The sequence below is a fragment of the Teleopsis dalmanni genome, chromosome 2 (assembly GCF_002237135.1).
Source record: "Teleopsis dalmanni isolate 2A chromosome 2, ASM223713v2, whole genome shotgun sequence".
NCBI lineage: Eukaryota > Metazoa > Arthropoda > Insecta > Diptera > Diopsidae > Teleopsis > Teleopsis dalmanni.
This window is the reverse complement of record NC_051847.1, coordinates 133,782,086-133,854,174: the sequence shown is the minus strand read 5'-3', so window position 1 is coordinate 133,854,174 and position 72,089 is coordinate 133,782,086. Positions and strand designations below refer to the sequence as shown.

Here is a 72,089-nt window from a genome sequence, read left to right as displayed (position 1 = left end):
TGTTAAGTATTTTTGTCAGAAAATGGCAATTTAAATAAAAAAATGAGTCTAAAGCACACGATTTAAGTACATTCATATATACAAAGTATACACTGTGAAATGCAAATATTTAAATTTGCAAATTTTTGAAATTCTTTGGCAGCATTTTCACAGCAAGTATAACACAACAGCAGCAACAATTAAAAGATTAACAATGAGTATAATATGTATAATATAGTCATATACTCATATTCATGCGTGTGAGATAAATAATAGAATCAACTTAAAAACAGTTGTTATAATCAAATGTAATCATTATTATCATTATGAAGACTATCAAACATTTATTTTTTTTAGTAAAGCCTCATTATTTCAGTAATAAAGACTATTATTAACTATTAAATAAAAAAAAATAGTGTCAAAAATTAATTTTTGTAAATACCATTATAATTTTTATTTTAATCTAGTCTTTTGACCACCGGCTTACTTTAATCCTGTGATTGCGTCCATTCTTCATAATTTTAATCGTCGTATCTCTAGTTGCATTGAATGACCAGAGATTTTGATATTGGCAGTATCTCGTTTTAAAACAAAACATTAAATAAAAGTCTTTTAAATTTTGTTAGTCGTTGGTTAATCAAACGAACTGAAAAAATGGTGAATTACCCTGGACATACTGGATTGATTTTTGAAAATTAATTTAGATGGAATAATTTTTTTGTTAAGTTGAATTTCACATCGGGTTTGAAGTCCGTAAACTTGAATTGTTTTTGGTTGAATGTAAAAAGTAAAATAAAATGAAGTGTATAAAAATAGAATCTTTACAGGCGTATATAAAGTCAATGTGAAGAGTGTTTTCACTCTTATAACTTATCTAGTGTTTTCACTCCACAATGAATAAAAATAAATAACCGATAATTCTATGGTGAAACTTCATTTGGTTTACTAATGTTTTAAGTAGAGAAGAAAACACTATTAGTATTAAAAAAAAAAATTAATCCCAGGATTATGGTATGTCTTTTATATTGAAAGAATGTGTTATGAAGGCATGTTTAAGTTATAATTTATTTAATGTTAATTTTTTTTTGTGTTAACAGTGACGAATTTTATGACGCAAAGAAACTATTTAAAAGTTAGAAGGATTCGAATGGAAATGAAAATATAACAACAAAAATTTTAGTTAATTTTATTGAAGTTTGGCTGACCACACAACGCTGTTTCGGGTATTGCCAAGTACTTATCATTAGTGATTTAAGGAAATACTTGAAGTTTTTATAATTAGTTTATAGACCATATATAATTTGTTTGGACTGCAAGTGTATACACATGTATACACCGTATACAAATTATATACGGACTATAAACTAAAAAAATAAATCAAATGACAATACTCGAAACAGCATGGTCAGTATGGTCAGAATAACTTCAATAAAATTAACTAAAATTTTTGTTGTTGTCCTTACATTTTTATTCGAACCTTTCGTACTTATAATTTATTTGTAGCATCTATAATATGATAAAATTTAGAAATGATATCATATTTTAAATATTATTAACAGATAAAATATTTATTTATTCTTCTAATTCTATTTCGTCTTCTTTAGAGTACTTTCCTCTCGTTTTAATATACTTAGGCCAATGTTTTTTTTTTGGAAAATTCTTGAAGTCCATATTCCGAATGAGTGGAATTCAGAGAGTTTTGGAACGATTCCATTTGATTTTTTGGCTAAATGGTTGTGCACATTGCTTAACGCTGAAATAATATTCTTTACTGACAGTAAGGGTAAATACTTTTGATGGCACAGCAATTTGTAGAAATCAAAATTGTAAGGAATTGTAAAGAACTGCTCTTCTTCTATTGTTATCATATATATATGATTACATCTACGAAAATATTCCTTTATTTTAAGTTTAATATATACTATACATCCAGTGAAATACCAATAAATATAGCCAAAAAAATGCTTAATATTAACAACTCTGCGTTCATATTTTTAAATTTATTATCAATACAGATCTTATAACATTTCCATTTTTTACAGAATCACAAAAATTGTAATTACAGTGCGTTATTGTTAAATTTTTTTTAAGGTTAAACAAAAATTTTCAACAAAAACTGTAGTACCTGATAAAATGACATTACATGCTTGTTATTTTGTCGTGTATCTTAACATTTCACGCGATATTTAATTTAAGTAACTGATTAAATTTAATTAAAAATGTTTAAATTTGTCACAAATCGTGTGTGTTTTTTATAGAACCATAGGTATAAATACCCAAACACTAGTTCATGTGAATTTGTACTTTGTATTTATTTTCAGTCCAAAGGGTTACCAACCAAAAATATTTCTAGATTTAAAATTTGTGAATTTTTTATTAATTATTAATAAAGATAGATATTTTTTTTTTAATAACTTTAAAAAGCCTTGTGTGATTTAGTTTTTTCAACTATCATCCTCTAGATAACATGTTAAGTAATCAGTTAGTGGTCAGTGTTAACTCTTACCATTTTCGGGTTGATGTTCATGTTGTTCATTTATTGTCTCTTTTTCTTCATTCTAATAAATAACGCTTCTAATATCTTTTATGGTAATTAATTATTTGTCATTCTGTGAACATGACCCGACCAATTCATTTTTACCTCACAATTATATCATTTATTAGTCATTGCAATGAGCTGAATTCTCGTTAAAGATAGTATTCAGATTGACTTGTTTATCTATAGTATATATATATAGATTGAAATTCTTACCATGTTTTATCTAATTATAGCTAATAATTATGTATTTATTTTGCATACCTACATCTAAATATCTGTCATAAACTTAATTTAATTTAATAGTTTTAAATTAGTTATCTCAGGACATATTTAAAATTATTAATGTCTAGAGTTCAAACCATGTGTGGTATTGAGAACTATTGAGAATAAATGTCTTAATTTTTTGTTAATTGCAGCATTTTACAGGATAAATAAATTATTAGTTATTAAAGATATGCATTATTATTGTTTATTATTAACATGTTTAAAAATATAAATATAAATGCAAGTCTAATCAGAAAGAAATTCTACTTCTATCCTGCGCTATAGCTCTTAGTTCACTGAAACATTTACTCGATCCTCTGTTGATTGTCTTTCTCCATATAGTCTTTGGTTTAGCGCGATTAAATATATGCATTCAGACCAGTAACTCTGTTTGCATGCTGAAGCGATTATGGTATAAATGCTACTTATTGTAATAAATATCACGTACTGTAATAAATGCCACTTACTCTAATAAATGTTATGTTATTTATGTTTTAGATTTAGATATTACTTATTTCAATATATTTTATTTATTATTTTATATACGTATTTATTTTATTTTTATAAAAACATTAAAACAAATTACATCTTTTATAAAAATTATTAATATATTATCATAAATTGCATTTATCATAATAAATTATTAAACATTAAAATAAATTTCCCTTTTGATAAAAGCAATGCAATTAGTGCTGTAGTTAAATCATAATAATAAAGTTATTTAAAATTAAAATGCAAGATTGTATTTGCATTGCGTATTGAATACATTAACTGAGATAATTATATTGAATTGCTTAATTAGTTTGGGTTGGCTATAGAATGGAGTTACGTCGAACATAATCAAAGTATTTGACGGATAAATACAATCCGCTTAGGCGCATTTCTACTCTCTTTAGTCACAAACACCTATTTTAAATAAAAAATTTTCGTTTAATGGCGCTTTTCAGATAAATACAGAAAGATCAGCATTTTAATGAATGCAATTATCTATGAATTACACACACAGTATATATAATAAATCAAAATCACCAACTTGAACACCTATTTTGGAAAATAATGGTATTTTTTGAGGGAAGATTTTTATAGATGTTTTTTTTTTTTTTAATTATTTTGTGATCGTCCATTAAGAAATTTTATTTCTAAGGCCTTTTGCGAGTTGGAGTAAATTGACGTAAAGTAAATTGAAATTTCCTAAGGATTTGTTGCACTGCACTTATGTACTTATTTTATATATTTTTGGTTAAAAGTTTTCAAATTTATTTATTTATTTATTAAACATCTTATAGAATTTTCACAATGGTAACACCTTACTCACCGAATTTTTATTTAATTTACTCTAATCAAAATTGTGGTAAATACCAACATTCGCTGCCATACCGATATAATTCACTATTCCCCTCAATTTACAAACAATATACTCGAACTCGTATAAGGCCTAAATAGGAAATAATATTGTCATGGGTTTTTTTAAATTTAACTTACAAAATAAAAACTAAAATTAAATAGTAGAAGATTATATTATTATATTTTTTTTTTTCATTGAATAGTACTAACCTCGAATAATGTAAAATTATTTACGCTATTCAATAACTTCCTTTCTTGAGATTTATGAGCAGTTTTCTTGCCTTTGGCAACTCTTTAGTCATATTTATCACGTTCATTGTAAAGGCTACTGTTTCGTATTTTAATGCAATTTCTGCTGTGATTGTCGTGCAGATATTAAGATACAAATGTAGCATTTTTATAGTTTGCTTAACAACTTGGTACAATATTTATGATCTTCGTTAGTTCGAAAGAGAAAATAAGGTAGTATTTTTGTCAAGATAAAAACGATGATAAACGTTTAAGATAACATACAGTAGAGACAGATTAGATTTAACTTAAAACTCGACCGATTAAAATGCAAATATTGTGTATGTAATTTTTGCATTCACTTTGCTTTGCTTTGTAGGAGTATTTATAAAAATTATTTCCCAAGTTCGTGTGTATGATTTACTGAAATCATAACTGGCAGATGAAGTCGTCAAAATGTGGACTCCTACACTTTCAATGCTGCCGTGTAGAAAATTGAAAAAGTATATAAAATTTATTTGCGTTTTTATGGTTCCCCACTAAAACTTTGTTAGGAGCTTTTGCCAAATTGTAATAATTTTGCTTAAAATAGCTTAATAAAAATATAAATCACTGTTTCATTAATACTTTTTGAACTTCTGTTAATGAGGTCAATAAGCTGGAAAAATTCACGAAATATATTAACCAATATTTTCTGGTAAAGAGGTGTGGTTGGTAATGGTTTCAAAGTTGTTTTGAAATTGTTTTGAAATAATAATTAAGCAGTCAATTTAAATTTATTACCGAATATCGTTTATTTCTTTTATATTTTACTTAATTGATTGGCTTGTTAATACTTTATTTGAAGATATTTTCTTCTGCTTTTGCTTTAAAGTTATAATTATTAGTCTCAATGGTTTTATAAATTTTTCCATATTGTTAACAAGCTCATCAAGATTTTATTAAATTCGTAAAGATATATAATTATGGCAAGGAAAGGTATTTACTCAACAAAAATATAACTTTACTCACACAATCAATCAAATGTCGGAAATTCATTTCATGAATAATTTTTAAAAAAAAAATTTTTTTTTTGTTTTTTCTTGTTAATATTGCAAGTAAGCTAATTTCAAAAAAAAATTTTGCAAAAACTCAATAAATAAATAAATAAACTCAAAACCAAAAATGCTGAACTATTTGTTGTTAAGTATTTTTTAAATAGTTTGTGGGCGCCTCAATATGAAGTGTGAGAAAAATATTTTAATTTAAATGTTTGCCATTATTTTTACACTTTCTTTTTTCAATTCAAAATTAAAATTATTATTTTAGTTGAATAGTAACAGTTTTTGGCTATTATGAGATATTTATTTAAGAAAAAAAATTTTAATTGTTGGCTTTTTTTAGTTCATATTGCTTGAAACTTTATTTATAAATATTTGTAAAGTAATTGAGATATGATAATTAAAAAAAAAATATTCAAATCTAAAAGAAATTTTTCAAGCAATTTAATTATTGGGTTGATCCTACAGCTGTTGCGGGAATCCAACATCAGCAATATTTGTTGGTTTAACTATTTTTATATAATTTTTGGCCTGCAATCTTTTAAACTTTGAACCATGGACCCAAATGTTAGAATACAAATATAACTTGAACTTGATTTGATTTGTTTAAGTTTAGTGTTTTATCAAGTTTTAATATAAATAAAATAATTATAATAATAAAAATTTATAAAAAATTAATTATGTATTATATCTAAATACAAATTTACAGCTGCTTTAGCTAAGTACGAATATTTATGTGTATTAAAAAAATATTGTACATTTACCAATTTTATTTATTTCACGCTGAAATCACAGAGATTTTATACTGATATACTGACATAGATACCCAAAAACATACAAAATAAATGTCAACTAAAATTTTGAAATTTGACTCAATCACCGTTCAATGTCCAACAACGAGAATGAGACCATAAGTTCTTCAATAGCATAATTAATTATATTTAATATTGAAAATGCATAAAATTATAAATCACAAAAGTTTAAAATTTCGGTAAAATTTCGCTTTAACAATGGATTATAATAGAATCAGGTATATTGACAAACTTTTACCACAAGGCTATATGCCAACTTAATTTACTCCTCGCAAACTCGAGATTAAGCGGTAAATGAAGACAAACAAATTATATGTCTGCTACAGATAAAAATGTCTAGCTTCTGGTTGTAAGATTTTATCTACTTTGGCATCGCTATGACGAACTACAACGATGTCAATCTGAAGATCAAAGATATATCTTATGTTACACTACATATTATTACTTGTAGTAAGTTGATGTATATTCAAATAAAGTACTTAGAATTTGTGCTATATGAAATACTGGCATGGCTGCCCTACTCAGCACTATCGAATCTCTAGATAACCCCACGAGATGGTACGCGATCATAGATCAGTCATCGAATAATCACGAAGATTTTGAGGAGTACATGAATTAGCCAGTGAGAAGGGTGGGACTCTGCAGAAATCCCCCAGCTATCAAACAGTAAAAGTGCACAGATGCATTAACTGGGAAAAGACTCAACATAAATTAGTAATTTTAATTTAACGTTTATTTATAATTATAAAATATTTGTCATATCTTGAATGTATTGCACCACGTTGTTCTAAATCTTGTTTAAATTTAAATCTTGTTTATCAAAAAAAAAAACATGTTTTCATTGAAGAAATAAAATAGTTTTGTTTTTTTTTTTAAGAGTTCCCTCATAACGGTTGCAAACATTGTCGTAACCTTACTTTTTGATCAAAATAATATTTCATGAAAGTTTAATTTCTGAATTATTTATAAAGAAGTTTCGAATAGTAGTGAGCTACAATAACAAAAATTATTTTTATATTATTTTAATTAATTGAATTTTTGGCCGATCATACAGCTGTTTCGAGTATTGCCAAATACCCATCAGCATTGGTCTTGGAAATAATTATTGTATTTAATTATTCGTAAATAATTTTTTTGAGACTGCAACTACCAGGCACTGAACTCGTGTCCTACCAAATTTGAAGCTCAGGGTCAGCGCACCTTAACCAACTGACCCAAAGTTGTACTTGACTTTTTATGTTCGCACATTTTTCTGGAGTTTTGTTACTTTTGCTATGAAAGTTTTTATTAACAATTTTACTTGCTGTGTTTATATTAGAACGAAATCATAAACCAACTGTAGAATAATTGAATTAATTAATTGTATTTTTATTTTTTATTGTTAAATTTCAATACTATTTTGATTGGCATTATTTTATCGCATGAGTTTATTTCTTTCTTTGTGTATAGAACCTAATCTAGGAACTTAATACGATTCGAGATTTAGTATTTAATTATTTGTATGTATAAATAAATGTGTATGCAGAAATTAATTTCAACTTAGTAGATATTTATATATTAAGTTTAATGCAATAAAATATACAATTTATGTTATAAATAATATATATATAAATAAATGTAATGTATTGTATTTGTATTGTGTATATGTATGGAATAATATAACATATATAAAATAGATATTCTTACTGAATTGATTTAATGTGGACTTATATATATTTATATATAGTTTCGGCATATCACGAAGTGAGGAAAATTTTAGTTTTCCTAACATCATTGTATAGCTTTTGTAATTAATTCTCGATTATTTAATATAATAACGGGTATTTAAAAATAACAAACAATACTTAACTTAATATTTTATTTATTTATATTCTTCATATATGGTATTATAAAATATTTTATTGCCCAATCAAAATTCCTTCCTCACTAAGTGCTACACACAACTTAAACCTTATATCATAAGAAAAATTATGCCATATTTTCCGTCTGCAGTTCAAACTGATAAATTCAATGTCAATGAGCATATTAACCATATCGTCGATATCAATAAAAATTGTTTTGAAGGGTCATTTACACTTCACAGATACAAGCACTGCCAGTCTTTGGTACTTGAACTGTGGCATATAAAACAACAACGTCAAGTGTTGTTGCAATCTAAAAAAAAGTGATAATGTATTCGGTGCTTCAGTGGATCGATCGAGTTAAGGTAAAACTGCAGTGAAATATCTAACAAAGCGCAATGGAAGATAAAATAATTAAATTAAACGCGTGCTGCAATAAAAACAAGGCACGTTTTTCTATTTGAGAAATGCAATGAGATTTTTCCCACAAATACACAGAAAAAAAAACCTAAAAATATTTGTTTGTTTACATTCACCCAAAAATACAAAAGAACTGCGTGTGTGCTGAGATTTTATTTTTAAACAAACTGAAATGAAGTGCTTCGTGTCGATAATATTGACTGCATTATGTGCACTACAACTGATTGCCTTTATTCGGTCTGGTAAATGATTGTTTTCCTCATATAATGTTGAATAAATAGATTTTGTTGAATTAATTACTTAAAAAATTCTCAACGTTTTTTGAGGATGAAATAATGCATCAGATATTCAAAAAGTAACTAGTGTACTACTAGGACTTGTTTTTCGGTTAGTACCATATACGTACATCCTTTATTGGATACTGATATGGTGAATCCAAGAATCCAAAAGCAAATTAAAAATCATTTCAGATCTGTTTTCACATAATTAATTTTAAACATACAAACTTCAGCAATACACAAAATTACATCATTGTTGTTGCAAATTTGTTATTTTGTTTTGTACATAATATTTGAATTTGCATTGTTGCTTCTCATTATTTTGTGCTGCTTCAAACTCCAGTCATTAACTTAACTTACTAACTCACTAAACAATAAAAAAAAAGATAAAAATTCAATTAATAATGGAAACAATGGGTATTCGTGCAGAGGCATAATAATTTGCGTAGAAACAATGTATAAATTTAAAATATTTGCAGAGAAAAAAGTATACATATCTTTATGTTCTATAATCCCTAAAAGTAGAACCTATATAATAATATTTCTATTAAATTTTTTAACCTTTTGTTGATGTACCGTAACATAAAAAAGTTGTTGTTGCAAATTTGTTCCTTTTGTGCATAGTTTTTGAATTCACGTTATTGCTTGTTCTTATTTTTTCTAATTGATGAAAATATACTATTAAATATTTAAATAATTCTATATTCATACGACATTTTCATTACACAGAATGTATTTGTTAATATGCAAAATGGGGCGCCATGTATGAGTGATCAATTAAAAAAGAAAAATAACTCCTTAATAAATATTTTTTAAATATCTATCCTATCCTCATTTTCTTCTTCTTTCTTAGCATAACAATCCTAAGTGGACTAGTGTTTTCCCAACCAAATTTTGGTATCTGACTTGATCCAATGCTAAATGCTTCCAATCGCTCATCCGTAGCTTCATTAAATCTTCTTCAGCATCTTTCTAGGTCTACCTCTTTTCAGGGATTCAATTAGATTTCTCTGTCCTAAGCTTACGCGACAAAAGTAAGAGAAATGTTAGTTAAATATTTTAGCATAAACATTTTTGATGTTTATAATACTCATACGTATTTACCCACTACAACAGATTCTACATCAACATTATTATCAGAGCAGATATGACTAAGTCAGGTTGAAATTTTCTTTACATTATCTTATGATGCAATAATCTGCAAATTTGTTTTGTCACGCATTTTTAATTTTTGTTTATAGACGAATTTAATTCTTCTTTTTTCAATAGAATGCCTTTTTAGTCCAATCACATATAAATACCAGTTACAAAAGTAGCTCCTACTGCACATTATTTGTTCTTATAATTCTTAAAATGAAATTGTAATATTTTTAATTAGTTCAAATTATTTTGGTTATGTATATTTCTTCAATGTTTATCACAACTGCAGTACAATGTATCACACAGGAATTAGTTGAGGTCATAGAAAAACGAAAAATTATTATAAAAAAAAATATTAAAAAAGTAAACAATCTTTAAGAAACTGATGACGGCCAATGCAAGAAGATAAAACAGATGTGAAACAAAAATATAACTAAAATATTATACAGAATTGAGCAGGGAAGCAAAATTGATATCTAAAGGTCTCAACTTTTGATGAAATAATTAACAACATTTTGAAGTGTGAAAGGAATTTATGATCTATAACAAATCTATGTGAAACTATAAGAAAATGTAAGTACATGCTGAAATCAAAAAGTAACACAATGCTATTACATAGTACTATACATTAAAAATAATAAAAAAATAAATTTAAGCTGAAAACAGAGGACACAAAGTGCTCCATAAGAGTACCATAAGGTGCACTTGATATTTGTATGGGTGGAACAAGTTACTGTTCGGAAACATGGACGCTAACAGAATCGATGAGGAAAGAAAGTTGATATTAAAAGGACTAGTTTTATATATAAACTTTGGACTTCAGCAAGTTAAAAATAAAGAGTGCAAATATAAACTGTTAATTAAGTTACTATATGGTACTTAGTCCTTGTTAAACCGAAATTAATATATAAAAATTGAAGTCAGTCATACACAAGAGTGTAGTTTGTTCGGTAATGTGCTTAGATTCGGAAACATTCGCATTTAATCCAAGTTTTATTCTCCTTAATTATTCGCTTTAAAAATGGTTTGATGTTATTATGTTTCAGCAGCATTTCACTGTTGGCAATTTAGTTAGTCAAATTTATTTCCTAAATATCGAGAGTCTTTTCGTAACCTGCTCTTTTTAAAATATTCTAAACTGTCACGTGGTTGCTGTTTAGTGCTTCCGCTATCTGCTGACAACTAGCATGTAGGTCTTGTGCCACCAGTTGCAGAATTTATGGACTTATTTATTGATTTCCAAAATGAAATCACGCAAACCGGGTCTGACGTTCACTCACAGCATCCTCACCAAAAACCACACAAAATTTTTTCCATAATTTGGCAACGGTCTTACATTTTTTATGATAATGTCGCCTGATATGTCAACTTTTAAACACATGTTTGTTTGACATAATCAGATTAGTGTTGTCAGATATATTTTCACCAACATCATCTAACGACAAAAAACATCAGATTCATCTTATATTACCCAATAAAATTAAATTGAAAATCGGATAAATAGTGTTTTATTCGATTTGTTAAACCCTCCACCAAGGATATTTAGTTAGAATAAAGTTTTCAAGAACACAAACAGAAACTAAAAAAAATAGTAAACTACAAAAAACAGAAGGCGGTTATGACAAGATGGATGAAGACATCTAACAAATGCGGAGGAGATAGAAATTAAGAGATAGAATTTTTTGGAATGAAAAACATCTTGGCATATTGTAGCAAATATTCTTATTCAGAAGATCAAATCTCAAAGATGTACAGCCAAATTTTGTTAAGAAATCATTATTAATAAAATACGGCTCTTCTACTAAATCAACAACGATTACAAAGTAATCTAAAGTTCTAACTCTGCGAAACTCTTCCTGGTATTAATTCTTGTTATTTCTTTAAGTTTTTTTGTCTTTTATAATTTTAAATACTATTTATTTTTTGACATCTAACAACGTCATAAGCTAAGCTAATGAGCAACGTGCTCGCATGCAAATGTCTCTTACGTTTTTCATAACACTAATAAACAATATAGGATTACGTACGCCGGCAATTAGTGCATGACTTCACAATTCTCCTGCCACACCGTCGCCGCATTAAGTAGCTACTGCAAAAACGAAAGAAGTACTTTTTTGTATAGAAAAATGCAATAAGGTCGCTACAAGATACGAGTACAATGAATACGTACCATAAGCAATGTATACAAAACCATATACACATGCACGTACAACACATACGAGTATACAAATGTATAGAAACATTGTTGCAGCTGCAAACTCTGCAACATGACTTTGAATCTGTGACATGTTTTTCCAAGTGCAGATCCTCTTATTTAATTATGTCGCGTGAGCTTTTCTTTATATTACGAACACAAATAATTTAGCGAAAGCCCCAACGAAATCGGTCAACTAGCAATGGGGAAAAAATAAGGTAATCCATGTAAAGGTAGCAGGGAGGAGTTAATTTTATGGTATGCATGTAAATGTCTGAAGTCTTTCAAATTTATTTAAAGTGTTTTTTAATTGATGTTAAAAAAAATGTTTTGTTTACTTAATTGCTCTTTGTAAGAGTATCGCTTTGTACGGTCTGTATGTTTACTGTAAAGTGCATGCCTGCACATATTTATGCATGCATATCATGTTGCCACTTGTATACTCCAAGTTAGCAACCAACGAAGTCTCAACTTAAAAAAAAACTTATTTATAAAAGGAAGTAAAAGAATATAATTTAAACATTGTGAATGTGTCACTTAAATCTGTTAAATGTGCAGCTTAAGAACCGAGCCATGAAATTAATACCATTTAAAGACGCTTCAATGTAGACTTTTTCTTTCTGAAATCATTTATGTTCATTTATTTTGCAATTTATTTCAGTTATTCGTTCTTTTTCTACTATTGGGAGGTGTGCATCTAACTGTGATTATGAGATATACCACACACATTGCGTCCACTCAAAATACTTTAAAATATTTGATTATTTTAGAATAAATATTTACAACTACCACTTCAGGATTACTTTGATTCTATAAGTCGTAGTAAATAGTTCTCCATTTCGTGGTACTGATTTAGTAGTACGGTTACATATTTAAGGGATACTATCATTCAGTACATTATATGATTAGTTGAAGGTTTGTCATTTGATAATATGGATAAACCTTCGTTAAACTTTTACATTTTGAAAACTTGCTACAAAAATTGTGATGCAGTAGTAGGTCCAATTCGTGTATTACGAGAAGATTGTGGTCAACAAAATCGTACATTCAAATGCACTATAGCTTAAAATTCGAATAATGTTTGAAAAAACTGGATTTATAACAAATATATTAAGACCTAGATATCAATGGAATGTATGCTTTGCTGAAAATATTGCTGCTGTCAGTGAAACTGTTAAAGAAGATCCCATTTTATTCATTACATGTAGCATACAGTATTTTGGCCTATCTTACGGTACATTATTCTGTATTTTGCATTAGAATATGAACCCATATCCTTATAAAATTCAGTTAATATAAAAACTAAACTTGGCTGAATATCCAATGTGTGGAATGTACGTTGATTGGTTGTTTGAACAACAGTAATCGGATGATTATTTTCGGCAACGAATATTTTTGAGTGGTAAAACCTAATTTTCGATTTTAAAAATCTAGAAGTAACTGTTAAAAAACATTAAATCCAGTAAGTCTATGTAAATGTGTTGGGCATATACCTTATGTAAATATGACAAAGGCTTGATATAAGTTAAATATGCTGTCAAAACCATATGGTTTTCTTTTATCCCTGTTGGTTGAGAAATTTGCCGAAGTGAAGTTTCATGTTTGAGAGATATGAACTTGTCACCGAAATTATGCGATTTGTTACCACGGGATCTTGGTACGCAAAGGATCGGGTTTATATGGACAATTTTTCAGTTATTCACGCTTTCAATACAAATATCCGTTAAGTTGTGAGTGAACTGTGGCCAGCTATATACTTATGATACATCGAAAATTACCTCAAGAGGATTTAGTACTGTGAAGTATTCTATAAAGGACATTAGTTTCTGAATCGTAAAATTGATAACCGTTTATGAAAAATAAAGAGTTGAAGTATATACCGTGGCTTTTTTGGTTTCATCTAAGTCAACGCAATCAGAAGGTGTTATTAAACAACATTCCACTAAATACTTTTTAAATTTGTTTTTATTTTGCAGTTTTATTGGTTATTTAATTTCAAGAAATTAAATGTTAGAGATAATATAATGAAATAAAATAAATTTTTTGTTAATTAATAATCGCTGTAGCAAAGAATTAAAAGCAGTGTTATAGTTCAACATACTTACCGTGCCAATAATTATGCTCGTTACTATATATATTTCACTATACTCATATATAACTATAAATTATTTTACTACGATAATACTGTTCTGTACTTCCTACATTTAAGTCTTAAAAAAATTAATTCATTATATACTATTTATAAATATGTGCATAAATGTAATTTAATTCGTATTGTTTTTTAATATTACATAATTTTTATTGAGAGGTACTATTTTAAGTAATTTATAAATGTCTTTATATTTCGTAAAGTTGAATTAATTGTGCCGTAAGAACAACTGTATGTTCCAATTCTGCCTTAGAAAAACAATACATTTGACTATTTGTGTTAAAGTACAAGCAGAAAGAGAAGAAAGAATCATTTTAAGTTCTGATTTTCGGTGTTAACAAAGGTTTCTCCTTATATATAATAGTTAGCGATCGGATTGAACTTAGCTGTTTTGCTTTGTTTGTATTTTCTACGTTCTATCTATAACTACTTCAACGTTAAATCGAATTATATATACTAGTACGCCAAAGTGTTCGAGTTACCCAAGTACACTGTTCATTTCCACTCTATTGTGCAGTAATTCGATTTCATAGATCATGAAATTACTTTTAATGGATTAAAAAACAGTTTAGTATAATTTATGTTTTATGTTATGGCTACCAGCCGAACTTTTTTAAATTTTATTTTCTTTTTTTTTTTTGGCAATTTTAGTGAATATCGCATGAGCAATAATTATTAAATAATTTATATAGCTTATTTTTTTATGCATAATTATGACGCCAAGTGTTATTTCCTCTTCCGACTACATTCTTTGCATTTTCACTGCAATTTACTTTAATTAACTTTAAAGAACACTTAAGTTTTTTTAAAAAAAAAAATTAATTTGCCAAAAAAATTTTAGCAGACAAGTGCACGTGATAAAGTTTTAATGTTAAATAAATAAAATAAAATTATAAATAAATTATAATAAAATAAATTTTGCACTTATAAACAAAAAAAAGTTTTCTTTAGTACGCAATAAAGTGCGTGTTGCTTAAAAATGCACTGAAGTGTGTGCTAAATATTATCTTAAAAAATAGTCTTCATTTAGTTTTAACACAAAAATGTACTTTTTTATTTTTAAATAAATTACAAAATTTAAATATGTTGCGCTTAATGAATGTTATAAATACTTTTTCTGAAATGTACATGGTATATATATTTATGCGAGTATATAGGTTAAATATTTCACGTTTGTGCAAGGCGCAGTGTTAGCCGCGGACTTGGCTACAAAAGTGAGAAAATTCACTGAAAGCAGAAATTTTGGCTAAGATACTTCGATGCGGCTAATTGTTTGTTTATAATAAAAAAAAAATAAATGAATTTATTTTATTCAGAAAATACTTATTTATTAATAGAGAAGTAATTAGAACAATATTAAACAAATAATTCATTTTTACTCTGTTTAACAAATTTTATTTTATTTTTAAACTATTTTGAGAATTGTATATGTTATTTCTAGAGCGTATAAAGAAAATGATTCAAATTTGATTATTTTATATTTCAGTGTGATTATACATAACAAATTTTAGAAGATATTTTCATTAAATGTGTATAAAATGCCAGAAGCTTGTTTTGAAACTGACAATTCTTCGAATTCTTCCAATACAAATAAGATTACAATGTTTTCATACGAAGGCTTAGCAAACAAAGGACCAAGTAATTGGCACAGGTGAAGAGATATTTTATAATCCTTTTAAAACAATTAAAATGCATGTTTTTTCTAAATAAATATTCTAATATTTTACTTAACTGCATGTTTCCCTGTTTTTATGATTTCTTTATGATGAGCGCTGATGAAGAAGTACTGCAGCACAGCCTACTGCTTGCTTCGTATAGCTTCTAACAAAAAAAGTTGCATAATTTTAGGCTTTAGCGTTGAAAAAGCTTTTATTTTTTATTGAAAGTAGTACAGAAGTATAGCCCTATATTACCTACATAGATAGAATGGCATTAATCTATTTACAGTGTTAAAAAAAGTTTAACGATTAAATTTAATATAATTCAATTAAATAAACATGATTTTATTATTTTTATATATGTTTTACTCGTTTCAGTAACAATAATTCCGCAGAAGTTTGTTGCTTCTCATTAGATCCAGAACAGCAACGTAGAGCAGTACCAGTAGATGTCAGTGATATTAATTTCATAAACGGTAACGAGAATACCTCTGGAACAACAACCAAACGAAATTTTTGCTGTTGTTTGAATGAAGCCACTGACTTGGATTCATGTTGGAAATTAAAGAGACGACAAATTATTTTGGAGAGTTCAAACGCTTCAGGTATTTAAATATATTAACAAACTGTAAATTAGTGTTATTTAAATTTTCAGTGCACTTGAATTAAATTTCAATACTTTAATACACTTTTAAATATTCAGATTTGAAAGTCCTTTTTACTAAGATGCATAAAGGTTATATTTAGTAAATCAAGGAATATATGGATAGGTAATACGCAAATGACAAATACGAATCAATATACGTATCATATGTTGAAATAATAATAGCTTGCTCAAAATTAAAAAGTTGCCCACTGGTAGATTACAGCTGACGGCAGCACTGTTGCATTTGGAGTAACTGCGCGAGAAATTCAAAAAGTCACTGACTTATCAAACCATCCTCGTAGTATATCTATAAAATTCAACTAATATGTAATCTAACAATTTCAAAGTAAATTATAAAAGTTATATAGATTTGCCTAATAATTATCTAAAATTAAGTTATAGATACTTATATTAATTGTGCATGAAAATGTTTTTCTTTTGGCAATAGTAAGTTATTGCTACCCATATTAGTTTTATGTAAACAAAAGTGAAGTACAGTATAGTACAGTATAGTTAGATTAAATAACACTACTGGAGCATGACCATTGACTATCACTGCTAATCAAATCATCACAAAATATAGTGTGGCACATATGTGGCTATTCTAATATCTAAATTTTCGTGAGACACTTACATAAACTGTATCATTTTTTACGGTTTGCCAAAAACAAAAATTAAAAAATTTTTTTTAATTGTGAAGACTATATTTAAAAGTTTGAATTTAAAAGTATTCAAAAGACTTAAGTTATTTTTTCGAAAAAAGAAAAGCTCGTTTTTAAATGTTGCTGAATTTGTATTATTTTACTGCTTAACCTGCTTAATCCAAACCACTTCAGATGAGGCAGAAAATTTTCAAACTATCGCCATACCGTTTTGCAGTGGTGCCAGTTACATTATCACATACTATAGTTTATGGAATGAACACATTGTAGAGGTTAGTGGACTTAACAATAGCCGGTCGTAGTTGTCCATACAAATATATGTTAGCACTATTACAATCTCACTATTTTATGATCAAAAAACTTTTTCAAAAAACATGCAAATACTCATATTCTCGTTAATAATAAATTTGGGTATTATTAGACGAAACGTGGAAGCAATGTTGCCACCAGTTTAAAAAAATTTTTAGTTATTCCTGTGTTGTGCTTTCCTAATTGTAAAATTAAAATAATAACAAGGTATTTATATAACAAGATTTACAGAAAAGGATTTGTAGATTAAGCTTATAATTGTTTTTTTATTGAGTAAATTTAGGAATAGTTTTTGGGTTATGTGGCAGATATATTGCCTTGATGAAAAAAGATCATCAAGCCAGTTTTTCTTTTATAAATTGGGTGTTTCTCCACTAACTTTTATGCAGTACGTTGAATAAGCTGTAAAAATAATCTAAATTTATTATTAAATCCCAAATTAATCAGTTAAACATCGATGACATTTGGTTCCAACAAGACGATCTTGACAATTTGCCATACAGATCAGTTTACCATCGATTTATTGCGAAATCAATTTGGTAACAACTTTGTTTCCAAAAGTACTTCTATTAACTGACCCATTCATTCGTGCGATTTAGTGCCTGTCGATTACTTTCTATGAGGCTTTGGTTTATGCCGATAAACCAGCAACTCTTGAAGGGTGTAAAGCCAATGTTCAGGTCACCATTGACGATTGACGCCTGATCTATTGCAAAAATTAGTCAAAAATTGTACTGATCGAATGGTCCATGTAACTCGTAGCCGCACGGATATATGATGGAAATCATATTCAAAAAATAAGTGCCATGAAATTATTTACCAGATTATAATAAAAAAAGTTTCATTCGAATAATAGTTCTGTTTTGTATTATATGGTAATCTTAAGTTCTCATGCAGCTAAAGAAACACCCTAATATAATTATTTCTACGTAATAATATGACTCAACTTACCTGGCGATTTATTTAATTTGTTTGAAATTTTGCTTAAAAGATAATTTATGGTTTCAGTAAATAAATAAAAGAATATTAACCATATGTTTTAACTGTCGTAAAAATAAATAATTTTGTTCGGATTATTGCTTTTGTATATATATTTTTCATGCTATGTAGGAGAAGGTTACGAAAATAGGCGCAGAGTATTACGAAAATGTAAAAAATATTTATTTTGATAATTTTATATATATTGTATATAAATATTTTTTATTGTTTTCTTTATTTTGATTTGTTATTCTTTTCATTAATTTTTCTTTTAATATTTTTAAGTTGGCACACATTTTCATGAAAAACGATTTGACAATTTTTTTATTTTGCTGGTGTTTATGTTTTTTGTATATTAAATTTAATTGCTAGCTAAATACAACATTTATAAATAATTTTACGAAATGTTTTTGTTTTATTTATTTTCATTTATTTTTTGTTTTTCTTATTTAATAACTTTTATTTTATGGTAATGATGATGAGTAAAAGATTTTACGATAACAATAACAAAAATGATACTTATGTTGCTAATGTTGCTTTTATGTATTGATTTCAGCTAAGAATAAAACGGACGATGTTGCAACAGCAACGTTAATACCAACAGCAGAAACAGTAGTAACAGAAAAAAGCACTTTACACTCAACAAATGCTAAAAAATCGTCAATATCATTATTGCCAACTCCACGAAGTCAAAGAAATCGTTGTAGTGATCAATATACAGTAGTCTCAGGTGGTAGAAATGAAAAACCAACAGGCAGTATTAGAGCACAAGTACACAAAATATCGACATCCTTGCCAGCGACACCTAATTTAAGTCATCTGCGACGACCACAACATTTGGCATACAAAAAACTATCACTGGAAAGTGACAATCGTAACAAACAGAGCTTACAAGAGTATTCCACTCCAAAATATCACCAACAACAGCAACAACAAATGTCAACAACAACAACCACAACAACTTTCCAAACCTATGCTAGCGTTTGCAGAAATGAGAATGTAAAACACCCAGAACATATGTTGCAAGCACAACATCTGATTGCTGATCAAGCAACAATTGCTGCGGAGTGTCTTGGTGCAAATTATAAGAACAGTGATGAAGCGCTCAATGCAATTGAGTTGAATACCGATTTAGTAGCAACAGACACAGGTATTGCAATTGCAACTGATAGTGAAATCATTTTCGCACATAATAACAATAACAACAATATCAGCAACACAAATCTATTAGCAACAAATGCAACACAAGCAACATCACAAACAAAACTAAGTTTGCCACATGCAAGTGGCCTGAAAAGCTCGCTCAATTTTTGCGAGCAGTGGTGCTGCGAACGTGGCAGTCCGAAGAGCAAGAATACTCACCAACAAAATATGCTCAAAAATATTGCTGATGAAAATTTAAATTTAGAGGATTGCTCCGAGCAATCTTATCGAGCATATACAGATTCAGTATCGAATTTTTCGTCGTACGGTTTCGTGTCTGATGAAGATGAAAATTTAAGTTCACGTCACGTAAATACATTTTTAGAAAATACATCCACTACACCAATAGCAACTATACCAACAACAAATATTGTGTATAATAACATAAAAGATAGTTCCACAAATGTGGCGTCCCATCTAACGCCAACATGTACATCAACACCGTTGCCTCTGTGTACCTTAGAACGAATAAAAAACGCTGACTGCGCGAATTCGTGTGGCAATTCTTCGCCCACTGTTTGTTGTTATACAAGTGACAAATTCCCTGTCAATGTTTCGGTCGGTACGCCACACACTAAGATACCTTCTTATAGTGCCACAATAATACATCATACTGGGCCACCTACTGCCCCGCTACCAATACCGCATGCGAAATATAAATACGAAGAAAAGAATTCGTTAGCATTGCAGCCGTCGGAAGTGCGAACATTTAATTACGAATCGGTTAATTCGTTCACATCCGGTGAATGTTTGTTGTCAACGTCGTTGCCAAGAAATTACGGTAGTGCCAATAATTGTGGTTACGGTATACATGGTAGGCAGTATGACGACGGTGATATTGTAAATAAAAATCTACGTTGGCGTTTACCACCACCGCCGGTACCGCCGAAACCTAAACACGATCATACGCCTTCGCAGGCAACGAATGAGTCGGCAACTGCGTATGCTAATTATGATCCATACGAATTCAAACGAAAATTAGAAAAGTTCGAAAAACATAATATACGTAACGAAAAATCGCCTAACATAAACCCCGAATTCGAAGTCAACAACTTCGAAAATACAAGTCCGTATTACGACCACTTAGTTACAAGCACCCATGAGCGCTCAGTTACGCCTGTTGATTGTGAGTTGTTGAGTTGTTTTGGTAATAGTAAGCACACGACAGCAACAGCACAAGCACCAGCCAACGCAACAGCGACAACAACAAAAACACATATACCAATACCAACGTCGACATCGGCAGCAACATTTTCGCAAAAGAATCAACAAAATATCGATATCTGCAACAGAAATAATAGCAACGTAACTGCAAAATACGTTGTTGCACGTAGTTTAAGTGAGAGCAGCTGTTCGACAGTCGCCGACAGTGCTGGGACTGCCAATGAAAAGTGTGCCAACAAAACACAAATACAACATTTATATCAACAGCAACAACAACAGCACGAGCAGCAGCAATTTGCTGGTGACGTTGATGTTGTTACTAAAAATAACAACAACAACAGCATTAATAAGCAGCACGAAAATAGTACCGCAACAGCACATTCGAGAAGTATTGCCAATAAAAATAATAATAAAATAAAGAAAATCCGGGAAACTAACAAGAATTATAATTGTAAAATAAAAGTGCGTCACACGAGTGTTAACGACTATAAATTGCCAGAAGAAAAACAACAGCAACAGCAACAACAACAACAACTGCAATCGCAACAGCAGAAACAAAGTGAGCGAGAATTACAAAATGTGCGAACCTACGCGAGTGAACAACAATTGCAGTATGTAAATAATTTAACAAATTCACCATTACCTAAACATACCCTACGCTATGATAATCACGGTCGACTTAAAGCCGCGCATATATCGCATTTGTCTACGTCGTTAAGTGAAACGCGTTTAAATCGTAAACAATCCGCGACTGTAAAAACTGAACCCATTAGCTTACCCCCCACAAAAATAAAGGTACTTAACAGCAGTGCGGTGAATAAACTCAATCCTAGTTTGTGTCGAAAGTTGAATTTTTTTAACGAAAATTTAGAATTAAAAAAATTAGGGAACAATTCACCACTTTCAGTAAATATTGAAAATAATTCAAATAACGAGAATATATCTAATGACAATGTTGATACCACGGAATATACGATCTCAACGAAACCGCTTGTTTCATCACTTCCAACATCACCTACAAAAACTCTATCTAATGCTAATGTGACAAGTGGTGAAAATATCAAAATTCACCAAAGTGATCTCGATTTAAGTTTTATTACAAATCAACAAACGGAACAACAACTTTTTAAATCCTTTAGTGATAATGAGAATTTCGTCCTGAAAAATAAATTAATAAATCAAGCTGATGAAACCGATCAAATACGTTGCTATAGTGATTTTTCGTTAAAATCGAATTATCCTAGTTCATCAGTTGGTAGTTTGCCTTGTAAGTGTGCTTGCAAGCAATTAAATTCACCAACATCACCAATTTCACCAACGTCACCAAAATCACTCACATCACCGACTCAGTCATTGACCTTGATTAATCAAAAAAACTCACACTCACTTCCCAGTGTCAGTGCAGATATTCAATGTCCTTTACATTGGCTTAGTAGTGAAACTATTGAAACACAATCATCCTATCAAAAATACTTAGACGATACGCAATCGAATTGCAGTGATCAAACGACAATTTTCCACATTGATAACGATTGTCGTTCCTCAGCTTCATCAGTACCATCAGTGCAATCTCTTGGTAATAATTTTTTACGTGGACCATTGATTTTGAAACGTGTACCAGCCATACAATCCTTTGGATACATACCATCTCATACCACTTCAGCAAGCAGTGCTAATGTGCGTAACTATAACGACAAGGAGGTGAGTAAATCTTATTACACAATTTTATTAAATGTGATTTAAAATGTTTAATTATACCCAATTTTAGAATCGAAAATAATTTATATTTAATATATAAAAATATTTTGAGCATGAGGAGTTATTGGAACTAAAATATTTTAGTCAAAAAAAAAATTCACACTTGTTTCTTGGAATGAGTTTTAATATGAGAGTCCTCGCTAGGTTGTACCTATTTTTTTTTTCTTCACATGAGAGGGTATGTACCATATATCTTCGTTTGTATGGATAAATAGTTTGAAAATAAAGGCTCAGCTATTGTTCAAAGCATTTATTCTCCAATTATTTATGATCAATTTCTATAGGCTCTAAAGCTCTGTAGATCTGTAGTTTAAGAGGGGGCGAAGCATTATAAAACATTCATCTCAGGAGAAGTTCAATTATTTCGAACTGTGGATTTTTTCATTTTTGGAGAATGACATTTGCAAAGAAATTGAACAGTTCTTTCTTTTTCCTTTTCCTCTCTGCATATCTGGTTGAATGATATATACAATTTTTCGGCATAAGTGGTGCCCAATGAACAATGGCTTATTAGTGCTACTACGAGTTTCGCTACTTCCATTTTCGCTTTGCTCAATATATCTTTCATACTTGATTTATTGTTATTGATTTATACTTTATTTATTCTTGTTTTTCACAGTACCCCGAAAACCATATTAATGATATTGTGCATTGGTATTTAGTTAAATTTTTGCTGGACTAGTTTTTGGCTTGTACTATGGTGGGACAAGGCGAGAATGCAAGATCAAAGGATTTTTTATATCGATTTAAGCAAAAGATTTTTGTGTTCTTGTATAAAACAAGTGCATTTGATTATAACGTATATCATAATCTAATCTACCTTATCTGTTCTTGACTTGCGAATGTCAGTCTGAGACAATAAAGGATATTTTAAGGTTTATAAATAGTTTTTAATTTCCATGGTTAACTTAGAAGTGCTCCTATAGGAATACCATAATAGTTTAAATAACATACGGTGTGTAGTTGTCTCTTCGATTATGCGATATGGTCAATGCTTTCTTTATATCTTTCTTGTAAAAATTTTTTGGATGAGTTTTCCATGTACGACTACGCGAGATACGTACAGTACGTTTTATTTATTGTGATTATGACTTCGTTAATAGCAGATATGGAGCTGCTATACAAGAGAACTTGAATTACTTGAATTCTCTCATTTATTAGAAAGTGTTCTTTCCTCAGTAGATCTGCGTACTTTGTAAGTTCATTTACTTTTGAAAAGATTTTGTGTAAAGTGATTATAAATCTGACAGAGATTGTAAGTATCTGCGTATATTAGTACTCACACCTACAGCAGGAAGCACTCGTATTGACATGAAATATAGTAAAATGTAAGCTGTATAGTAAGCTGTGGTTAGTGGAGCCATTATCATATACTGGATTTAATGGACTTGAATGCTTGTTTTAAACTTACAAATGATTTTGCCTTTTCACTTAATTGCTATAGAGAAAACATATATTGGCATACACAAAGTACCAGTTCTACTGCAGTGCAAAGGTGCAGAACTTATATTCCAGAAATAATTATTACTATAAGGCAGGGGTTCCTATCTTTTTTTTGACAAAGGACCACTATAATATTTTCATTTTTAGTTGAGATGTCAAAGTTTAAGATAATAAACTGCATGATTATTTTAGTATGATTTATGCATCTTTTGTTTAATGTATTAATGAATTGTATAAGTGCATAGGTACATTTTATAGGCTATAAACAAGGTATATAATTATTTAGAAATTTTTTCTGCTCATTTTCTAATAAGTAAGGTCTCAGTTGACAAACTACAATTTGACACATAACTTGTAGTTTGTCTACCATCTTGCGGATCACCGATTGGGAACCACTGCCATAAGGTGTTGTATATATATTAAAAATAAATATTAATTTGTTTTGTTTCTTTTATGGAATTTAATGATTATTTATTGCTCACAACAAAGTTTCATTATGAAATTGTGCTCTTTGACATATACAGGACTGTTTTTTTAATGAAATACTTATACTGTTAAATTCCATTCATCTGCAATGACGTTAAAGAAATTTGGAAAATTTTGAATGGAAAGTTTTAATACGTCCGCCATATGGATGGAACATTGGCACCGTAAAACCAACATACCAGAAAAGTTATTTAAATGTTTACGTAGCATTTATTTACATTTTAAATATTGATACATCCGGTAAAATATATAATATAATAATAAAACGAAATATATACCTACGTATATTGGAAGATTTTGATCTGATTATTTACTTAGTCGTGCAAAGGAAGAAAGTCATTAAATTTATTCCAAAATGTTTTGATTTGTTTTTATAAACATTTTCACAGAAGTAAAAAACTGTGTGAATTGGTAAAATTAAAAGCCGAATTATCAAAACAAAATATCAATTCAATTATTGAAATTGTAAAATAACAGATGTTATTTTCGCACATTGCAGCCATTCAAACTGAACATTAAAAAGATATTTGCAAGGAAAAAATTACTTTCAAGTAGTTTTCCTACTTAAACAAAATCGATGCCTTGCAATAAATAATTTTTTGGTATAAATTAATAAATTAAAAACAAATATATAAATTTAAAGATTGTTTAATATTATAGACAGTTTACAAGTGAGAAATATGCGATTAATTCAGTTTAAAATATTTATATTAAATGATAAGAAACCATAACACATATTTAATTATTTAAATAAATAAATATTTACCTACAACGAAAATCCTACTTGAGAGAAGACTGATATTTTGAATAATTTTATATACATTTCTACAATTTTGATTTACTTAACTTTTAATGAAAATCCACAATATGGTGAGAGAATAATTAAAAAAATATATAAAAAAAAAGAATAGCTAAATACTGAAAAAAATTTGAAGTCAATTAAGCACCACAGAGTTTATTAGGTTCATGAATTTTTTTCCGAAATAAGTATTTTCAACAAGTTTTGCAATCTTATTAGTCACTTTTTGAGTTTTTGCATAAAAATCGCTGTATGTTTACATTTACTGAAGAAAATGTATGATAACAGATTTTTAATGTCGCATAAATGAGATACAAATGCCTTAAGGATCTAAAAAAAATGTGGTCCGAGGACGAAGCGGTCGTTACCAGAGGATGCTGGATCCTCTGAAGAGGACAGCATCCAGGAAGGGGGATAGATCATTTGGCATTACCCATTACCCATTCCTCCTTTTAGTTGTTATAAAATATGTAATTGTTTAATGTTCTTTATAGACATATATTAGTTGTACTGATTGTCGTATATCAAGTATTGAATTTGTGTTTAGAATCCCACATTTATTAGAAAAAAGAATTTAGCTTGTGATCCAGGTGACTGATTAAATTATTATATGTTATCTTTTTGTGATTGCATTTAAGAAAGATAGTAAGTTCCTAACTTTCTTTATCTACCAATTATTCAGAATTATTGCATAGTCTTCAGAAACCAAAAAAATATTGTGATAAACTAATTAAAACACATTTAGACAAACTTTTGTTTTCATATCTATGTAAGTTTTAGGAAAATGATTTTTTTAAACAGCAAACTAAATTAGTGGCAACTACTAGGCTCAACGCTCTTTTCCGCTTGTCCAGAATTGGCATTGCGCACGCATTCATACTAAATCAGGATGTGCCAGTCTCTATCGCTGTTTCAATTGATTATATTTGCTCTAACCCAGACCTTGATTGGGGGTTTGACTTTGTTATACATAGTTGGAAAGACTGGGCTTTAGACGAAGTGGTTTCTTTAAAAATGGTAGACATCTACAAATACGGCTTCAAAACTGATCAACGAATCGACTGTGGTATATTTTCTCTAAAACTGGGTGTTAGTTTTTCGCTTCGACTGTCAAACTACTTGTCTTTCAAGCAGAAGTAATGGCAATTCCATATGCAGTAAGAAGGATCCTAGATTCCTAATACAAAAATCGTAAACTTTTTGGACAGTCAATTTTGCATTAAATCTCTGACAGGCACTACAAGTAATTTAACAATACCGGACTTCTCTTAATTAGTTATCTAGGCATGTTCAACTAATATGGGTTCTTAAATACAGGAATATCTCGCATAACTGTAGGCAGGATGTACTTGAGGAGGCAGATACTCTGGTCCCTGACATTCATTTCTCAGACATTAGTGTCCAACTTGCAATAGCTCAACTAACAATTTAACAAATATTTCTAAATATAACCAAGCAAAATTGAGAAACGAATCCTGCCGTTAGATCTCTAGATTGACCTGGAATAAACTGGACAAAAAATGCAACAGTCCACTGCTTTAACTTGAGCGTAACTTGCTCAGCAATAAGTTATCGGTGTTCATTGCGTAATATTCGTAGAAAGGTATACTATGTAACTCGGTCTTCGCTGTAATGACTTTTGTTGTGATTTTGCGGAAAGAACAAAAATGTACTCGATCTCAAGTGTCAGTGTTTATTTTTGGCTGGAAGATGAGCTAAAATATTCGGGGCTTCTTTTCTTACCGACCTGGCCCAGCAATGATCCTGCAAAATTAGGGACTTAGCCAAGTTTATAGAATTGTAATGTTGGTTCTTTTCTACAACAATGGGAACGTCGTGTGTTTTGGCGTTGCTTGTACATCATTTGTAGTCTGGGTATGAATTTGTAGCGATAGTATTAGTGATACTATTTCGGGCCATTATCGAGCTTCAGGCTGAACCTCCAAATTTATCTATTCTTTCAGCGACATATGTTAAATAGAACTTTTGATCAACGCATTATATATTTATATTAATTTTCTGCTTTTGTTAACCTATTGCTTTCAGAGCTATGTAATATAACAGATTTAATAATTTTTTTAAGCATAAATTTTGCTTTAAGGAACAAAATGCAGTAAAAATTTTATTTTGCAATGGATGTTTATTTGAAATATGGTTTAAAAATTTTTCTTTCCATATTCTGTTAGCTGAAATAACATTTAATGTGTCATAAGTTACAATCCAAAAGATTAATAAAAAATAATAATTGAAAAAGCAACAACACATCACTCAATAAGTCGTGTGATTGATACACAGATGGCACTGGCATTGTCAAATCCATATGATGTTTATGAAGTACCAACCTTCGATTAGTCAGAAAAAAAGTGACAGCCGTTTAAGTGAAGCTACTTTTGTTATTTTCAAAATAATGGATTCAAAACAATTTCGTGTGTTAATTTATCATTGCTTCTTGATGAAAAAAAATACTGTACAAGCTCAACATAGGCTTCAAAAGTGTTATCCGGACTCTGCTCCATCGAAAAGAACCATTTGTTAATGGGTTGCTGAATTTAAACGTGGTCGTGCAGACACCGATGATGGTAAACGTTCTGGTCGTCCAACTGAGGTGGTTCCTCCAGAAAACTTCCTAAAAGTCCAGAGGTTGGTTATATCTGACCGTAAATTGATGTGTTAAATTGGCATATAGTTTATTTATTGAAATACAATATAGCCAGAACTGTGAGCTCTAACTTTACAATATATAAAGAAAAATTTAGATACTTCTATTTCCTTTCTGTTGATATGTATAATACGTATATAATATTTCAAGCAGAAATACATCTATTTCTCAAAATAGTAAATACCTCGAAAACCGCTAGATGTATTTTTGTTTATTATGATTTGTGGAATTCATTACGCCAAAACATTATAAAAATGTCTTAGTTCAAACTTGTGCATCAAAAACTTTATGAATATATGTATATAATATATATAATATATTATAAAAAACTTTATATATAACTTTAGTTACTGTTATATTCAGAATATGGTTACTTAATCTGATTACAGGTCATAAAAGTATGTATGGGCGAAGGGACAATACTTTAATAGTACCTATTCTGTAGGGTTTGAAATGATCAGCTGTATTTAGCATTTTTTTTTGTTAGATAACGAATTTCCTGATAATTGACGAAAGTTTCACTGATGTTATATGTTAAATGTTAATACAACATTTTTGCAAGGATAGTTTAACAAGGATAAAGAGAAGACTGTGACACAAGAATCTAAAAAGTTGCTAGTAGTTCATATAGTAGATACTTTGTTACAATCACCCCACCAATACACGATTGGTCACTCTCGATCAAAGAATTTATATGAGCAATAATGACTCTTGATTTGATCAGATTATCATTCAAAAAACGAAAGAAATTAAGGAAGGAGATGAAAAAGATGTATGAATAGTGATGGAATTAGTAAGAAACTGAGGGATTTGAAATCATTTTCACAAAAATGGCAATAAAAGCTGAATATTGTGAATTAATAGTGAACAAAACTAAGTTATATGTGAAGCATATATAGTTAATTAAAATTTATCATATGTTTTGTAGGGATGCTCTTATCCGTTAGGAGCGTCTAACGGTTAGTCTGAACGATTATAATCTCTCTATAAAAAAATTATATCATTGAAGAAAGAAATTAAGGAAAATGACTGATAATTAATTAAAAGAAAAGACGTTATGTTTCTTATGACACAACCCCAGAATAAATGGATTGTCAATCAAGTATAGCGCATATCCTAATGTCATTTGTTTGGTGGCTTTACAATGAAACTATTCATTAAGTACTGCTAATGGATAAGCAAATGAATGATCTCTACCCTCAAATGATTTAGTTGATTTAAACAGATTTTAATTAAAGCTCAATTCTAAATATTCTCTACGCATCATGTTGGTTCAATCATACAACATGTTGGTTTTCATATTGTCTTTACATGAGCTAAAAACATAACCAGGTATCGTCTTTAACAATATAATCAGGTAAATTCAACTAGTACGTGGTTGAGCACATTTTTCTGAGCATAGCTAATAATTAATGTGAATTGTTAAGAAAAAATGAAAGAAAATAGGCCTTAATTAATTAATTAAGACACAAGATGGACATCTTTTAATACTTACTTATGTGGCCATAACAACCCGTTACCGAGTTTCGGCCTGACGCAGCATGTCTCCCCAGGCGCCTCTACTGCGTGCGCGCCTTCTCCTGTCTCGTATATCAAGTCCAGTTAGTGCTCCCTCAACTTGATCACTCCACCGGAGACACGGTCTACCTCTACGTCTTCTTCCGCCGACTACTGCTTCAAACACCTTTTTCCCCGGAGCGTCTTCATCCATTCTCATGACCAAGCCAGCGAAGCCGCTGGATGTCAATGCGCTGAATTACATCAATGTCGTGATATAGCTCGTACAGCTCGTGGTAGTCGTCGCCAATTCGTAGAGGACCAAAAATCTTACGAAGAACTTTTCTCTCGAACACTCCCAGTGCTGCTTCATCATTCTGTGATAACGTCCATGCTTCTGCGCCATACAGAAGCAGAGGGAGGATGAGCGACCTATAGAGCGTAAGTTTCGTTTGTCGAGAGAGGGCTCTACATCCCAATTGCCTACTGAACCCATAGTAGCACCACATCTTTTAATAATGAGGTCAAATTTCAACAAAAATGTTTGAGAACATTTGATATAAGTTCCATTTATCATATTATATGATATGATATCATTGTTATTTTCACACTCTTCAAAACTTTTTTGCTGCTGTCAAATTACTCATAGAGCTTTAGCGTCAGTCTTTCAAAGTTAGAATTTTACAATTTCGTAATAAAAAAATATAATTTGTGGGTAAATATTAGTGAAATATAACCACAATAAACAATGTAATAAAGATAATACCTTGTGATCAAAACAGAACTTATTCGTTCTTTTTTTGAATTCCCGCGCTTTTCCAATCGGTAATTTTTTTTATTTTCACGCTGGCAACACAATTACACACATTCTGTCAAAGTTTAACGCATATAGTACGATTAGTTTCTGTTTGGCATCTATACAAAAAGTCGAAAAATTTTCGTCTGGCGATTTTTAGCTGAATTTAAAAAAAGCGTCGTTGTGATATGGCCAAAGAGATGATTTTCAACACAGATAGTGACCCCAGATTCATCGAACGCATCATAACTGGTGATGAGACATGGGTCTATGAATTTGACATGCCCACCACCCACCAAACAACAATCGACCGAATGGTGCTTCGAAGGTGAGTTGAAACCGAAAAGAGAACGCTAAAGTCGGTCTAAAATCAAGGATATGCTGACTGTTTTCTTCGATATTCGTGGTGTTGTGCACTATGAATTTCTTCTGGATGGTCAAACGGCTAAACGGTTAATAAGGAGTATTATTTTGTCGCTATGCGTTGTTTGCGTAAGGCCATTCGCAAAAAAAAGCAAGATTTATGGAAGGAAAACTCATGGATTTTACACCACGACAACGCACCGGCTCACACAGCGTTGGTTGTGTCGCAGTTTGTGCCAAAAACTCCACCAATATCATCAACCAAGCACCGTACTCTCCAGATAAGGCCCCGTGTGACTTTTTCCTCTTCCCCCAATTAAACTGCCGAGGACGAGGACGAGGACCGCGTTTTGAGACCACAGAGGCCAAAAAAGAGAATTCGCTGCGTGAACTAAAGACCATACCTTCGGAGTCCTATAAAACTTGTATGGAAAATTGGATCAGGCGTTGGCATACCTACATGTATTGTCGCAGGAGGAGAGTACTTTGAAGGCGATAATAAAGAAAATTATTAAAAATTAAAATTTTGTGTTTTTTTAACTTCTCGTTCTTTTTTGATCAAATGGTATATTTTGATTAGTAAATAGAAAATAAAAAAGTATTTAATTTAGACTACCACATAAAACCGTTAAATACTTTTGCGCCAACCTAAAAACATAATTTTATTATTATGTATGGTTATTGTTATTACAATATTAGATATACATATTTATTAAATTGAGTTTATTAATCTTCAAATGATGTATATTAATTAGATAGCAGATAAAAGAAGTCTAAACGCTCCACATTATTACATCGTATTACCAAAAATGGAGTATAAGAAAGAAATTCGTAATTACCCCAAAACTCATGTTAATAACAAAATTTAGTGAATGTTTTATAAAAAGAAAGATTATTAATAAAAATATAAATAAATCAGAAAAATAAAGAATTTCACTTTATGTGTAATTTTGTTTGAAAATATTACTTTTTTTTTTGCATATATATATATATATATATATATATATATATATATATATATATATATATATTGTACACACAGATCATTTAAATACTTTGGGAACTTAGTCACTGACAATTTATTTAAGTAGCTTTTTAAAAATATTTATTAATGTTTTTAGTCACATTATTAATGCAAAACCCTACAAAATTTATTAATCTATATATATATATTTATGTGGAAAATTGTTTATAGAATATAAAGTCAGAAAAAGATAATATACTATTGTATATACAAAAATACGACAACGTATATATAAATAATGTATGCATATATAAATACATAAATGTATTTACATATATATAACATATTTGCTAAGTAATATTATTTTGTGAATAACCAATTGCGTGCTTACGCAAAAAGCACAAATTTTCTTTTAAAAATACAAAATTTCAATAAATTCAAAAACAAAAAAAAATTTTAAAAAAATTAAAAAAAAATAAAAACAGAAAATTAAGAAAAAATTATCTACAAAAGTGTTTGAAGGAAACCCGTGGAAATTCGTGATGGGAAAATGTGTACTGTATGAGTTTTCAATATAGATTCAATCTGACAGTTTCGTTGGGAATGAGTGTATAACGCTTGCATGTATATTTTTATTTATACTAAAAATACCGATGCATACGTGTTTGGTTGTTGATGTTTTAAATATAAAAAATTTTGAGCACAGTGGTGCAAATCTATCAAAAACTATCGTAAAATTACAGAAATTATTATAACAAAAAAATTTTATTATTCATTAATTAATTGAATTTTTGGCTGACCATACTGCTTCGAGAATTGCCAAATATCCATCATCAGTGGTTTTGGAATTATTTTTAATATTTAATTAGTTGCAAATAATTTATTGATATTTCAAGTACCGATGGTTGAACACGTGCCCTACCAAATTTGAAGCCCATTATTAATAAATAATAAAATTATATTGTTGTAGTTTACTACTGTTCGAAATACTTCTTTATTGAAAACAATAGTTTATATTAAGAATTAAGTTCTTTTCACTAAAACGTGCTTTAAAAATTTAGTATAAATTATTATAATTATGAATATATATCTTTATATAAAATTATTTTGAATTAATAGAAATTTTCTTTCTTCTTTTAAAATCATTATTTTTATTGTTTGAAAATAATTTACAAAAATTACTTCAATTTAATGTTGTTGGTCCACATTAGATAATTTGCAGATTTTTTAGAATTGCATTTTTAAGCAATTTCCTATTAACAATATGGTGTGGACGTGATCGTTCAGGTTACTTAAGCCATTGCAGCCACTGTGTGGTGTTACGTTGTTGAATACTAACCAAAAAGTTCTTCTTGCATTACTCCTAACCGCATAATATTTATTACTAATAATTTATTACTAAGAAGTGACCTGACTACCGACCTGTCCCTCATATAGTGATCATAAAAGTTCTTTACACGATATGATTGCGAAGTTAGCAGCTCAGCAATTTCTATTTATTTATGTTATTTATCAACTTTCAGAAAGCCATTGACGTTTTTATAATGAAACGCTTGGGTAGATGCTTGTCAAATTGTTGAATTTCTTTAAAAATGAACGAAGTTGCTAAAAATCTATATTATAGTAAAATGCCAGCATAGCAATAAGTACTAAATATATCTATGGATAAGACACGGTTACTTGCTATTGAGTGCTAAGAATGACTAATACTGAATGCACAGAGAAAGGATCCACTAAATCCTTTTAGAAAAATTAGGTGATGTTGATTATTATACTTGAAGTCGGCTAAGAAGCACTCAATAGAGTTCGATACAAAAGGATGGTGGAGATTTATACTCCATTGGGAGAAGATAATAGAAGAAGAAAAGGCAACAACACACGTCCCACTTGCATAATTTCAGTTTGACGGACACAAATTCGAACTTTTATCACTAGTATTTGTTCGGAAATGTTGCACGTGAAATCACAAAGTTTTTGAACAAATATCTTAATTCTATATGTTAGTTTTTTGGCTAAAAGCTATTTAGTTAAAACGGATGTGCATATCGAGAGGGAATTAAGAAAAGAGAATGGATATGTCACAACTTGATGACGTATCTGAATAATAGAGAAGAATGTAAACCATAAGATTTACTAGAAACCATAAGATATTATATTGTTAAGTAATATGGCTTTCTATGGAACACTGAATTATAAAACAATATAAAATTAGATTGTAATTGTTCAGGTAGATTGTAATTGCTTCGAAAATTTGAATATGCCCATTGATTTAAAATCTTAGTTACAATTCGAGTGCCTAATAATTATACAATTACTCGTTTAAGTGTATAAATTTTTTTTCTTGCCCGAGCCAATCAAATGTAGTTGCTCATTTTTTCTGTAGAGTTTTTATGTTTAAAAATTGTGGAACAGAAATATCAATCAGAATGAATTGTCCTATCAATAATCAACATGGTGGCATGGTTTCCTATGCTTGTATACAAGGCTTTGGTGTACAGCTTTTCATGCAGCATTATGTCTGTTTAAATATTCGCTTGGTTTTATTATAAGAGTTCAAGATAATATGATCCGGTAGTTCTGGAACTGAATCAAATTGTTAACACCGGTTATCATCTATTGACTGTTTCAATATAACGTTATAACGTTATAATAGCTGGCTACTCTATTGTATTTCACTTACAAAATTTTCAGTATTAGCAGACAGAGTGATAGGCTTCTCTCCGCAGTCAGATTCATCTGTTGAATAAATGGATGTGAAAGTTAGTTTATGTGTTTTCCGTGAAGAAGATTCAATTTGGTCAGAGAATAGTGGGTTCTATAGTGGAGTCAACCTATTGTCTATACCACATAATGCTTCATACAAGGCAGTATCCAAGTCTTCATCAATAACTATGTGTGGAGTAACTCGTTATATATTGAAGTTCCGATTTTTAATGTAATAACCATTATAATCTCCATTTTTATAATTTTCTACGGGAAAACATTAATAAGATCTGCAAACGATATATATGACGATTTTTTCGTTTATGATAAATGAAATAATTTTATGTCTCTATTTAAGTATTATCCTATTTCAATCTTGTTAACAAGAAAAATTCTGATCTCCACTCTAAAAAGAGAGTGACCTTTATGAAAGACAATATTGTAGTAGTGTTCCGCTGTACTTTGGACCTATATTCTTTCGTATCTATTTATTTATTTAATAATTATTTATATCATCTCATAGTACTCAAAATATTGTAGTTCACTAGATTTAATAAATCACAAGTCTTATATGTCAATATGAGACTTCAAATGTTTTATATTTCCAAACTTATATTTGCATATGAGCAAAAAAATATCACCATTTTCAGCGATTTGTTCCACTGTTATTTAAATAAGTCATTCGGGCAGACCAGTGTTTAAATTAAAAAGAAATTTTTTTCGAATTAATTTTTTCTGTTTTTGAAACAGAAACGCAGTGTTTCTTTCAAAATCGGTACCAGTTTTATAATGTGTGTTTCTGTATTATATAGAAGAGATATTGCGATATAATTCACGATTTTATTTTGTTTTTATTTTGCATTGCAAGTGTATATAAATTTTTTTTCGTTGTGTATTTTTGTGTGGAAATTCTGTAGCGAATTTCAGAATGAAATACATTTTCGGTATTTGATTTAATTTCCTTTTTTTGTAATTTTAATGATTGTTTATTTAACGAAGAGCACATAAATAAATTTATTGAAGAGAAATTTCTGATATATACTCAATATATTTTGTGTTATATATTAACTCAATAATTTTTTAATTTTTTTAATTTAAATTATATTTTTTTTATATTTAGTGTAATATGGAGAAACGCCGCAACACCTTGGATCGTTTTCAACGTTTAGGATTTGGGCGCAAGTCATCACCCAGTACGACAGCACAGCAGCAAGATGGCAGTGGCGGGTCACAAAGAAATCGCAAATCTTCGGAGAAATCAGAGAGATTAAAAGAATTAACAGAACTGTTGCGCGGCAATAGATCATCTCCTACACCACCGCCAGTGCCCCCGCCACGAAAGCCACGTAGTGGCACACAATCTGCATCGAATAGCTTTGAGAGAAGTGACACACATACAACAGCAATAAATACAGCTGCAATCGATAGCACGCCACTGTCATTTATGTCGAAGCATGGAGATGATATAATACTGATGGATCAAGATGAGCCAACCACTGACACAGCAACCATGAATAATGCAAAGAAGCATAATATAAATACAAAAAATGCTGCCATTGATCTTAATTGTAATAGCACTTCGCCACGTTCCTCCACTGCGACACGCTTTTACGATACACTCAAACCGAATACAAGTTTATCGAACTTCGAATTATTGATGTTGGGCAGAGAGAAATCAAAATCACCGCCACCCATTGCAGAGGCTAAACATGAGCTGGCAGTCAGTACGAGCATAGATACGAAACTGTCCAGACCAGAATCGCGTACGGTAATCGGTTCATACGCACAGAAGGGTATACCATTTCGTTCAGCATCGTTTTCGCAAATCGAATTAACATCCGGTAAATTTAAAAGGTCCGCTTTAAGCATATTGCGAGATCGTTTACGGCGTGATAAAGCGATAGAGTCGACAAGTCCAACCAACTCAATAGTTGGCAATGCTAATGTGATTGTACCTGAGCAAAAAGATGCTGCAGAGGTGAAGTGTGAGAAACCTAAAACAGAACCTGATTGGATTTATATACCTTTAAAAAGAACAGAGTTAAGTATCAATTTAAGTAATAGTCAGGAGGGTAAGTGCTTAGAAGACGTTATTGAATCACCTGATGGCATACCTGAGGAAGATATTTTTAATACCGATACCGAACAGACTCCCAGTGTTACTGATGATTTAAGCAGAGAATTTATACTGAATAGTAATATTGTAGCACATGCAAAGATGGAATCCCTCACAGACACAATACAATCTGAAAATGATTACACTATCGATGAAACTCAATTACCAGTTACGGTTGAAGCAGGTAATTTAGTCGAAGCAACATCTGAATTAGCTACAGCAGCAACAAATCAAGTGCACATTAACGCAGCTGAAATTGTACAAACTGATCTTTCAAAAGGCAGTATAAACATAATGTCGGAAAACATCACAATAGGAAGCACAGCACCTACATGTATTGCTCCAAATTTGGCTACTTTAATGGAAGAGCAAATGCCTTTAGAATCGCCACCAGATAACTTTTTGCAAACCGCAACTACATGTCTTATACCGGTACCAGTTTATGAATGTGCAGCACAAGATTGGAGATTAGAAAATCCCCCTCAAGAATGGGTAGAAGTTGCACCTGAAGAATTTGGCTTAGTGCCTGAAACTATAACACCACTAATATCATTGGAGGATTGTGTGGTCGCAGAAACGACTGCAATACCTGATCAACGTGCTGATGTAGTACCCAGGATATCAGTAAGTCGTTCATCTGAAGAGGCGGATGATAAGAGTATTTTGCGTAAGAAAGAAATGGAAAGTCCTGTTGTGGTTGAGAGGCGTCAACAATCTTTGGACTACCCCGAGGTAAAGAAACGATACAGTCATGATGACATGGATATAGGTAAAGAGAAGCGCACATCACTCGATGGTATTACAACGCGTTACAGCGCAGATGAACGTAAACGTATTGATAAGTCAAAGCGACGTAAAGGCATGTATATTGAAAATGAAGATTGGGCTGAAGCAGCGCAGCACAACAAGGGTTTGGCTTTGGACATAAACATAGCAAACTTGAATTCAATCAAACAAGATTCGCCTGAAGAATGTGCGCTGATGTTTTTAAGTAGCCCAACCGCTGAAGATACTCGCACACCTGGCTCTATGTGTTCTTTTGATTTGAATACGCCAGATTCGGAATGTAATAGAGCACCGGTTTGGAGCAAAGATCAGCGTTTAATTAGTTTTAGTTGTCAAAGTTCAGAGGAGAAGGACGATGCATCCAATTGTAGTGGTAGTGGCAAGTCAATGCGTAATAATAAAACTTTTCCATATCTACGGATGGATTCAGTATCGGATAATGAGTGCGAACGTATTGTGACATCTTCACGAGAACATGCAAGCCCAAGCCCGGCATCGAGTGAATATGATTTCAACAAGCGATATTCTAAGCGACCATTAAGAGGACCTTATGGACAAATGCTAGAAGCTGAAATGAAAAAACCCAATAAAATGCATTTTGAAGAAATACTGGAGGAGTTGCGAGAAACTGATGTGTAAGTGTGAAATATAATTTATATAAATGTTTGTTAAGATATAAATTTCGATAGCAATGTTTCGAAATTTAATTCTTGTTTGTATTTTTGATAACTGTTATATCTTTAATATCTGGTCTTATTCTTAAGACATTCCAAAAATATGAGTAACTAATTAGTATTTCGTTTCATCATAAAAAATAATATTTTTTTTCTAATAATATTACTTACATTATTTCTAAAATACAAAAATATTAAGAGTGAAATTACAATATTTTATTTGATATGGATATGTGAAAGTTGAACTAATACTATGAATGCTTTTTTATTGTTTAAATTTTAATTTTATTTTGGATTTTGTGGATTTAAATATTATATATTGAGTTATGTATTTCCGATTTCTGCATAAAATATAATGCAATATATTTTTTTCAAAGCATTTCTTTCGTTAAAACCTTATACAAAGATCTATTTAGCACGAAGAAGTGACTTAAAGCTCCATATAAAAAATTGTTCGACGTTGTGAAAAATTTTTTATTTGATACCATATAAAAAATAGAGAGTGCACGAATAAGTCGACTCTTAAATAAAATAAAAAACAAAAACATCTGAGAATATAAATAATTAAAACGGTTGATTATTAGTTTTTGAAGTAACACCTCCAACTTAACCTTATAAAAAAAAGTTATTATACTCAGTATGATAAGATCTGGAAAAGATTTATTTTTTCACCAGATACTGAGTATCTATTTAATTACATAAACATTTAGCTATCGCTATGATTTATACAATATATTATAACTTATTGATAAATTATAGTCCCGTCTCTATAATTCTATATAAAGTACTTATTCAAGACATGAACTATGAACTATGAACGATGTTTCATCGACTCTATAAGGTTCTTATATGTCACTACTCTCGCCTTCCGACATTAGAAGGTTCTCAACGGCTGACATTCTGGCTTGCATTCGAAAGGCAGAATACCTTCTGTTCGGTTAGGGTCTGTTGCCACACAAAAGATCAACTATAGTCACAGAGCTCCGCTCCGTTGGGAGCTGGTACCTTGTTTATTTTTTATTCTATTCTATAAGGTTTTTATAGGGTTTTTTATAGGGTTATTCGACTCTATAAACTCTAAAAATCGAACTTGAGTTTGTGAGACTAACTACAATATGAATGAGCAATGAAAAAAATTAAAATACTCTTACGTAGTTTACATTTGCTCTTCTGCAGTATACAGCTTGATCTACATGAATTATTACGTCAGTTAAAATAAGATAATAATACCGTGTCCATGACACCACCAGAAAAAATTAAAGTACTGTTGTCATAATCTTAAAGAGCATTAATCTCGTTTTCTGTGGGCTGTTTTTCTTTGCCTTTATAAGTACAGAAACGACCATATACCTTAATAATAAGTTCTCAATAACAAAATTAATAACAAGATTAAGATATATAAAAGAGTAACACGTAATAGTTGTGATAAAACTAACGGCAGTAATGTCATACCAAATTTTTGTAGCCGATTCAGATATATCGTGCAATTGCTTCACGCTTTTAGTTACTATATATAGTCATTTAATGAAATTATCAAATTATATTTTTGTTTTTTAATCGTTTAAAGTCGGTTTTAATATAAATGTTTATTATGTCTAATTTAAATATTAAGAAAAACTCCTTATTGATCTCTGCTCCTAGTTGCTACCTAATTACTTCGGAATATTTAGCACTCGTATTATTCCTTTTCAAAGTTGTAAATTGTTGTTGTTTACCTTAATTTTTTAGACTTGATTTTAGAATATTTTGTCCTTCCACTGACATGCCATATACATTAATATCTATTTTGCTTATCCTTCATATATACAGCACATCACAACCACGTCGCCAGCGTGGCGCGCACGATGACGCAGGTGGTCGTAATATGCCACAACATTCAAATTCAATGCGTGTACGTAAAACAAGTACATTTTTGCCTGTACCCGCGCATACACGTGCCGCCTCGACACCCTCGCAAATCGAGAATGTCAGCAAAAATATTGGCCACGGCAGCAATAGTGCCAGCATAGACAAAATTAATCCGCACGAGAAGCGCTACCAAAGCACATTAGATAATTCAATACGTGATAAGGACAATAAGCAGTCGCATACTCAACAGCAGGCACATCATCCGCGCGAAATGAAACGTGCAGCATCTGAAGCGCCAACAATTAAAACGCATCACAATAAACGCAGTCAATCAATGAGTAATGACAAGTCCAACAAATCTCAGCACCAGCACTTGCATCAGCAAAATCACAGCCTGGACCACACAACAAAAGCGGGTAATAAATCCAAAAATCAGCAGCAGGCAGCTAAAATATTACCAACACAAGAGCTACTGGCGGAATTATTGAAAGGATCCAGTGAGAAACTATTGTCCGAACAACGTCAGCAAATGTTTGCAGTAAGTTTAAACCAAAAATTTCTTCCTTAATTATTTAAAAAATTTTTTTTTTACAATTTTGTAATTATTTTATTTAATTATTATAGTTCATTGCGCTGAAAAATATGTTAAAAATTTCCGTACATTAACATTAAATTGTTTATAATTCCAATTAATTTCTCATTCATTTTCACAACTGTTCTTCATTCTTCACAATTCTCTTAAAGGTGTGCCTTTAAGCAACAGACACCAACAATTCAATAAGCAACAGGTTATTTCATTTCACAATTGCCGACTTGTGTTTACAAATTTTGCCAATCCGAAAATTTTATATGGAAATTGGTGCTCGTGTGCGTATGAGTAACATTTTTGTTACATGAACTTGTGTGTATGCTAGTTTATATGCAAATATTACATACGGTGTTTAGTTATACAGGGTAGTTTGTATAATAATGTCGTATGGCATAAGTGATATAATTAAAGTTTGTGATTATATGATACTTTATATAGTAAAAAACTTATAAAGTGAACAATGTACTAAAAACAAATACAAGTCCAGTACAATCCACAAAGTTTTTAAATTGTTGTGCATTTTGATTGCGTTGTCAACTTAAAATAGCTGCTGCACAAAGAATCTATTTACAGATCAAAATAAAATTTTGACCATATTCCTTTGAAAAATGATGTTATATGAAAATGGAGTTTAAGTTTTAATTCACAAACTTAAGGACAAACTTTGAACTGCTTATATAAAGTTAAGAAAAACTGATGTCAAAGCTAAACATATTTGAAATGTGTACTACACAACAATTTTAAAACAATAACTGGTGGTACTTAAAATAGAGCATACTAACTGTTTTATGTTTTCAAAATATAAGAAATTATTATTAAATTGGGAAGAATAGATGATATTGGTAACATGTTGCTTAAATATTTCGATCACCTTACAAATAAATAAAAAATGTTTTTTTTTATTTTTTTTAATATAAAGCAGAAACAGTGTTAGTTTTTGAGTTAATAAAATCTTAATGAGGTGTTTGAAAATCGTTTGTTATATTTTTAATGTTCTTATATTTGTTTTTAATATAAAAGTGTATAAATACTCAATTTCAATACTCAATAGTCAACTAGATTTATAAATTTGTGAAATTGCATTGCCTTAATTCAAAATAAGTCCGTTCAATTCATAGTTTAGAATTAAGGTTCAGTTTAGTATCAGTTTATTATATTTAAACTGATACTAAATTATTTTTTAGTTTAATTTGAACTGTCCAGGTCATATTGTCACCCTTTTTTTGTCTATATACTTAGGTTTTTGGAGAAAAGTTTTTCAAAAACTTTAAAAAGTTTCAATAGGTCAATAATAATTTTTTATTTTAAAAGATATGCTTATTGAGGTTTCAGTAAACTTATTAAAATAAACAATAAAGAGGTAGTGGAAATCCCTTCTCAAATTTCCGTTCTTTCCTGTTAAGAAGAGAATTTTCTTAAATATTTCTTAAAAGATATTATAATAACACAATTAAATATTTATTCTATAGTATGATATTGAATAATCAATAGTAATGTTTGAATAATCCCCTTATTTGCAAGGGAAGAAATGTTCGATTTGAATTAAAATTATTGCTGCTATTGATTTTGTACTGTCACTATCCAATTACTTAGAATAACCTGGAACTAGAGCACTGAAAGTTGTGCAGCCTTGGCTATTCTGGATAAACTCGATTAGTCAACGCATAATTTGACAAGCACGAGTTCTAAGCCTGGCACTTGCAGTCCAAACAAATTACATATGGACTATAAACTAATTAAATAAAATTCGATAATTTTCTAAGACCACTGATGATAAGTACTTGGCAATACTCTATACAGCGTTGTGTGGTCAGCCAAATTTCAATAAATTAACTAAATTAATTAACCAATGAATTTATTTCCCCTATTTTTGTTAAAAGTAAACTTTTCGTCGTTTGTTCAATTGTTAAACGATCTAGACCAAAAGTAGAGCTTCAATAATGCATCTTTTATATAAGTTATTAATTATCTACCTATATATAATCTATTCATTTTTTTTTGAATTAAAAATGTAAACACCTTATCAGAACAAAGTTTATGCGTTCTCAATTAAATTGGAACAATCATACGTAATATGTATGGGAGTTTATAGTTCAATTTGCTTTAGACGTAAATATTACTCCTTGCAGAATATTACCTCTATAAACTATGGGATTGTTATTATCACATGGCAATAAATTCATAGATTTTAATATGTGCTTACTTGCACTTCTAAAGAATTCTTCATGGCCAAATTATTCATATAGTCAGAGAAAACAAGTATTATGTTGTCATCGCTCTCAGAGTTAAGTAGAAATCAAAATCATTTGCATATAATTTTAGATAATAATATATATAATATATATAATTTTAGATAACGAATATATATCTACTGAACTTTTTGCTCGAATCAAGCTACGCTTTAACTTATGTGCTTAAAAGATACTATAGTTAACAGAAAAACCTATAATATTTGGGTATATTCAGTTCTTTAGAGGAAAGACCATCACCCTCCCCAAAATAAATCATTGTGATTTGAGTATATATAGTTAAAATCTAATAATATTTTCGTGATACGTTAAAGGACTGCCAATATAAATGGTTGAAACCTTTTTTAACAAGGAACTAACTAGGATGGTATCTTTAGATGAAATATATTTTATATGGAATCTAAATTTTACCTAATGCTTATTAATCTCTTCAGCGTTGCATTTCAATAACAAGTTAAAATGAAAAAATAATTTTTTATTGGCTTCCCCATTATTTTTGGGAATATGTAAAATATATGTAATATATGTAGGTTAATATGTATATTAAATCTGTGACCTCATATATTTTTTAACAAATTTTTCTCTGATGGGAATATTTATTAATATATAATAGCTTGTTTAAAAAATTACTATAAAATTTATATCAATTTTTTAATATAATATGTTGTTAAATATTTTTGTCCTAAGCAATGCACATTTATTTTATATAATATATTTTTTTATAAGTAAAGAAAATTTTGTGAATTTTTTAAACTCTATATGCTATACATCAATATTATCATATTATTGAGTATTGCAGTACGACTAGAGAAGGCTTTTATATAAAAACTAAATAATTTAATTAAATTTTCAGTTTCATTAATTAAAAAATTATCTTGTCTTCTTGACAAGCAATCGGTTATTAATTTAAATATTTGGCATTTGTCTGCAATCCAGCAGCTTCTGACTTTTTCAGGGGAGAACAGCAACACTGTGAATGTACAAACGGAAAACTCTTATAATTTGTCTTATACGCGATTTTCTTTTGAACACATTTCCCTGTTCCATACAGCACAGCATACACACAGAGATGCTGGAAAATGTTCCTATTGCCGGCTGTTCCTCGTTTACATATTGTGCTGCATTTTCCTCGGCGAGCAAGGTTGTTGTAGTTTTTAAAAATAAATCCTTTAAATATCTTGGCTAAATATTAAAATTATGTTTCGAAGTGTATTTTAAAAAAAAATCTGTCATAAATGATGTGCATAAAGTTTGTTCGAAGTTCTGTGACAACGTGGCATGTAAGTAAAAAATACACCAGAGCCGAGCCATTCGAAATGGGAAAGGCAAAATTTATTTCTGCATTTAGATGGACTACGCCAATTTATTTTTAGGTGCTCCAAGCTCACAGCTTGGCGTACTTTCTATTCTATTGACACACAAAAATATATTTTGAGTTGAAACAGATATTTCAGTTGCACTGCAAGTTTTATGCATTTAATTGCATATTAATTGCTTTTAGTGCAACATAATTTTTAACGAGAAAATTAAGTTTTGTTGCATAAGCAGTTGGAAATTTTCCAGACACCTTTTTGTGTAATTTTGTAGGCGGAGAGTTCTTTTTTGTTTTTTAAACGTTTTAGGCTCAAAAATTTTCTTTGTATACAAAATTTTAAAAATACACAATAATATGTTTGTACAATTATGTATAATTTTAAGTGTACTCGTATGTAGGAAAAAATATATAATTTTAAAATTCATGTGCAATTAATGGAAAATTGATTGTGTATTCTAATGAAACGCCAACACACTCAATAAAAAGCTGGAGGCGGAAGTTATTTGAAAACAATAACAAAGCGAACAAATAGAGAAAGCGTGTGACTATTAAGCAGCAATTGAAATGTAATTAATGTGAAATTTTATGACACATATGACAGCAGAAAAGAATTTAAATTTCATTCATTGCAATATGTTTCAAAAATAAATTTTATAAATTTTGTACGAAATTATTTTACATAAATACATTGACATTAAGACACTCATACGCACCGTGAACTTAATTTATGAGTTGAGTTGACTTGTTAGAAAAGTCATATATATATTATATCAATAAGATGTGGTATACACATAAATTATAGGAAATTATTTAATATTAATATTATTGTTTATTTTATTTAAAAGCAGTTTATTTTCTGACGACACCTGCATAATGCATCCTGACAAAAATGCTAATTCTTTTATAAATAATTTTTAACTTCATTTTGATAAGATAACCGAACATATCTGAAGGTGAGGAATAAGAGCTATTTTCATGTTTGGACGGAGAAATCAAAATCCAAAATATATAAAAGTTAATAAAGTGCAAATAGAATAAGAATATAATGTGAAATGTATTTTATCTTTGAATGCTTTGAAATTATTAATACAAAGAAAGTTTAGTATAAAAAAATAAAATGCTACTTTACAAACAAGTAATTACACGTAGAAAAAAATTATGTTTATTCGATGTGTGATTCAAATTTAATAAGTTTGAATACTGATTTTTGAGCTTTTCGTTAAGATTTGAGATTGAGGTAAACAGACTTTGCATTATTAGAAACATAAACGATGTTTCTGACAACCACAGTCGGGATTGTTATAAATAAAATAAGTTTGGATTGAACATAGTTCGTAAACATAGTTTGTTTCTTGGAAATTGTATTTGTCCCAAACATAACTGTAGACCTAAAATAATTTATGATTGTATTTCTTTTGGTAATGCTGCTTCATCGATCATTAGAATCCTTTCAATATTGTATTGAGATGTAAAAGAAAAGCTCCATGGTATATCAGGTTTGAAGTTATATATAAAAACTTGAGAATCGAGAGTGTTTAAAAGTAAAACAAAGACAGAGCGTTAAAATTGTTTGATTCTGTGGATGTTCAGACTAATTCAGAATTGTACTTTCTTAAAACAAATGCTATATATATTCCGTTAGAAAGATAAGGTGAGCTTCAAACTATACTTTAATGAATTCATGTGAATAACTTATCATAATTCAGTAGAGGTCTTGACACAGTAAATCAAAGAAGAAATATATTTAATTTCTATCAAAATTTTAAACTTTTATAATTTAATAATATACATAAATTTAATAGTAATATTAAATTAGATTTATTGTAAATATTTTTTTACATATCTATAATCGTTTGTATTTTGTGATAGTGTCAATAATTTTTACTCTCATTTTCTTTTCAATTGATATTATTAAATTAGAACTTAGAACATATATTAATTTATTAAAACTTAACAAAGTAAGTAGAATATCTAAAATTTACTACCTAATGTACTATTATTACCCTATATATGTCAAATTTTCTTCAACAATATGTTTCAATAGTTCTCCACTTGAAGCTTCTTTGACAATACTTCCCCATAGTTCACTGCCTTATTCTGGCGATTTTGCATTAATTCTGTTTTCAAGTCATCTTTAAGGCAATTAATTTATCTTCTACCTGACTGTTTCCAGTCGTAACTTCTATATCTATATATAACACATTGTGTGACTTTTATTTTTCTGCATTAATCTGAGATACTGTAATCATAAATTAGATCGCCATCTTAACTCAAAAGTCTTTTCACAGATATTTTCGATAAATATTTATTTTCTTAGTGCTATTAATCAGCACTTTGGGTGTGTTTTTTTTATGCAATAATTTTTTAAATTTTATTTTTTTTTTAATTGTTGTTCCTCTAGATGCTATTAGCAATCACTTTGGCTTTAATTTATTTTATTAAATGTGTGTAGGGCTTACATATTAAATATATATATATATAGCTTAAGTATTATTCTAAAGTTGAAAATTTTTCCATTCATATTATATTAAACATATTTAAAACGCCTTTATTTAATTTTAGTTGAAATTTTGAGCTATCATAGAGTACATAATTATATATATAAAGTTTAAAGCATCTTGAAAAGCTGTCTTTATCTATAATAGATTTTTATTAGTTAGTAATGCAATGTTGAAAATATAATATGTTAATCATGGTAATTAAGTAAACAATATCCAGATATTTGTTTATATGGAAAATATTGATGTTTATAAAATTAGTTTTCCAGTAGAAAACTTACAGTTTCTTCCCTTGTAGTGCACGGCAAATAAGTGTGATCGTCAAAATTATAAAACCGTAATATTATGTCTTTTATAATATTTTTTAACATATAATATATAATTTTAATGTAATTTATAATTTATAATATTTATATTTTATTATAATATTAAGCTTAATATCGCTTAGATAATGAAATTAAGGAAAAAAGATTTGAAGAACAAACCACATCTTTCACAAATCATTGACTTGTCGAAGAATCCCTGTGAAATTTAAGTTCAATCAACTGGTATTGTATCTCTATAGAAGTGACATTTTCTAATATCAATAAGCAACAACTAAAACTGATTATTCATTAGGATTTTTATGTTAGTGACCATAACAACCCATTACTGGATATTGGCCTGACGCAGCATGTTTATCTAGGCGTCTGAACTGCGTGCGCCTCTTCTTCATACTAGTACATCAAGATCAAGATCCTCAACGTGATCTTTCCATGGTTTACCTCTACATCTTTTTCTTTAATCTGTCGTTTCAAATACCAAATAACATCCATTCTGACGACATGACAAGCCAGCGAAGTCGCTGATTATTAATTCACTGAATTGTATCAATGTCGTGATAAAGTTCGCAAAGTTCGTGGTTTAGTCGTCGTCAATACGTGGAGAACTCAAGATCTTATGAACAACACTTCTCTGGAAAACTTCCAGTGCTACTTCTATCATTCTGTGATAGCGTCATGCCTTTACGTCACACAAAAGAACAGGTTGAACCTGTTTGCTGAGTGTTTGCTATAGAGCATAAGTTTTTTCTGTCGACAGAAAGCTATATATCCCAGTTACCCATGGAATTCTTACTAGCAATGGTATTTCTTCAACTGATCTCCAGGCTGATATCATTGTTATTTTTTACAAGGGTGCTAAGATTGATAGAATCCTTGACAAATTCGAAACTAAAGTTGCCAGTCAGCAGCTCGGCGTTCGAGTGACGCACATTTCTACTAGTAACCAACATATATTTTGATTTTCTCTCATTCATTGCTAATATACGATACTTTTGTAAATGAAAAAGTTTATATTTATTTTTTATTAGTTTATATAATTAATTTATTAAAAGCACTGTTAAATATGTTACATATCACATATGTATATAACCAAGGGTGTTTACATATTGGGTTTATTTTTAATTGATAATTTTATTTATTATTTTACTAAATCTACGACATGGTTCGGATTGAAAAAAACCTATGACATGATATAGTTCCTATGGAATAACTTGTTTTAAATCAAGTTATTTAGAAAAACAATGAGTCTTGTTTAACTTTGAAAACAATAAAAGATTTTTTATGCCAGAATTATTTTGCATCCTTTTTTCTATCCTTAACTATATTGTATATGAACTACCTTTGTTGAGTATCTTTCTGTCGATAGCAACATGTTGTTCATGGCAACTTTGTGGACTCTTGACCTTTGACGACAGCACATGTTTGAGTTTGTAGACTATGTATCTTTCAAATTTGACTTTATTATTGTGGTGGAATACAAAAACAAGACCTATTTATTTTTTATCTATTTCAGTACTTCAAAAAAAAGATAATTTATGAAATTGAAATACTTTAAATATAGAAAAGAGTGGCAGACAAATATATTAAAAATGTGTAAGCTAATATGTTGCGCTACTGCAAAGCAGCCACTTGTCGAACGTAAATTAGTGTAGGAAAGAAATAAACAAAAACAACACAACGACAACAGTAAGCAGGAAAAACAAAAACCAAAAAAAAAGCAGAAAAAGAACAACCATAACAATGTGCATATTGGCAGTTTTGTTTATTTTTACATAAATTTATGCTCAATTTATTCTCACAGTTTCGGAATGCTTACAAATTTGTTTTTCTATACAAAAAATTTCTCTACACAATTTTGAAGGATGTTTGAAGAAAAGCAAATGTACTCAATTCTGAGTACACAGAATTATAGTGTATACTCACTCAATATTATTGCAGGCATATTGCTGAAATTATTGTTGCGCATGCTGGCAGAAATATAAAAGCAATGTGCTTGCTCTCTGCGTGTGCCTGTATTGTACTGTTTGCGTTTTTTTTTGTTATTATGACTGTGTTAAGCAAATTCCCTGCTTTGTTTAATAGAACATAAACATACACAATTTTCGCTGTTTGTTTTTATTTTTACTTTATCATTTTGCATTTTCACTTGTTTTTAACCCTCAAATATGGTAGAAACTTTTTGGAAAATGAAATATGGAAACTTTAAGTGTGTATTTGGTACAATGGAAATTGTTTCACTTTTCATATGAAACAGCAGAAATATTGTTAGTGGTATTGTCATGTTGTTGTTTGTGTTGCTGTTGTTGTAACTGTGTTATTGTAGTTATTGAAGCTGTTGTTGCTCCGTTAAAGAGCGGGTAAATGTATTGAACCATAGCAAAATTTTACGTTAAAAAGCACAACAAAAAAAGTAGTAGCAAAATAATGGAAAAAAAATATATATCTGAAATTTTACTACAAAACACAAAAGTGGAGTAGAGAAAATAACCTAAACTAAAATATAACGAAAAATTATTTGCCTTGTATGTCCGTCGTCGGAAGTGGCAAAGATTATTTCATTTGTTTTAATTTTTCATGTTGTGAAATTTTATTTTGCAACGGAAAATTTATTAATTTTGCTTGTTTATAATTTAAATTCTTCGCTTGTTTAAATATATAATTTTTAAATATAAAAAGATTATAATAATTTTATAACAAATACATAAAACTAATAAAAATGTGTGAAATTTAATTTTTGTTGCTCATTTGATTGTAATGAAATTGTGAAAAATATATATACATATATATATTTGTAAAGTTTAAATAAATTAAAATAATTAATGTGTGAAGAGAATATTAAGTACATGTGTTTTAATTTAAATTAATTTCATGAAAAAATGTATACAAAATTATATCAGTCCTCAAGTGCTGTTAAACTTTCGTATGAAAAGTGTAATAACATAAACATGTAGCCAAAGTGCAAAGCATCAAGTGTCTAACCTGCAGCATGTTGCGCTCGAAAATTCCACATTTCCATGGCTACAAAATGTGAAATATTATTTAAACAAATTTGTTTAAAATTATAAAAAAAAATTGAACATAATCAATATATAAGTGCACAAGGCTAATTAATTTTATATGTAGTTTATTAAAAAAGTTTATTAATATACATTTTGCAACAATATGTACACATCATAATTGCACCTGCGTATATGAGAAATTTACATACACAGTAAAATTTGAGGGCACCGTGTGTAGCAGAAACACTTATATCCTTGCTTAACTCAGGAATAAAGCAATATTGTCAAAGCATTAATAATCATTTTAAGTGCCTCCACAAAACATTTAACAGCACAATTCAATTTAGCTGCAATTTTAAATTATCTCAATTTATTTAAATTTATTTAAATAAACTAAAAAAAACAAAAAAAGTTTTAAGTGTTTTAAATGATAATAAATTTAAAAATTAGACTTAAATGTGTTGAGAATAAGATTTATATATCGGAAAAAAATAAATAATATATATAATTTTGTGCCAATTAACAATTAACTTGAAAATATAAATATATTATATTTAAAAATTATAAAAATTTTAATAATTCATATATTTAAAATATTCCATTTAAAAAAACATTAAAATTTTAAATGATAGCTAAAAATCAAAATATATATTAAATGAAATAAAATGAAAAATTTTTTTTAAATATGAAAAACTGGAAAATTTAATAAAAATTAAAAATTAAATTCTCCCAAAATAAATAAAAAATTAAAACAAAAAGTTATATCTAAATGAAGTGAAGTTTAAAAATTAAACTGCAAAAAAGTGTTAATAAATCCTTAATAAGTGGTAGTAATATTGTAGTGTTATTCAAAAATAAAAATGTATTTAATCAAACAATTGTTGAAAAAATTTCAAAAAATTAATATTCGAAATCTACAAGAATTCAACTAAGTAAAAAAACAAAAATTGTATGAAAATTTTAATTCAATTTACTTATAAAAGTTAACTTTTAAATCAAACTAAAATATTAATCCTAAATGCAACTTTAAAAATTTATAAAGTTTATTCAGTAAAATTAAAAAATTTGTTAAAAATCAAATAAATACATTAATTAAAGAAAATAAATTAGGAAATTAATTTGAGAAATAAATTTGGAAATTAATTTTGATTATTAATTTATTTGAAAACACAAATTTTTTTATTTTCTTCAGCAATAGAACTGAACTACAATAACAACAATAATTTTCAAATATTTTGTTTAAATTTTCGTTATTTTCTATGGGTTGAGTTAGTCAGTCCAGTACGTCTCCACACATTCAGCATCATTTCAATTGATTTCTATAAATCCACACACATCTACAAATGAATTTTCCAAACAAAAAACAAAAAAAACGAAATCAAAAATAAATATGGTAGCAAAATAAATAAATAAATACTAAACATTTAAGATAAATTGTCTATGGTTCTGTTTTTATTTGGAATTATCATTAGCACAAAGAGGGGTTAACCGAATTTGTTTTGCGTTTTTTGTTAAAATTTTTGAATTGTGTACACTTCATTTTATATTTAGTATAATTAATAGCAAAAATGAGGAAAAAAAGAAATTGAGGAAAAATAAAAAAAAATTAATTGCTTATACACGTGGGAAAACAAACTAAAATCCGAAGTTTACTGCAAGGAACTAAAATTCAATCATTCAGAATAGTTTCTGACTAAAATATTTAATACATATATATATTATAATAACTAACTATAAGTACATACAAAATAACTGTAATTGAGCATCTGTGAGGTGTTTCAATTAAAATTGTATTGAAAACTTATTGAAGCAACATGTTAGAACAAGTTAGAAAACATTTTTTTTGTAATATATTTCAAGTGTCAGTATGGTCATATCTAGAGCGAACTATAACTTAAAATCTGTTGGCTAAGAAGAATGTAGAATGTCTTCTTCATGCCTTCGAGAAAAGCTTCTTTGATTAAAGATATTAATACTCTGATATATTTTACTGCTGACATTAGTCTACAAAATGCGTCACAATCAGGAATAGAGCAAAGTAGACAGTGACCAGCACAGTTTTAATATTCAAACACTTCTTACAAACCGAGAAATGCAACATGTGGCTTGTGTGATAATGCAAAATTTTGTTGAAATGGTTAATCTCACCTATCAAAATGTTTGGTTTGGGCTACCAAAATGCGACCACGGTACAAAACTGCTAACAGAGATCGATCATAATTCGACACGGTTACCCAAACCACACCAAGTTTGATACTTGTGATTATTGTAGTACCTTAATTTTCGTACGACATTTCTTTTAAGTAAATTTAATCATTTTGTTTCCTAATGAATTGCTCAAGAAGCAAATTTTTCCCACCAGAAAGGACTATATTTTGCAATTATTGTAAAAAATACAACAGTTCCTTCACTCTTTTCTTTTACCATTGGATACTGCCACTCTTGTTTTCTTATAGCGTGTTATAGCTCCAGAAAAGAAAAATTTATGCATACTGAAGTCTTTGAATGCTGTAATAACACCCACTTGTGATTTCCTGCTGAAATATATTATTACACTCTTCTGTTTTAATTCCATCCAGGAAAAAATTTTGTAAATAAATGTTTTCAAGTCTTGTTCTAAAGCAAAAACAAATGTTTTTTTAACATGCCACGATAGATTTTACAAGATTAGCCTAGAAATAACCTTTTTCATTGCACTAATTTACATATTTCATCTAAATTTAAAGACATTATTTATATGCTACTCTCTGACCCTACAAAATGTGGCAAATGGCATGTCAAATTGTACTTCAAAGATAAAAATATTTATAATGTTTCAGCATCAAAATATAGAAGAAATAATAGTGTTCCTCAGATTTTTAGTAATTAAATCTTATATTTCTCGTATTCGTCTATAACATTAAATAATTGTTGTACAAACATTCATTTCACGAGATCTTGTTAAGTATGAATATTTTTCACTTTTAGGCTACCGTATTTGGAAACATATATGAATGTAGAAGGATTCTTTCAATAACGATATTAGTAAACCATATTATATTAAATTATTTATTTATTTTTTTTAAAGTTTAAAGTTGAGAATTCCCCTAATCAGTTCACATAAAACTCACCTAAAATGCAAAACTATATAATTCCTTTACCAGAAAAATAGTTCATTCAAATGAATATTAATGTGCAACTATACTGATTACTTACGTTTTTATTCTGTTCATTATGTGATATGAGTGTAGACAGTTCTAAGTAAATCAAATATTTGCAACTATTCTCAATAATAAATTTCCTGAAATGCTATTTTAGCCCATGCAATTCCACATATTTAGATTTTTAAGGACACGCTAACAGGGTTTTCCCACAGAATGTTATATTTTTTGTATTATTTTAAGTTAATTGTAACGACAACAAAATTAATAATAACATTGTATAAATTAAGTTTTTAGCTCAAACTTCACAGACATAAACATTGTTTGATAATTTTACTCATTAAAAATAATTTTATTGTGTTTATCATATTAAGTTTGTTAAGATATTTGTATTGCAAAGAAGAACATATCTAGAGTCACATATACACTTTTAGATACTTTGACATGGATCTCTTAACGATGACTTGTCAATCAGTTTTTAAAGCTGATGAAAGACTTGTAGCATATCAATATTTTTTAAAATCGGAATTTAAGTATTCCTCCGAATGACCTAACTTAGTTAATTATAATTAATAGTTGTCATATTAGTTAAGTAGTGGTAATAGTATTATATTCAGTACTTGATGAATTCGTATAATATAATAATCGTATAAAATTTAATATATTTGCTACTCGATATGTCATATAGATTGAATATATTTTCATAGAAAAAAATTATTTATTTTTATCACTTTATATTGTCTGAATTCTGGATAATTTCGTATATTAATAGGCATATTAACAGACAGATAGGTAGACAGTTAAGTAGATGAACAGACAATTCAAACGAACATATAGCAACATGACTAGATAAAATGGATAAAACAAAAGCCAGAGACACAGCCGAATACCGTTTCATTTTGTTATGATGATGAAGAATATGGTATGAAATGGGTTTGAATTCATTATTTGGTTAAAACATATTGATAAACTTGATATAAAATCCTTATACTAATATATTAAAGTTAGGAAAAGTTAATATTAAAAATTTTGTTAATCATTTGAAATATAAAAATTCTTTTGTGTATTATTAATGTATAAAGTTATATTTTTATTTTGATTATAATGTAAAAGGATATAATGATTCAAGAAGTAACTTTCAACAGTAAATATATATGAGTTTTAAAAAAATAGATAAAAAATGTAGTAAACATCATATGCAAATGGCGTTAATACAAACTACGAGAACTGCAACGAAAACTGCATAAAATATCAAGTATACGATATGTTGTCCAAGTTATATGAATAGTAATAATGAATATGACTATAAAAAGAAAGCTGTAAAGGAACTTACCCCTATACTCAACAATTTTGTATGCCATATTTATGACTTAATAAATAGGGAATAAATTTTAATAGTTTTAGAAAAACATTTTTTAGTATTAAAAATCGAATTATATATTAAAAAGGTAATTTTTTTACATACGGTAATAAAAATTGACTATATCATCATGGGGTGTTCTAAGAGAAGCAATTTCTATAGTACTTGTGGGTCTAAAAAGTATTAACATTTGTTACTTTAGTAGATAAAAAAAAAGTGTCAATAGCTAAAAGTAAATAGTAAAATACTCATATGCGAGTGAGTGAGTAAATTATATTAAGAAGTATTTTTATTGAATATTAGTGGGAGGACAAGTCATTTACGATAAGTGCGGCTAATGTCACTATTATAGAAACGAGCAGTGGTTATGAGGGAATCAATCATTTGTGGGGATAATCGATATAAGTATGGAAGGATTTGTTTTATCCCAAAGTATCTTTGAATATGGATGAATACTTTTTACTATTTTCAAAATAAGTTAGTATAATAGCAATTTAAATTAATTGTAATAAAAATTTTTTAAGCTTTCTATTATACAATATTTTTTTTATATATCTTTAGGAAATGATTTTTTTGTAAATTAACTAATAACTAAATTAAACAGGTTTGCCAAAAAATTAGTACAGTGGTACTTAACATTGATTTTGCAAAACATCGAGTTCGAACATCGAACATAGATACATTTATTAAATTTATTAAAATTTAAATTTCATTTAATTCATTGTAGAGAAAATGTTAATACAGTTTAAATAATTTCTCAAAACAAACTCTGAAAAAAAAATCATTTTCACTTTATTATTATTGTAGGGTTCTACGGGTAGCTAAAAATAATGTATTTCATTATACACATAATCCAATACACATACATTTATGTAACATATATCATATTTCTTGGTATTACATATAATTATTTGTTTTTATTATAAATTGATAGTAAAGTAAGACGTAATTTTATTACAATAATATATGTACTGTCTATTGTAGCACAGGCTTTTCTACTTATATTAACACACATATACATACATACATACATATGTGCATTAGCATAACAGGCTGTTGCATTGTTTCATTTACGGGCGTGTAAGAGCAAAATCCAACAATTTATTTACCCTTAAGTTAAGCCAAGCACATATTATTGTTGTATTATAGCTGACAGCTATAAAACGTTATGGTGCATGTGCTTGTGTGCGAGCACATGTATTGTTTACTCAAGTGTGTAACTGTGTCGGTTTTGTTATTGTCACTATCTTGCCATTGCTCTTGTTACTATTTTTGTTTTTGTATATGTTGTTGTTGTTGTATTTTTTTATTATTGAATTTGTTGAACTTGTTGCTAAGTTTATGAAAATAATATTTATGGGGTTTCGTGGTAAATAAATTGTACGAGTAATCGTTTGCCTTTTATATCTTAAAGTGGGCACTATGCTTAATTAAGCAACAATAACGCGAAGGGAAAAATATTAATTTTAGTTTAACTTTAGTTAAAGGATAAATGTTTCATGTTTTAATTTATGTTTGCTTATCAAATAGTATTTTAAATAAACTAAAAAAAGTTAAGTTATCTTAACAGAAACAAATCGACACATATAGTAAATGATTTATTTATATCTTTCGATTGAAATTAATCAATTATATCAACAAACAGTGATTATTAAATTCGTGTCTGTTAACATATTGTTAATTAACTAAAACATTTTCGAACATTTTTATCTTAAAAAATTATTTACGAATAATTAAATATAAAAAATACAGTTAAATTTCCATAACTCGAACTTCTATAACTCAAATTTTCTATAATTCGAATAAAAATATTGTCACCGGCCAATAGGAATATCGAAAAGTGCATTCTATAAGTCGAATTTTTGCTGATATTCGATGATGAGGGTTTGGTGGATGAAATTGTTCATCAGCCTTCCAAGAATGAAGTAGAAGACTCATTCGAAATTCTGAATTTTTATTTGCAAACAAATGATACCAGAATTGATGATCACAATTTGTTGTTGTAGTACATTACTTTTCGAAACCTTTCTAAAAAAATACAATAGTTTAGTCACTACCGTCATAACTAACTTTAAATTACAATTTATTAAACATTTTTATAACAAAGGTTTTTAGACCATCTTTTAGTTTCAGACAAGTTCTCACTTTCGTAAATTAACAAATTTTAACTATACTGAGTTAGGAAGTATGCATCTGTACATTTCCTACATAAAACTAAACTTTGTTGCAAATATAATAATTTATGCCTCAGTATGATTATTTTCAAGAATACAGATCAGCAAAACTTTTTGATTATTCCAAAAAAAAAACAATAGTTATGAGTTTTTTTGTTGGGAGCGCAGTTATTTTGCTCTTCGGATCTTTTTCACGTTTTTATTTCAATCTTTTGATTATATATTGTTTTGTGGAGTATAGTTGTGGATCTATCTCCAAATCAATTCAATTTTTTTATTACATTTTCATTTGTGTAATGTAATAGTGGATCTTTGTTCCATTAACAGTTATGGATCTGTGCAAAAATCTTTTCTTATTTTCTTTTGATTAAATATTTGTGGCAGGGATTATATGCTTAAGTAAAGTTTATGAAATTGAAATTTGCTTAATGTTCGTGAAGTATTTGGTTAATACTTTTACCAGATTACTTTCAAACCCTACGATTTCATACCGCAAAGCTTTAATAAATGTATTTTCAAAATCTTTTTATGAAAGTTTAAGTTCTAGTAAGGACTGTTTAAACTTTTATTCTTGTTTTAAGAGTTTTCCATAGTATAATCTTATAATAATGACTAAGCGAACATTTTCGCTTAGTCAATAGTTGGAGTGACGGCCTTTTATTCCAAAAAGTCCACTTGAGCTCAAATGATGGCCCATTGTGGTACCACAGGAGTGACGTTGGTATGTACACAGATTTAGATCTGTATACATTCAACGCCGAACGAAGGTAATGATTCCCCCATTAGGTAAAGGAAAACCAACCTGACAGTTCTATAAATTTGGCTAAGTCCCTAACATTACAGAATGACAGCTCAGTCAGATCGGTGAAAAAAGGAAATCCTAAAGTTTTTAATCTTCTTCTAGCTAAGGAAGGATATGAGATGACACATAAAATGGAGAACGGTTTCCTCCTCATCCTTATCCTCAGAGCCACAACCTCGATAAAAATCATCAAAGGGAAGACCCAGTCTCATAGCATGCCTTCCTATTACACAGTATCCCATCAGCACAAATACCGTGGTGCTGAGCAGGTTCCGTCTTAGTTAAAGTAGCTGACTAGTTCTTTTCTTGTCTAAAGTGGACCAAGTCATCCTAAAAATCTGACATTAAGGTTCGTCAGCCCAGTATTGCTTACTATGTTCAGTTATTTTTGTTAAATTGCCAGTTTAACTGTAGCAGGTGAAACGCCTATATCTGAGAAGTTAATGTTAGGGAGAAGAGCGCTAGACCTGGCGAGGTCGTCTACCCTACAATTCCCCGGGATATTCCTGTGGCCAGGAACCCAAATTATTATGTACTGCTTGTTTCTAATATATTATTTTTCTTTTTTCACTATCTGTGCCTTTTACCTTTTAAATGTTGCACTTTCAAATAAAGCTTATTAAAGATAATATGTAATAATTCATTCACCTTTGAATATATTTCTGACTAAGTTAGAAATATCTTACAAAAGAATGCAACACATTTGAAACAATTTCATAGTTCGAATAATTCAAATAATTGACCTCATGTCATGAAACAATTTGTATTTATGGTTTCCTCAATTTCATTGAATATTATTTTAAGATATCCTTTTCCAATTTCCTTTAGCAATTTATGCAATTCCTTTCTCTAGAACTTGCAAACTTTCCAAGTTCAGTAGAAATTTAATTTTTTTTTACATTTTAAACCGGTCAAGGATATTCATCGGTCACAGGTGTGTGCGTACTTTTCATATGTATTTATGTATTTTTTCTTGTTAGAAATTTCAACTTCCTTTTTGATTATGTCGTTTAGTTTATGCAAGTACAATTTAAAAAATACTACATCAACAATACGTGGTAAACAACAAAAACAATTGTTTGAAAGACTTGAAGTGCATATCCTTGGCGAATCATTCCAAGCGCATTTGTGGACGTTGTTGTTCTCGTTACCTTTATTGCTCTGAATGCAGGCATAAATGCAGGAAGCTCAGGAAGCTATTCTGATGTAATTTAGTTATTGTTTTGATATTTCATAAATAAAAACAACAATGTTTTTGTTTATTTTACGTTTATTTTATGAAAAACATGTTGATTTTTGACATATTCATGGACAATATTATAAAAGCCATTTAAATTTATGCTCTCACCTCAGATTGCTACTACAATCGTTTAGATATTGGCAAGGACACTGCAGTAGTGTGTTTCAATTGCGTTTGAACAGATACATGTGAATTATATGTTTTAGGATTAAGTGATAGTTGTAAAAAAAAGCATTCACTTGATTATGGACATAAGCAATGCTTTCAAAAAAGGATTACGATTGGACTTCGCTGTTAAATCAGTTTGGGTATGCGATAGATACAAATAAACTAAAAATAAAAAAGTAACTAGGTCAATTATTTATTAAAATAATTAAAAGTTAAAAATGTAGATTTAGCTACAACGTATTACTAACATCATTCACGCGATTAATTATGTTAAACAAAAATTATGTACTGTTTATTTTGTTAATTATTTACTAATTTAATGTTTTAATGACCAAAAAATTTTTTTTTAAGAACAATTTTGTTATTTTTTTAATACGGGCTTGTTGGTCAACAGCTAAATAGTGATCTTTTAAAAAAAATATTTTTTTGGTGTTTTCTAAATCTAAAATAGATACTTTGTATAAACACAATGTGGTTTATCAAATTAAATGTAAAGGTGACGGATTCAACATATGCAACCAAGTATATGTTGGTACAACAAAAAACAAGTTAAAAACGCGTATATCCGGACATAAACACAGTGTGAAATATAAAAATAATATTGAGTCAAAAATAGCACTGGCATCACACTGTATTACATTAAAACATGAGCCAGACCTTGATAATATTAAGGTATTACACTAAGAAAATAATCAACAAAAACGCTTTTTCTTAGAGATGTTATACATCCTCCAAACTCCTAGTGACACAAGACTGAACTTCAAAAGCGACATACAACACTGTGCTCAGGTGTATGAAAACACCTTCGACAAATCCGGAAGAGGATGAATATATTTTTCCTATAAATATATGATTTTTATATCTATTGTCATAGTATTGTATAAATAGTTTCTATATATACATATATAAATGATTCATGTTTTCGATTTTAATGTATTTGTTTCTGTATAATATGTACCAAATTATTGTTACATGTATTTAAATTGTATAGTACCCTGATGATGACTATAGATTATAGTCGAAATATTGGTAAAAATAAAATCTTTAAAAACAAATAAATATTTTAAAAGATCATTATTTAGCTGTTGAACAATAACCCCGAATTAAAAAAATAACAAAATTGTTAATTATTTACATAGTATAACTTATGACTAAGATATGTTTTTTAAGATAAACTTGAATAGAAATTCATATATAATAAAGTGGGAATATAATCTTGGGCATGCAAATGAAAATTGTTGTCTTATTACTCTCTAACATCGTTAATATAAGATAATTATTCCTATTTAAATTTTTAAAGTTTTAAAGGATGCAAATGTGTTGACCTTCTTGGAAAGACCGCATTCAGCAGTACAAGTGCACATCCTTTGTTCTTCGAAAATCAAAAATTGTGCTGCTAACCTTACGCACAAAAGTTAGAGGCAATTTTATTTATATATGTATTGATATATATATAAGTGCAATATATATATCAGGAAACTGACAATCATTTTGATGTGATTTATGTAATTTTTTTGCTCTAAATCTAAAGCATACTCTACTACAATTGTTTTTTAGAGATATTTTTAAAGGATGACCAGTTCCTTCAATGATTGTAAATTTTAATAGTCAAAATTTGTAGATGATATCTCCACAATATTTTTTTTTTCGAATTATTTGCTTAATTGAATATTTCTAATTGAAATCAACAATAAGTAATACCAAGCCTTAAAACTTAGGTGAGGATACATATTAAACAGAGAATGCTTTGAGGTATTAATCAAAGAAAAGGTAATTTATATTACAATCTGCTATGGGTTAAGTAGCTGTTTCTTACTTAGACAAAATGCCGGTGATAAGCAGTTGTCTGGCTTTAATGCTTGAATGCGTATCTAGTTTGCAAACAATACATTGCCATACAACTTTAAATGATATCAGATAGCTGGGTATATGGGTATATTGAGATGCATTTGATAAATGGCATTCTTTACATACCACGGGGTTTTTACAATCTGTCTGCTGGTTTTGCTTTGTAATTTTTGCAGTTTTTTACATACATCCAGATGGTAATGGCATTGTACAGCATTACCTTATTGCCAATATACAAAACCAAAAAAATAATCACAATACAGACTTTATTATATTTAGATTAATTTTTAGATCCCATTTTTTCCCTTTGCATATGTCCCTATGTAACTCAGTCTTGTTTTCAATGTTGTGAGAGACGTTTGCAAAACATTAACAGAAATAATTGTGATCTTTCTTGGTTTCCTCTTTTCTCGATAATTTTGACATTACTTTTAATCTAACACTTTTCTCAATGATAATCAAATTTTTTTAAATGGTCTAAATAGTGAAGAACTTAAAAATATACCATATATCTATGGTGATTATGAGTTCCTTATTTGCTGATATTGTTGCTTATCGACTTTAATTTTGAACTTTGAAATTAAAAAACAAGAACTGGAGACCGGATTTAGAAAATGTAATGATTAGTTAATTCAAAACCCAATTGTTCTCTTGAAATGTGGATCGATGTGTTGGCGTAATGAATCACATTTTTTTAATGTCCAAATCTTTAGATTTTATTGTAAATTATGATTACGAAGTCAGTAATGTTGATTGGTATGTTTTAATTATTCTAGTTTGCAACTTAAAACAAAGTTTGAATCCTATACTTGGAAGCCCTTTTATCTTTTACAATCAACTCTTTTAATTATTGTTTGGTCGCCTTAGTGTAGTCGTGGATAAGTGCTATGAAGTGTCACTAAAATACTTAAACCATTCTTATAGAATTTTAAGAATTTTTATGCGATTGCGTTTTTGGTTTATTTTCAAAAAAGAGGTGACATCTAGAGCTGGAAGAGCTTTTTTGTGCTAAAATCTTTAAACGTTTACAGTTTTAGTAGGGTTTATAGTTTTCATTTGACTATAACTCTATACCCTTCTTATGCGTTTTCGTTTGTAGCAGAAGTTTTTGTTGGTAGAATATAGTCCTTAACTATCTCATCTTTTTTTATCAGCATGGAGTTCAATAACAGTTGTTTTTTTAGTAAGGATGAAATTAAATTTACAAATTGGGTTATTGTAAATTTTCAAACTCTTGTACTGCTCTTCAAATGATTTTTCCTTGACAATGGTAATGTTTATGTAAAAATTTCAATGTTTTCACCTGGATATATTGATAACTAAGCTATACCGTCATATAACGAAATACTTAAATAATTGAGATTTACTCAAAAAGGGCGACTTAAATTTTTTTCAAAGTCTGGAATTTTTCCAATATATATAGAAATCGAATTAAAGTTCGAAAAAAAATTAGTTAAATATTAACTTTGTTTTTTCATATATATTTGCATATAAGGACTTATAAAATTCGGATAACCTCAGTATTTGAATCAATTGACCATTTACTGGGCGATAGTTATATCGGGCGGACTTTAAAGCTTTCTTAAATTATATTCAATATCAACATTTCGTAAAAAAATCATCTACAGCAATTAACTTGATATCCGATTAAATTGATTGATTGAAGAAAGCTCATTCACTGTTTAAGTAACTTTTATTTCGTACATTGAATTCAATACGTTCTTGTTTCAAAAGCACCATCAGAACAAATATTGTTACAAAACTCAACTCATGTGAATATTTTAACAAGGTCTAAAACTTTAAGTTAGTTATAACTAACTAATTATCGACCAATATTTATTTAAGAAAATATCAACTAAACTATTTTCTTAATAGAAAAGTTCTGTTTATTAAAAAATCGATAAAATCGCGAATGAATTTATATTGAAATTTAAACTTTTCCATCCAACAACTTTTAGAGCTCATCAAAGATAATGCTGTTAAATATTTAAAGAAAAACTAGTCGCAATAAAATTCAAACAAGTGCAAATTATTTATACACGAGTATATCAATATATCTAAATATACAAAAATTAATTTAATATTTTATGAAATTTAATTAACTTAAGAATTTAAATTTTAATAAAATGACACATAATCGCGAAAATCTACGCTTAAGTTTACTCGACTTACAAAACTCTCCAGCATCCTCGAATACAAGCATTGCTTCCAGCGTTTCACAAACCATGTCCGTGGTGGCCAATCAAGCTATCACCACTGCAGTCACTCGACTCAATAGAGTTGTGGCTGCACACCAGAATGATAAGTGCGAACGTTTGAAAAAAATGCAATCCATAACATGCTCAGACTCGGAAGATGATTCCGAGCGTAGAGCGCACTATGAAATGACAAGTAGATGGATAATAGGAGGATATGAAGGTGTAAGTTTTTTTCGTTAAGGGAAGATTATTTAAAAAAAAAAATCAAAATAAATCCATTTTCAATAAATAGAAATCTATTTATAATATTTAAATTAAATATCTTTATTTTCGTTGCAGGACACACGTACACATGTAGTGCAAGAAATCTTTAGAAATGAACAGTCTTACGTTGAGTCCTTGGAAACAGTTGTAACAAAATACTTAAAAGTGTTGAAGTCACCAGAACATGCAGGCATGATAGATTCACGCACTGTTGATGAGATTTTTTTCATGGTACAAGATATACTGGATATACATCAGAAGTTTTTGGCTCAATTAAAATCACGTTTAGATAACTGGAACGCACAACAGAAAGTGGGTGATGCATTTATGGAAACGGTAAGCTTTGTTATAAACAAATTTATTTTCGAATTTATTTTATTTTATAATAATATAAATAAAATTATTATAGTTCTCGAAACTAGAAGTGCTTGAAGTCTACACATCCTTTGTAAATAATTGCAATCGTGCCAAGAACGCCATACGTACCACTAAGCATCAGCGACCATCATTTGCCAAGTTTTTGGAGGCAACGTCGAGAGAGCATAAAGGGAAATTAACATTAGACAATTTGCTGATAAAGCCAGTACAAAAGTTTCCAAAGTGAGTTTACATATTTTTTTTATAAGAAGTATTATTTACAAGTAAATATATTATTTTGTAGCTATGAGATGCTTTTTCAAAGACTTATTAAACATACCGATCACGATCATCCAGATCAGAAGCACTTACAAGATGTTCTCAAATTAGTACATGAAATATTGGTGCATATAAATTGCAAAGAACGTGAAATATTAGAGAATGGTCAACGTGAGGCTACACTGCGTGAATTAGAAGGTGTCATTGAGGGCATTACAGATCTGATTGCACCCGATCGACAATTCTTGATCTTTGATTTAGTTTCAATGCCATCTGGACAAGGTGCACGTAAAGAACGAGGCTTCTTTTTGTTTAATGATCTGCTTGTATTAACAAGTATTAAGAAACGCAGTGGTACAATCAGAAAACCTAACCCGTAAGTTGATTAATGCATATTAAGCTCATATTTAAGAAATATTTAAAAATAATATAAAATATGTAATTTATTCATATTTTAGAAGATATAAAATAATCCTCTAAATTATCATCCTGTAGATTAATTATTATTAATTTTTTTAAATAAATTTTATGTTTTATAGTACTACTTGTCCTGGCACTGTAGCATCTACACTGGATACTAATAAATATAAGTTCCTTACAAAGATCTCATTGGATTGTTTGGATATTGTCAAAAGTGAGAAGTCGCACACAATTTTGCAAATATGAAATCAATTGAAAAAAAATTAATTTTGGTTCTATTTTGCATAACAAATCGTATATAAAATTTGTAATTAATTAAATTTTATTAGTAGTGCAATGTAATTATTATAAGTTTGTTTTCAAAAGCCAAAATTGATTTTTTACCAATCTTAACAAATGAAAAAATGAAATACTAACGATATATCTTCTTGTCAGCTAAAGATGAAAACCTTAAGAGAATTATGAATGAAATTGAAAATTTGGCTGAAGATTGCAATAAGCTGCAGCAAATTATGGATATAACCATAACACTTAAACACCCACATCAGTATCTTGAGGATGTTATAAGAGAACTGCATCGAGATTTGCAACGTCAGCTATCTGAAAGGCAAACCAATGATGCACAACTGAATATGCTGGAATTGGCAGTTAATTCACCGTAAGAAAGATAACTAAATTAATATGATTATATATTTTCAAAAAGTTTATATATTATATATGAGGGATTGAAGTCTATAGTTTACTACTCTTTTATAGTGAAATATTGGTATAAGTGCATAAATGTGATTTCTGTGATATAGCAAAAAGAAATAAATATAAATATGAAACTAGAAATATTAAGAAATTCTGTGATGAAGACTGGCATTTGTATGGCTGGTATTTATTTGATTCTTAATTATGATCTAATATGGTAACTAAGAATTTTAAAATATTTCCATGATAAATCATGAAACTGATATATGCAAAGTTAGTAAATTATATTATTTATTATAACAGAGCAGCTATATGTTTCCAATTGAATATTGCTGTACAGCATGGGACTAAAGAAACATTTGTATTGGATTTATTGAATATTTTTATATGACATTTTATTTAAATATAATTAATTGCGACGGAATAGATAACTGTTGCACTTTGGATTTTTTGAATATATATATCTGATATTTTATTAAAATATAATTAATTGCGAAGGAATAGATTACTGTTGAACTTTATGTATAAAATGCAAAATTATTATGACTAGTTAATAAAATCAACTAAAATAATTATAAAACCCCCATATCTTTACTCCATAATATGATGGTATTGGATATTGATATGAGGTAATATTGGAAATTTTTGTTTTATAAGAAGTTTGAAATAAATAGGAATATAAGTAGGAATCAAAATAAATCTAACTATATATAATTTAAGAAAGGATTAATTGTTTTTGAAAATAAAATTATGAAGCAATAATAAAACTCTCGAACTAGTTATCACATAGACTAGAACTACAAATATAAATTGTTACTGAATATTAGATACCTCATATTACTTAATATTGTGGAAATATTCAGATAAGTTAAAATAATTGATAAGTAGTCAAATTATTATTTATTTATTTCTATTTATTGAAATTTATATAAATTTAAAAATAGAAAAGTTAAAGTTTTAAATTATTAAAAAATATTATTCTGTACAGGAACGGCACTCAAAAGTTGACAATAGTATTCAATAAAACCGAAAAACGCACACAATGGGAGGAAACATTTAACGAAGCTAAACAAAAATTAGGTAAATAATAATAATAATAATAATAATAATATAAATAAACAAATAAAAATTAAGAAATTAAAACAATATCAGTATTTAATTGTTAATAATACTGATATTATTGTCAGAATTAGTGATAATTATAAAATAATTAAAATTAAAATTAATTGATCACTATATTGAACAACAAAAACTTAAAAATAAAAGTAATCAAACATTATTGCTAACAATAATTTTTTCTGGTATAGCTGCTACATTAGAACGACATCAAATTCCCGAATTCCTGACATCCATACCCATACGAAAAACGCGAGCTGGGCTGCAATTCACATGCGCCGCAGCCACACTTAGTGATAAACGTGATGTTTGGGTGTGTAACAGCGATGGCTATGTGGGACAAGTTTGTATAATGTCCTTACATCCTGAACCAAATGTGACAAGTTGTAATGGAGTTTGTAATGCTCGTATATTATGTGTGGCTTCGGTCCCTGCTTATAGTGGTAGCTCAGTTTCATTGGATCAACAACAGCAACGCAGTGGAACACCACAACATCACAGTTATACACAACAATTGCGCGATTACCGTAAAAGTATTTCACCCAATTGCGCACCATCAACATCAATTGGCAATTCAGATAAGAAGAAATTGCAAATGGTAGCCAATTCCAATGGTAGTGGTACAAGTAATAACAGTAATAATAGCAACAACAGTGATATCCAGTTAGACTTAAACTTAAGCTCAAGTGATGATGAAACTGATGCTGGTAGCGGTGGTACAGCTGCTGGTACTAGCAGCAGTAGTGGCGCTAATGATCGTATACCAAGTCCAGCACCCTCAACCCAAACCACCGTTTCAACAGCATCAACTGCTATAGTTGGTACTGTTGGTACACCTTATCATTCACAGCAGGTATATAAAAGTTTTGAACTTTTTTGATATTTTACCAATATAAAATATGTAGGTATATTAAATGTAATACATATATTAATTTTTAATTCACTTATAGGACTCTAATCCTGAAGAAAGCGAAGGCAATCTTTCAACGATGTGGATTGGTACTGAAGATGGTTGCATACATGTTTACAACAGCACTGACAATATTCGAATTAAGAAAAATAGAATCAAAATTGAACATCATTCGGCTGTGTATTCTATATTGTGAGTAAATAAGTATTAAATTATTTATATACACGTTATATTCTATGAAAACTCTGAAAATTCCTGAAAATGTTAGAAATGATTTCATTTTCAATATTTATCAAGACATGGAATGTGATTAAAAAATTCACCTAAAATATTCTGTTAGCCAAAATGTCGTACTTAATGTCCCAAAAAGTTGTCAATTTAAATCCTTGAATTATACATCAGTTTTTATCAGCTTTCATCTATTAATCGTTGTTTGAAGCAAGCTACATATTGTATTTTACGTTTCTTAGACAAAAAAATGAGTATGAGAATTTAAGTGAGGAATACGGGAAATATCTTCATATATATTTAATTTATTTCCTATTAAATTTCGGTATAAAGCCTTAATATTATTAGAACAAATGACAAGGTTTATATTCAATAGTTCTCACATAAAAAAATTTCTCTTTATTTATTAATAGACTTCTTATAACTTCTAATCTGTGCTGAAATCTGTAATAAGATGTAATTCTAAGTAGAAGCTGTTTTTATATATGTAGTAGGCTTTCTTCAAATAATTTTCAGATTCTGTAAATTATTCTTAAAACCTCTTACAGAAAGAGTTATTGTGCAGGGATCTTATATACTTTAATGACGAAAAAGGTAGCCGTTTTAGATATGCCTTTATAAACAATATCTTAATTCCTTAATGTTATAGGAAATTTTTGAAATATCTGTCTCAGAAATGTCCTATTTCAAATTTGCCTGTTTATAATAAATGATTATTTGTTTCAATTTTCAGATACTTAGACAATCGTGTGTTTGTAGCATTAGCTAATGGTGATATATGTGTTTATCTACGAGATGGAAGTATGTATATTTGTGTGTTTTAATAATATACAATTATTATAATTAAATTATAATTTTTATAAATTCACAGCGGTGTGGAACACTACTTCATCTCATTGCCTCTCAATAGGTACTGTAACAAGTCCGGTAACAAAATTGTTAAATGTACATGGAAAGTTGTGGTGCTCAATACAGGGTATAATAAAAGTTTTGGACGTAGAAACTTTATTGGTAAATATTACACAATAATATTGAAGCAAACAATTTCAACAAATATCGTTTAGGTTGTACATCAAATACAAATATCATCAGACTCAAAGCCAATAACAAATATGACTGTTTCAAATAATTATGTATGGATATCAATACAGAATTCAGCGCATATCAAATGTTTTCATTCCATTAGGTAAGTTGGAACATGCTTTCGAACATACAATAATAGAATAATTGCATTCATTGATTTTAATTGCATTCAGTTGCGAAACAGTTTTTTATATTTTCTTGAAAGAGATCTATAAATACCTTGGGAAGTTTTCTCAGTTAAAAGATAGTAATACTTATAAAATAGGAATGACTATGTTATATTACTTTGGAAATATAAGAAATAAGTTATTAATAAAACTTTTTTACTACATTTTTACTACATTCTTAAATTCAGTACATTATTGCTTTCTGAATTTCAAGCATTAAATTTCTATTATTGAACGAAATATTAATCTAATCATATACCAAAAGAGACTTATAAATCGATATCTTATAAAAGAATGCGTAAATAATTTAAAATTTGAGTTTCTTTTTTACTATATTCTTTTTGTAATAATATGTTACACTTATTTTATATAAATGTACGTGTACTAAATTTCATTTACATTAAAACGCTCACTGAGTTTTTTATGTAGGATTCTTGCAAGTGATTCATACTAAATGAGAATTGTAAATTAAGCACAGCATTCCATTCCAAATTAAAAGTAAATGTATCACACTTATAGTTGAGATTTCAATCAAAATATTAATTCTTTAGAGCTTGTCATTAAGTATAACCTACATTATAATTTAAATGTTCTACATGGGACATCTTATAGTACTTATTTCTTTCGAGGTAGTTGTCTATGCCTAGTCCGCAGATAGATGGCAATTGGTTGTCTGTTGATAAATGTTTGTTCTCAAAGTGTGATAACACTATTTGTTGATTTGGATTACATAAGATTTTGACTTTCTTTATTTATGTTTTTATGTAATCAATATTAAATGTTAAAAGTAATCAGTAATTTAAATTTAGTGAGTAATTAAAACTATAAGTGTATGTCAATATTTTAGAACACAATACGACATTATTTTAAGGACATTGTTGAAAAAAAAGTATTTTTTAATTTCTTTATAAGAAAGCATCTGTTTATAATTATTCTCTCTCCACAAAATTAAATACCTTCTACCATTCTATTTTATTTAAATCATTTAACGCATAAATCAGTTCAGATCCGCATTTGAATAAAGTCAAACTTTAGACTAAATCTTTAATGCCCCGGACGATTCTGTTTTCTGTTTTAATACACATCACTAAAATAGAACTGTCAACATAACATTATGAAACGGATAAACTCATATAATGCATGGAAGGAAGAAGTTTTTCTGGCTTGAGTAGAGTATTTAATCATAAAAATCAAGCAGTCTAAATCTTTTCTCATTAGGAACTGATTCTTCTGCATGTTTAGTCCATCAAAAGTCTGAATTTTAATAAATGTGGATTTATGTCACGATAAAAAAATAGTAGAAAAGTATAATATGGTAATTATAATTACATTATGTTTATTACATACAACAAAAATATATAAACTGCTTGTAATATTAAAATTAACGTTCTTTTATTCATAATTTTTTTCTTTTCTTCAGCCATCAATTAATAACTGAAGTGAATCTAGCGCCTGCTGTGAATAAAATGCTTTCGAATTGTGATGAAATAATACGACAACATAAGGCAGCTTGCTTACGTGTAACATCGTTGCTGTCTTGTAAGGATTTAATATGGATTGGTACAAGTGCAGGCGTGATGTTGACTATACCAGCACAGGGATATGAAAAGGGTAACGCTACAAATGTAGTACCCACCGGTATACCACATGGACATACTGGACATGTACGTTTCATAACATTTGTGGAAACAACAGGCATAACGGGTGATAATAGTAGCCTTGGTGCTACAAAGGATAGTGATAGTATTTCCAGTGCAGAGTACAAAAATCAAAGGTATAATGTGTTGTTAATTTAAATAAATATTCTTAAATAGATCAAGAATGTATTAACAATGGTTTTCTTTATTATTCTAGTAGCTTATCTAAAAATCAAAAACCGAAAAATGAGTCCAACAACATTCTCATTATATCGGGTGGTGATGGTTATGAAGACTTCCGAAATTCCGGCGCAAATTCATTGAGTGAAATTGCTGGCCGTGAAGACAGTACAAACCATTTGCTTATATGGCAAATTTGAAGTAGGCGACGCAAAAATCGTTGGAAGGAACTACTTTCACGATGGAAAAATAACAATTGATAATAATTTAATAGTGTAGATGAAAAGAAATGGAACGGAAACAGGGCTTAAACGACATATGAAGTGGCTTGAATTTGAAGTGTGAAATGCTAATCTCAAGCGGAAAGATATTTTAATATATTTTAAAATACAAGTTTAACATTTTAAAAAATTTATAATTATTGTTATTATTATTATAAATTTTTATTATTATTACATAAGCTATAAGATAATTAATTTTATTATTATTATTTAATTTATTTTTAAAAATTTTTGTAAAAAATCTAATGTCTTCATAAGAATAATAGAATTGTGAAGTTGTTAAGAATAATTTTGTAATATAATTATGCTGTATAAATTAAATATTGAATACTAATTCTGTATGTGCATATATATAAAAATACATATGACTTAAGTAAAAACGTGAACAATATTAAGAATATATTATAATTTTACTATCAAAAGTAACTGAAAATGTGCCAAAATGTGTTTCCTTTGCTACACTGAAAAATGAATCAATCAACCTGATATTTATACACTACAAACAAACAAAACACTTTTTCAAGTGTGTGAACATATTTTACCTTTTTGTATATTTTTAAAAATATTTTTTAGTAACTAAAAACTGAACAATAAAATACTTTTATATATATTTCAAATGATTTAGCAATTAAGCGATATATAGAAATATATACTAATAAAATAATATCAATCAAATATGAATTTGAATTTAAATGTTTTTAAAAATAGTTTAAAATTGTTAAGAATTAATTATATGTATTCTATATTTAATAATTTCTTTATAAGTTTTTAAACTGTAACATTCTATTATAAAAAGAGTTAAGATATAGTATAAGTAAAAGATTTGTTCGAATTTAATTAAAAATTAAAAAAAAATAGTTCCAAACAAAAAAAAAGGTTGAATTCAATCACAGTAGTATAACAAAAGTAACATATTCTAACCTTTATATAAATATTTATGTGTATTAAGGATATACAAATTAAATGAAAATCAAAAAAAAAAAATCGTATAAGAAATATTTAATTCATATATATCATTTCATTATTACAGACATTTTGTAGTTTAGTATTTTAGTGGCCATTTTATATTCATGCTAAAATTATTAAGAAAATAATGAATGTCAATCATTTTCTAAGAAATATTACCTAAATTTGTTTGATTTATTTTATTATAAAATTTTCGACTTAAATTTTCATTCGAATATAAACAGAGAAAAGAAATTTAACTGATTGTAAATGTTTTTCCTGAGCTCCTAACTTTGAAGCATTTATATATCTTGTCTTTACTATGTAAAACTTTTGATCTTTTTTAAGACTACAGACACACAATTTTTTTATTCTTATATCTTCTTTATTGGTTTTAATGATATTATTATTAATAATAGTATTATTAATTCGTAATTATTAACCATTAGTTATTAGTACGTTAAATTTATATTCAAAATGTGCGAAGCTGACATTAGGTTCTCCAGAGTAGCTAAAAAATTATTGATAGTATCAATAATAAAAGAGAATGTATATGAAAATCTATGTAGTGTAGACGATAGAAAAATTTAAATGTAAGTTAATACCCATCCATTGTAGGTATTGACTGATATTATAAATTTTTGTGTGTACAGAAATGATCTTTACTGTTTAATATTTATGATGTTGTTTTTTATATAATATGGAAGTCTACAAATTACATCAAGTAACCAAAATAGATAACCAAATTATCATTTTTTTCATAATTGTCTTGATAAGAAATTAAATAAATCATAAAGTATTGAAAAGTGTGAAGTAAGATACGAGCGGCTATACTTTTTATGTACTAAGAAATCTCTATATAAATACAATGAATAAATATTATAAC

General features: G+C 28.7%; 1 protein-coding gene across 2 annotated transcripts; it reads left to right on the top strand.

Annotated features, from left to right (window-relative positions):
* The first annotated feature begins 15,728 nt into the window (after positions 1-15,728).
* On the top strand, positions 15,729-70,397 carry LOC119675833. Of its 2 annotated transcripts, none has more exons than XM_038087051.1 (18): positions 15,729-15,879; positions 16,265-16,491; positions 19,038-22,549; positions 35,437-37,853; positions 39,702-40,278; positions 62,983-63,243; positions 63,317-63,507; positions 63,569-63,919; positions 64,083-64,177; positions 64,399-64,621; positions 65,645-65,736; positions 65,964-66,625; positions 66,723-66,874; positions 67,644-67,711; positions 67,782-67,921; positions 67,975-68,096; positions 69,581-69,934; positions 70,018-70,397. In XM_038087051.1, exons 1-18 carry the CDS (start codon positions 15,767-15,769, stop codon positions 70,175-70,177), a joined length of 9,717 nt encoding a protein of 3,238 aa, XP_037942979.1. In that variant the 5' UTR covers positions 15,729-15,766; the 3' UTR covers positions 70,178-70,397. The 2 variants fall into 2 exon arrangements, with proteins under 2 accessions (XP_037942979.1, XP_037942978.1); XM_038087050.1 differs by having other exon boundaries at positions 70,015-70,397.
* Positions 70,398-72,089: the final 1,692 nt, after the last annotated feature.

Excerpts from the sequence above, each read along its gene's own strand:
- LOC119675833 (XM_038087050.1), top strand. The coding sequence starts at position 15,767 with ATGCCAGAAGCTTGTTTTGAAACTGACAATTCTTCGAATTCTTCCAAT. Across the intron at positions 16,492-19,037 it reads GGAGAGTTCAAACGCTTCAG|CTAAGAATAAAACGGACGAT; the intron begins GTATTTAAATAT and ends TATTGATTTCAG. Across the intron at positions 67,922-67,974 it reads TGGACGTAGAAACTTTATTG|GTTGTACATCAAATACAAAT; the intron begins GTAAATATTACA and ends AATATCGTTTAG.